This window comes from Bufo gargarizans, chromosome 9, assembly GCF_014858855.1.
Source record: "Bufo gargarizans isolate SCDJY-AF-19 chromosome 9, ASM1485885v1, whole genome shotgun sequence".
NCBI lineage: Eukaryota > Metazoa > Chordata > Amphibia > Anura > Bufonidae > Bufo > Bufo gargarizans.
Genome location: NC_058088.1, coordinates 189696752 through 189766065, shown reverse-complemented (window position 1 = coordinate 189766065; position 69314 = coordinate 189696752). Strand labels below are relative to the sequence as shown.

The 69314-nt window shown below is 44.9% G+C and overlaps 4 protein-coding genes across 5 annotated transcripts; 1 reads left to right on the top strand and 3 right to left on the bottom strand.

Annotated features, from left to right (window-relative positions):
• The first annotated feature begins 21202 nt into the window (after nt 1–21202).
• TUBB4B (tubulin beta 4B class IVb) lies at nt 21203–24443 on the top strand. The gene is made up of 4 exons (XM_044305190.1): nt 21203–21359; nt 22712–22820; nt 22901–23011; nt 23211–24443. The coding sequence occupies exons 1-4, from the start codon at nt 21303–21305 to the stop codon at nt 24269–24271; spliced, it is 1338 nt and encodes a 445-aa protein (XP_044161125.1). The 5' UTR covers nt 21203–21302; the 3' UTR covers nt 24272–24443.
• A 25734-nt stretch (nt 24444–50177) lies between these two features.
• On the bottom strand, nt 50178–53552 carry FAM166A (family with sequence similarity 166 member A). The gene is made up of 4 exons (XM_044269065.1): nt 53257–53552; nt 52972–53123; nt 50853–50967; nt 50178–50299 (listed from the first exon to the last, which is right to left on the bottom strand). Exons 1-4 carry the CDS (start codon nt 53408–53410, stop codon nt 50178–50180), a joined length of 543 nt encoding a protein of 180 aa, XP_044125000.1. The 5' UTR covers nt 53411–53552.
• A 2229-nt stretch (nt 53553–55781) lies between these two features.
• LOC122919592 (bcl-2-like protein 1) lies at nt 55782–66773 on the bottom strand. 2 transcript variants are annotated; one of them, XM_044268689.1, is made up of 2 exons: nt 66302–66773; nt 55782–56293 (listed from the first exon to the last, which is right to left on the bottom strand). In XM_044268689.1, the coding sequence occupies exons 1-2, from the start codon at nt 66758–66760 to the stop codon at nt 56156–56158; spliced, it is 597 nt and encodes a 198-aa protein (XP_044124624.1). In that variant the 5' UTR covers nt 66761–66773; the 3' UTR covers nt 55782–56155. The 2 variants fall into 2 exon arrangements, with proteins under 2 accessions (XP_044124624.1, XP_044124626.1); XM_044268691.1 differs by lacking the exon at nt 55782–56293 and adding an exon at nt 63001–63125.
• Nucleotides 58590–62977, bottom strand: LOC122919591. The gene is made up of 3 exons (XM_044268688.1): nt 62846–62977; nt 62419–62774; nt 58590–59553 (listed from the first exon to the last, which is right to left on the bottom strand). Exons 2-3 carry the CDS (start codon nt 62769–62771, stop codon nt 58590–58592), a joined length of 1317 nt encoding a protein of 438 aa, XP_044124623.1. The 5' UTR covers nt 62772–62774; nt 62846–62977.
• Nucleotides 66774–69314: the final 2541 nt, after the last annotated feature.

Here is a 69314-nt window from a genome sequence, read left to right as displayed (position 1 = left end):
ATTGTTTCCGTGCAGAAATTGAGCTGCTTTGCAGATTTCACCCTTTTTAAAGGAATGGTGAGATCTGCGGCAAAACCGCATCTAATCCGCAATTAGAAATAGTTTTTTTTTTTGCAGAAATGCACATAAATCCGCACGGAAAGGTGTGTGACTGTTATGTGCGTTCACCCGCATCCGGGTGCATCTCCTCTCATTACTAATGAATATTCCGGAAAATGAGCGTTCCATTACCGGAATAGAGGATCTCGGCTATTGTCCTGTTTAGAAAAATCTGATTAATAGGGCAAAATCAGAAAAGTAGAACCTGTGTTAGTAAGACAGACTGGTTGCTAGGGACACGCTGCCTAACAACAGGACTGTCGGTGTTAGGCAGTGTACTCTTAGCAACACCAGGCTGTGAGACCTGACAAGAGGATTGTCCCTGCACTGACACAGAGAAGCAGAGGAGCAGCTCTGCAGTAATCACTTCTTTCCATCTTCTCCTGCAGTAGTATATATATATATATATATAAGCAGAGGACCTCTTTACATTTTATTACTCTGGCAATAGGCTACTTAAAATTAAAGCACCTGCTGGAACAGCTGAGCTGTGTATGCTGTCACCAGTAACCCCTGCAAGGGGCAACATGGCTGCATCTTGGGGGTATTCATACAACATATTTCACGTGTTTGGCATACTGGACTGTCAATACAAAAAATGCCTTAATTGTGGACTGGAAAAACCAGATTGTGCTGTCACCTCCACCACCACCCCCATCATCCCTGTCATTCCACTTGTTGCAGGTGAATGACAGTAAATCAGTGATCTCCAGTCTGTTACTGTGACACTACAACCCCCAGCATGCCCTGACAGCCGCAGGCCGGTGGTGCTAATGTAATAGTGCTGTCAATACGCGGGGTTCCATTCCTGAGCAGCAGAGCTGCATACTGTTAGCGAGTCCAGTGTCACCAGAGGCTGTGGTGGTGGAGGGCTCGTGTGTCGTGTCACCGGCCTCGTACAAAGCAAGAAGCTAAAATTACACAAGGATGGATCAGGCCGGGAGGGTCAACCCCCCCCCCAAATCTAATCCTGCGCCTCACATTCCCACCTGCTGCGCATCCAACACTGACACAACCCAGCCAGCTCTGCTCAGCATCACCGACCTCAGGAGCAGGACAGCAAGTAGAAGTGACAAGACCTTATACTGTACCCCAAGTGTCACTGTGTCCTCTGTCACTGTCAGCGTGTCATTGTCCTGTACCCCAAGTGTCAGCGTGTCCTTATCCTGTACCCCAAGTGTCAGTGTCATTATCCTGTACCCCGAGTGTCAGCGTCCTTATCCTGTACCCCAAGTGTCAGTGTCATTATCCTGTACCCCAAGTGTCAGTGTCATTATCCTGTACCCCGAGTGTCAGTGTCATTATCCTGTACCCCGAGTGTCAGCGTCATTATCCTGTACCCCGAGGGTCAGCGTCATTATCCTGTACCCCAAGTGTCAGCGTGTCCTTATCCTGTACCCCAAGTGTCAGTGTCATTATCCTGTACCCCAAGTGTCAGTGTCATTATCCTGTACCCCGAGTGTCAGTGTCATTATCCTGTACCCCGAGTGTCAGTGTCATTATCCTGCCCCCCAAGTGTCAGTGTCATTATCCTGTACCCCAAGTGTCAGTGTCATTATCCTGCCCCCCAAGTGTCAGTGTCATTATCCTGTACCCCGAGTGTCAGTGTCATTATCCTGTACCCCGAGTGTCAGTGTCATTATCCTGCCCCCCAAGTGTCAGTGTCATTATCCTGTACCCCAAGTGTCAGTGTCATTATCCTGTACCCCAAGTGTCAGTGTCATTATCCTGCCCCCCAAGTGTCAGTGTCATTATCTTGTACCCCAAGTGTCAGTGTCATTATCCTGCCCCCCAAGTGTCAGTGTCATTATCCTGTACCCCAAGTGTCAGTGTCATTATCCTGTACCCCGAGTGTCAGCGTCATTATCCTGTACCCCGAGTGTCAGCGTCATTATCCTGTACCCCGAGTGTCAGCGTCATTATCCTGTACCCCGAGTGTCAGCGCGTCATTATCCTGCACCCCGAGTGTCAGCGTGTCATTATCCTGCACCCCGAGTGTCGGCGTCATTATCCTGCACCCCGAGTGTCAGTGTCATTATCCTGTACCCCGAGTGTCAGCGTCATTATCCTGTACCCCGAGTGTCAGCGTCATTATCCTGTACCCCGAGTGTCAGCGTCATTATCCTGTACCCCGAGTGTCAGCATCATTATCCTGTACCCCCAGTGTCAGCGTCATTATCCTGTACCCCGAGTGTCAGCGTCATTATCCTGTACCCCGAGTGTCAGCGTCATTATCCTGTACCCCGAGTGTCAGCGTCATTATCCTGTACCCCGAGTGTCAGCGTCATTATCCTGTACCCCGAGTGTCAGCGTCATTATCCTGTACCCCGAGTGTCAGCGTCATTATCCTGTACCCCGAGTGTCAGTGTCATTATCCTGTACCCCGAGTGTCAGCGTCATTATCCTGTACCCCGAGTGCCAGTGTCATTATCCTGTACCCCGAGTGTCAGTGTCATTATCCTGCCCCCCAAGTGTCAGTGTCATTATCCTGTACCCCGAGTGTCAGTGTCATTATCCTGTACCCCGAGTGTCAGTGTCATTATCCTGTACCCCGAGTGTCAGCGTCATTATCCTGTACCCCGAGTGCCAGTGTCATTATCCTGTACCCCAAGTGTCAGTGTCATTATCCTGCCCCCCAAGTGTCAGTGTCATTATCCTGTACCCCGAGTGTCAGCGTCATTATCCTGTACCCCAAGTGTCAGGGTGTCATTATCCTGTACCCCGAGTGTCAGCGCGTCATTATCCTGTACCCCGAGTGCCAGTGTCATTATCCTGTACCCCGAGTGTCAGTGTCATTATCCTGCCCCCCAAGTGTCAGGGTGTCATTATCCTGTACCCCGAGTGTCAGCGTCATTATCCTGTACCCCAAGTGTCAGGGTGTCATTATCCTGTACCCCGAGTGTCAGTGTCATTATCCTGTACCCCGAGTGTCAGTGTCATTATCCTGCACCCCGAGTGTCTATTTCCGGTAGAGGAGACACATATTTTGTATCCTATACACATACATGTATTTGTAGTACAGGCGTTCAGGGGTCCTGACCAGATATTCTGAATGGCGGCCCTGCTAGGATGCTGAGAGTCCGTTGCCGCAGCTTAGGTGCTCACGTGATTTGATGTTGGCAGCGGTAGTGCCCGCAGTGAGGTCTGGGCTGGCAGCCAGCACTTCATATGCTGAGGTCACACTCGTCAGACTGGAAGGGCGCGGCATCACAGATCTGGGTCAGCATTAGTATCGGGTGCATTGCTAGGCAGCTGCCATTTACGGCGCCCACACATTTGGGGGGGGGGGGGGACCCCTATCTCATGTGTATGGGGGAGTCCTATTCATGCCCTGAGCTGTGGCTCTTGTTCAGAACATCTTCATCACTGTTTTGAAGAAGCCGTTTCTCTGGAAACCATCAGCAAGCAGGTTAGAGGAGTGTATATAATGACCTAATGAGTCAATACTAATCAATTTAGAAAAATAAAATCAGGAAGATATGCGCCGATCCTGAAACCCTCAATGTTTTCTATCCCAGGTGTGTTATATGGGGGTACATATATATTTTATTATTAACTGATTCCCGGCTTAAAGGGACGCTCCACATAAAACCTAGACTGGGTTATACCTACTACAAGGGCCTTCGAGGGCGGAGCATGACACAGGAAGGCAGCAAAGACAATGCCTGTGTCAGGAAGACAGAAAGTGTATGGCGGAAAAGAGGAACTTTCATTGACAAGCTGCGGGGAATTTGCAATTATGGAAAGATGTGCGGCTCCGTGTTCTGGTTGTATTCAAATCGCCTGAATATACAAAGGCGCGCAGATAGCGGTGATAACGAGGAAGGACGAGGTCCGCCATCTCCCTGCGTGCACACAGTGGTGCGGAGAACGCTGCTGTCACCTGGACGCACAGTGTGAATGACACAAGAGCGGTAATATCCGGGGAAATCTCTGCGCTGAAGTCCGGATCATAAATTATTAAATATGGAGAATAGAAATATATCCTGCAAACACTTAACGGGAAGTCATAATAATCCTAATATATACCAGCGGAGGGACAGTGAGAGGAGATGATATTCTATCTATCTATCATATATTGTGCTGCTATGGCCGCTGTGTTCTCCTCTTCCCCCAGCAGCATGGAAGCTGGTGTCGATTTAGACCGGCGGTGGATTCGCCATAGTTATGTAGAGGCCGGCGGATCCACCGCCAGCACAGGGGTTATTAAGACCGGCGTCTAGAACGCCGGTCTTAATAAATGACCCCCATAATTCCTTCCTTCCTTTTGGCTATTTCTGGTATAACCGGCTTCTGCTCCAGTGGAAAGAGCGGCAACTTCAAACTGAGGAGTCCTTGAGGCGAGGGCGGCCGGGCTGGCCTCCTGGCACGGGACAAGGCCGCAGTATATACATAGTAGTGGTGTGTCTGCAGAGAGCGGCCCACTCACTCCTACCGGTGCGGCTGCATTCCTCTGCTATCAAAGACTCCATTCAAAGCGGCTCAGCTGCTTACCTCACCAGCTCAAAACAGCAGTATACCCCACACTGTGCCCTGGCATACAAGGGGCATCTGCAGCGGGGGGCGAGGAGTTATCCTGGTCATACACAGTAGAAAAATGTCAGCCATAATGTAGGTTTCAACCATCTAATGTGTGTAGGAGCCTCCTAATGGCAGGGCAGGTATTTAGCAGTGTGTGTGTAGGGTGGGAAGGAGTGTTTGGCCTACAGTTATCTACCGTGTATGGCCGGCCTCTGAGAGTCTCTGAGTACAGTGATTGGTGCCCACAGCATCTGGTGAGTAACTGCCCCAGTCCAAGGTTTCTAGTGATTTATTGCCCCATCCCCAGGTGTCTAGTGGCTCGGTTCCACATCCCCTGCTGTCTAGTGGCTTAGTACCACATCCCCTGGTGTCTAGTGGCTTCGTGCCGCATCCTCTGGTGTCTAGTGGCTTAGTACCACATCCTCTGGTGTCTAGTGGCTTCGTACCACATCCTCTGGTGTCTAGTGGCTTAGTGCTGCATCCTCTGGTGTCTAGTGGCTTAGTACCTCATCCTCTGGTGTCTAGTGGCTTAGTACCTCATCCTCTGGTGTCTAGTGGCTTAGTACCTCATCCTCTGGTGTCTAGTGGCTTAGTACCTCATCCTCTGGTGTCTAGTGGCTTAGTGCTGCATCCTCTGGTGTCTAGTGGCTTAGTACCTCATCCTCTGGTGTCTAGTGACTTAGTACCACATCCCCTGGTGTCTAGTGACTTAGTACCACATCCCCTGGTGTCTAGTGGCTTAGTACCACATCCCCTGGTGTCTAGTGACTTAGTACCACATCCCCTGGTGTCTAGTGGCTTCGTGCTGCATCCTCTGGTGTCTAGTGGCTTAGTACCACATCCCCTGGTGTCTAGTGACTTAGTACCACATCCCCTGGTGTCTAGTGGCTTCGTGCTGCATCCTCTGGTGTCTAGTGGCTTAGTACCACATCCTCTGGTGTCTAGTGGCTTAGTACCTCATCCTCTGGTGTCTAGTGGCTTAGTGCTGCATCCTCTGGTGTCTAGTGGCTTAGTACCACATCCTCTGGTGTCTAGTGGCTTCGTGCAGCATCCTCTGGTGTCTAGTGACTTAGTATCACATCCCCTGGTGTCTAGTGGCTTAGTGCTGCATCCTCTGGTGTCTAGTGGCTTAGTGCTGCATCCTCTGGTGTCTAGTGGCTTAGTGCTGCATCCTCTGGTGTCTAGTGACTTAGTATCACATCCCCTGGTGTCTAGTGGCTTCGTGCTGCATCCTCTGGTGTCTAGTGGCTTAGTGCAGCATCCTCTGGTGTCTAGTGGCTTAGTACCACATCCCCTGGTGTCTAGTGGCTTAGTACCACATCCCCTGGTGTCTAGTGGCTTCGTGCTGCATCCTCTGGTGTCTAGTGGCTTAGTACCACATCCCCTGGTGTCTAGTGGCTTAGTACCTCATCCTCTGGTGTCTAGTGGCTTAGTGCTGCATCCTCTGGTGTCTAGTGGCTTAGTACCACATCCTCTGGTGTCTAGTGGCTTCATGCAGCATCCTCTGGTGTCTAGTGACTTAGTATCACATCCCCTGGTGTCTAGTGGCTTAGTGCTGCATCCTCTGGTGTCTAGTGGCTTAGTGCTGCATCCTCTGGTGTCTAGTGACTTAGTATCACATCCCCTGGTGTCTAGTGGCTTCGTGCTGCATCCTCTGGTGTCTAGTGGCTTAGTGCAGCATCCTCTGGTGTCTAGTGGCTTCGTGCTGCATCCCCTGGTGTCTAGTGGCTTAGTGCAGCATCCTCTGGTGTCTAGTGGCTTAGTGCTGCATCCTCTGGTGTCTAGTGGCTTAGTGCTGCATCCTCTGGTGTCTAGTGGCTTAGTGCAGCATCCTCTGGTGTCTAGTGGCTTAGTGCTGCATCCTCTGGTGTCTAGTGGCTTCGTGCTGCATCCCCTGGTGTCTAGTGGCTTTGTGCTGCATCCTCTGGTGTCTAGTGGCTTAGTGCAACATCCTCTGGTGTCTAGTGGCTTTGTGCTGCATCCCCTGGTGTCTAGTGGCTTAGTGCAGCATCCTCTGGTGTCTAGTGGCTTAGTGCTGCATCCTCTGGTGTCTAGTGGCTTAGTGCAGCATCCTCTGGTGTCTAGTGGCTTAGTGCTGCATCCTCTGGTGTCTAGTGGCTTAGTACCTCATCCTCTGGTGTCTAGTGGCTTAGTACCACATCCTCTGGTGTCTAGTGGCTTCGTGCTACATCCTCTGGTGTCTAGTGGCTTAGTGCAGCATCCTCTGGTGTCTAGTGGCTTAGTGCTGCATCCTCTGGTGTCTAGTGGCTTAGTACCACATCCTCTGGTGTCTAGTGGCTTTGTGCTGCATCCTCTGGTGTCTAGTGGCTTAGTACCTCATCCTCTGGTGTCTAGTGGCTTAGTACCACATCCTCTGGTGTCTAGTGGCTTAGTGCTGCATCCTCTGGTGTCTAGTGGCTTAGTGCTGCATCCTCTGGTGTCTAGTGGCTTAGTGTTGCATCCTCTGGTGTCTAGTGGCTTAGTACCACATCCTCTGGTGTCTAGTGGCTTAGTGTTGCATCCTCTGGTGTCTAGTGGCTTAGTACCTCATCCCTTGGTGTCTAGTGGCTTAGTGCAGCATCCTCTGGTGTCTAGTGGCTATTATTCCAGTGCCCTAAGTGTCACTGCTCCTTTCTTCAGGGTTTGTGGACCCCAAGGAGCCATGTCTCTCCGGTCACCCAGCTCTGCTACATGCAGTTGAGCACGATTATTACGGACACGGATGATTGGAGGCGATGCTGCAGAGCGGCTATCACTCATGAGGTGATGTCACAAGTTCAGCTGCATTTCCTATGAAGAAAAGTATGTGCCTGAAGCCATGTGAGAGCTAGGTGAGGTTGATGGGTGTGACCCTGCAGCAGACAGGACCAGGTAACGCTCCCCTCACATTCCTCTGCTCCAACCTGAAGTACGCCGCAGATCACTGGAGAAGACCTGGGAACACAAGACGCCTTCACGAAGAACCTGCTGCTTCTTGTCAATACAGCCTTCTAATACGCTTTTGTGTTTCAATGCCTTATGTTTTTAACATATCTGCTTGCTGTCAGTGAATGGATGTGCATTCCAAAGGTGTTGTAACTTGGGTTCTGTTCTGGAGGCCTCGGGCCATCCATTCACTACATGGACAACCACTCATCGAAATGTCCGCCATGTAATACTGCTTTACCTCGCCGTAGCCACTATAGGAAATACCTAGCTGGCTGTGGGGCGAGGAAAAGGACTGTGGCGATTAGCTGACGCCCTGGGGCCGCATTCTGAAAGTAGCACTGTAGTGATTGCTGGGGGTCCTAGCACTGTATCTAGTGATTAGTGGGGGTCCTAGCACTGTATCTAGCCATTAGTGGAGGTCCTAGCACTGTATCTAGTGATTGGTGGGGGTCCTAGCACTGTTGGTAGTGATTGCTGGGGGTCCTAGCACTGTATCTAGTGATTAGTAGGGGTTCTAGTACCGTTTCTAGTGATTAGTGGGGGTCCTAGCACTGTTGGTAGTGATTGCTGGGGGTCCTAGCACTGTATCTAGTGATTAGTGGGGGTCCTAGCACTGTATCTAGTGATTAGTGGAGGTCCTAGCACTGTATCTAGTGATTGGTGGGGGTCCTAGCACTGTATCTAGTGATTAGTGGGGGTCCTAGCACTGTATCTAGTGATTGGTGGGGGTCCTAGCACTGTTGGTAGTGATTGCTGGGGGTCCTAGCACTGTATCTAGCCATTATTGGAGGTCCTAGCACTGTATCTAGCCATTAGTGGAGGTCCTAGCACTGTATCTAGTGATTAGTGGGGGTTCTAGTACCGTTTCTAGCCATTAGTGGGGGTCCTAGCACTGTATCTAGTGATTGGTGGGGGTCCTAGCACTGTTGGTAGTGATTGCTGGGGGTCCTAGCACTGTATCTAGCCATTATTGGAGGTCCTAGCACTGTATCTAGCCATTAGTGGAGGTCCTAGCACTGTATCTAGCCATTAGTGGAGGTCCTAGCACTGTATCTAGTGATTAGTGGGGGTTCTAGTACCGTTTCTAGCCATTAGTGGGGGTCCTAGCACTGTATCTAGTGATTGGTGGGGTCATAGTACTGTTTTGAGTGATTGCTGGGGGTCTTAGCACTGTATATAGCCATTAGTAGAGGTCCTAGCACTGTATCTAGCCATTAGTTGGGGTCCTAGCACTGTTTTTAGTGATTAGGGGGGTCCTAGCACTGTTCCTAGTGATTGGTGGGGGGTCCTAGTACAGTTTCTAATGATTAGTGGGGGTCCAAGCACCGTTTCTAGTAATAGGAGGGGGTCCTAGCACCATATATAGTGATTAGTGGGGGTCCTAGCACATTTTCTAGTGATTGGCGGTGGTCCTAGCACTGTATCTAGTGATTAGTGGAGTTCTATGTTTTATTGGTATAACTACATCAGGACACGAATAGCTGGAGAGTAACTGGGGAATAGTTTTTGGATATAAATATATTTGCTCCTGGAAGCTGGTGCTGATGGGTGACGCTCCGCTCCGGAGGTGTGAGCGCAGGAACCTGAGTCGGTTCCTAGGGGAGCGCAGGGCACAACCGAGCCTTTGTTTGCAAACACTGTATCCAGCTTGTATCATCGGAGCATGACCGCGACACAGGCCTCCTGCTAATGTGTAACGTTACACTGCACCCCAGCGCGTCCAGATACATTTCACTGGGTCACTTTACGTATGGAGCTGCTGCGCTCTGTAACCCCTGAGGCTCCGTCTGGAGATGGAGTTCCCATACTGAGAAGTCCATACATTTATTCTAAAGGGGCTCTCCGAGTGTTTCATACTGATGGCCTATCCACAGGATCATGGGGGGTCTGACGTCCGTTTATAGAGGCTGCAGCGCCCCTTACAGTTTACCAAGCACAGCGCCATCCATTGAATAGTGGCTGTGCATGGTATTGATTTTCAGAATGGGACTGGGCACTCGCTTCAGAAGAGGCTGCGGCGCTGATCAGAGCGCCACGGCCCCTTCAAACAGCTGATCGGCAGGGGTGCCGGGAGTCGGACCCCCACTGATTGGAGGCCTCTACTAATATCAAAATCTTAGACAACCCCTTTAAAATGAATATGTATCTTAAAGGGGTTTTCCAGGACTTAAAGGGATTGTATTATGCCCCCCAATGACTGATAGGTGGAGGTCCCCACCTCTGGGACCTGCACCTATCTTCAGAATGGAGACCGGAAAGTGAAGGAGGGCACACTGCGCATGCGCGGCCAAGCTCTAATCATTTCCACGGAAGTGCTGAGAATAGCTGAGCACCTAACAGTGCACTTCCCATTCATTCCAATAGGACTGCCGAAGCTGAGTGCGCTGCTCGAATATTTTCGTCGCTCCCATAGAAAGTAATGGGGGGCGGCTGCACATGCGCAGTGCATCCTCCTTCACTTTGCAGGCTCCGCTCTAAAGATAAGGGCGGGTCCCACACCTATCAGACATTGGGGGAATACCCTAGTGATATGCCCCCAATGTATGAGATGACACAACCCTTAGGATTGGTCATCCATATGAGATGGGTGGGAGTCCGGGTGGCCTGTGATGTCACATCCATCCTTCAAACAGCCGGGAGCTGGCGCCTCCACCGATCTCATAGTGATGGCCCACCCTGAGGATAGGCTGTTAAGATGCAGGCAGCCTCTCTAACCATGTGTGGCTTCACTGGGTCCAGGGCTCCCCATCTATACAGACAGGAGTGGGCAACCAGCCCAAAGGCCAAACCATTCAAGGGATGGGAAGTAAAGAGGTAGCAGACCCTCCCATCCTGGCAGGACGTCGTGGAGCGGTATTAAAGGTGGGGACATATTTAGATTTTTACCCCTTAAAGACCTTGATCACCATCATGTAGATATTGATGTGGAGGGTGACTGGTCTCCATCAGGAGGGGTTGTCAGGATCTCATTCATGTCCTCTGGCTCTCATAGACACGAGCTGCTGCCGGCCCCGGCTTTGTTGTGGAAACAAACAAAACAGGAAGCAATTGTCTTCGGGGCGGACTACGGGATTATGGCGGTTGCCTCACAACTAGCAACAAATACGGAGCATCTCTCCGTAACAGTGATGTCCGAGGAGACCTGGACCACACAGAAGACATGGACAAGTCGGTTCCTTCACCTCTGTATGAGTGATATATGATTACCTGCCGGAAAACTGGGGACTTTATACACCCTCATCAAAGTGGGACTGGTGGGTCCTTACTAAATGGCCCCCAAAGTGTTAATCAGAGACCTATAGGGTAGTGGTCTCCAACTATAGCTTAGATACATCAACAGATAGAACAATCACACGTGATAGGCTTAGATACAATGGGGGTCATTTACAAGGAGCGGTCTTTGCTTCCTCTGTGCGCTGGCGGAGGGTGCGCATGATGTATGACCCGACGTGCACCTTGTCAGAAATTGGGCGCATCTATGGCAGCCCTTGCGTCTGGAGTAAACACTATTACAGCCGTTGACTGGAGTCGCTTTTCGCAAACATTTATTCCTGTTTTCCGGAGTAAATGTTGATAATTTGGTCAAGGCTGGGACATCCCAAGGGTTAATTCAGTGCAAAAAACACCCATGTGACAGGCGTTTAAAAACTCACAAAAAAAGCAAAATCTGGCGTGGCATCGCTTGTATAAGACCCCCAATGAGCATGAAATAGACGCAAGATGCTATTTTGCAACTTTTTTAAAGTCAGTGCAACAATATTTTGTCGCACTGACATTTTTACACCGTCCTCATCGGGGCTGGAGCCGCACTATCAGCCCCAGCATATTTAATTGCACTTTTGCCAGTTTTAGGCAGAAAAATAGCCAAAAAACTACTCCATTCAGCGCAAAAAGTGCAAAAAATGTTCTTTGTAAATGACCCCTAATGACTCTGCAGACAGTATCACACATAATAGGCTTAGATACAATGACTCTGCAGGCAGTATCACACATGATAGGCTTAGATACAATGACTCTGCAGACAGTATCACACATGCTAGGCTTAGATACAATGATTCTTCAGGCAGTATCACACATGATAGGCTTAGATACAATGACTGCAGGCAGTATCGCACATTATAGGCTTAGATACAATGACTCTGCAGACAGTATCACACATGCTAGGCTTAGATACAATGACTCTGCAGACAGTATCGCACATGCTAGGCTTAGATACAATGACTCTGCAGACAGTATCACACATGCTAGGCTTAGATACAATGACTCTGCAGGCAGTATCACACATGCTAGGCTTAGATACAATGACTCTGCAGGCAGTATCACACATGCTAGGCTTAGATACAATGACTCTGCAGGCAGTATCACACATGCTAGGCTTAGATACAATGACTCTGCAGGCAGTATCACACATGCTAGGCTTAGATACAATGACTCTGCAGGCAGTATCACACATGCTAGGCTTAGATACAATGACTCTGCAGGCAGTATCACACATGCTAGGCTTAGATACAATGACTCTGCAGGCAGTATCACACATGCTAGGCTTAGATACAATGACTCTGCAGGCAGTATCACACATGCTAGGCTTAGATACAATGACTCTGCAGGCAGTATCACACATGCTAGGCTTAGATACAATGACTCTGCAGGCAGTATCACACATGCTAGGCTTAGATACAATGACTGCAGGCAGTATCACACATGCTAGGCTTAGATACAATGATTCTGCAGGCAGTATCACACATGCTAGGCTTAGATACAATGATTCTGCAGGCAGTATCACACATGATAAGCTTAGATACACCAGCTCAGCGATAGCATACAGTATCACACATGCTAGGCTTAGATACAATGACTCTGCAGACAGTATCACACGTGCCAGGCTTAGATACAATGACTCTGCAGACAGTATCACACATGCCAGGCTTAGATACAATGACTCTGCAGACAGTATCACACATACTAGGCTTAGATACAATGACTGCAGGCAGTATCACACATGCTAGGCTTAGATACAATGACTCTGCAGGCAGTATCACACATACTAGGCTTAGATACAATGACTCTGCAGGCAGTATCACACATACTAGGCTTAGATACAATGACTCTGCAGGCAGTATCACACATGCTAGGCTTAGATACAATGACTCAGCAGACAGTATGACACATAACACAGTAGAATTAGATACAGTGGCTCAACAGACAGTACTATACATGATAGACTTGGATACCTCAGCTCAGCAGGCTGTATCACACATGGTAGGCTTAGATACAAGGACCCTGCAGACAGTCTTAACACAACAGACTTAGATACAGTGGCTCAGGAGACAGTATAATTATGATAGGCTTACATACGCCAACTTGGCAAACAGTACCATGCATGACAGGCTTAGATACAGTACCACAGAAGATAGTATAACTCATGTGGTACTGTATCTATTGACCATGATAGGATACGATGTGTCACACATAATAAGCTTAGATACACCAGCTCAGCGATAGCATACAGTATCACACATAATAGACTTAGATACGGCAGCTTAGCAGACTATAGCTATATAACAGTCTTTGGTACATCAGCTCAGGAGACCGTATAATACATTATGGGGGTCATTTATTAATAATAACCCCTATAATAACCAGCCTACAGCTGAAGTTATGGGGAAGCACCAGCCTCTACTTAAAGGGAACCTGTCATCAGGATTTTGTGTACAGAGCTGAGGACACGGGTTGCTAGATGGCCGCTAGCACATCATCAATACACAGTCCCCATAGCTCTGTGTGCTTTTATTGTGTAAATAAACCGATTTGATACATATGCAAATTACCCTGAGATGAGTCCTGTATGTGAGATGAGTCAGAGACAGGACTCATCTCAGGTTAATTTGCATATGTATCAAACCGGTTTATTTACACAATAAAAGCACACAGAGCTATGGGGACTGGGTATTGCGGGTGTGCTAGCGGCCATCTAGCAACCCATGTCCTCAGCTCTATACACAAAATCCCGGTGACAGGTTCCCTTTAACTTCAGTGCATCCAACGTCGGTCTAAATCTACGCCATTTTCTAAAACAGGCGTAGAAAATAATAACTGAGACGGGCCCGCCGGCCCGCCCCCTTCCCGTCCAGACCACGCCCACTTTTTAAGACCTGGAAAAGTCGCAGATTGCGCCAGAGAACTGGCGTATATCTGATAGTAAATGGCCCCCTATGTGCTTAGATACACACATTATGGGCCTAGCAGCGGTATCTCTAGACTTTTTATTATTTTTATACTTTTTTATTTATTTTTTGTTACCGTTGCTGTAGACTTTTTTTATTAGTTATCTAATAAAGGTAATTAATGGCAATCGGACGGCAGAGCGGCGGCCCCTGTCAGGTGGGTGCAGTCTCTGCTGTCAGACCAGTCACACTAATTACCACGTCCTTTGTGTGCGCTCCTGCGGGGTTTCTATGGCAGCCGTACACAATCACCACACCTAGCAGCCGGCATGCTGATGTCCATGGAAGGTCCCTTCTGGGTCACGTCCAGGAGAAGGCCCTGGTTCCCGGCCATTCTGTAAGACACAATGATTTACACAGTAAGAACTCTGCGCTGATACGTGTCCATTATTAGAGCGGCATTGACACAATCGCTACAATGTATCTCAAAGGCCTCAAGTCCATTATGTGTCAAGGGGACGGCACAGACCGGATACATGTTAGCATCTAGAACAAAAGGACTGTAAAGGGAGGTAGCTACGTGTATGCCTCCGCACTGACTGCGTGTAGCATCGCTGGTCTCGTGTAAAGCATATGGGCCATCGGGTTGTATACACGTCCCCTGCACCCCTATAATTATACTAGTGCTACTAAGGGTACTTTCACACTAGCGGTTTTCTTTTACGGCACCGAGTTCCATCCTAGGGGCTCAATACCGGAAAAGAACTGATCAGGCATATCCCCATGCATTCTGAACGGAGAGTAATCCATTCAGTTTGCATCAGGATGTCTTCAGTTCAGTAATTTTGACTGATCAGGCGAAAGATAAAACCGTAGCATGCTACGGTTTTATCTCCGGCGGAAAAAAAACTGAAGACTTGCCTGGATGCTGGATCCGGGATTTTTCCCCATAGGAATGTATTAGTACCGGATCCGTCCTTCCGGCCTGCGCATGCGCAGACCGGTAAGAATGTGAAAAAAGATACAAGACGGATCCGTCTGTCCGCATGACAAGCGGAGAGACGGATCCGTTCTTGCAATGCATTTGTGAGACGGATCCGCATCCGGGATGCGTCTCACAAATGCTTTCAGTCACATCCTGATCGGCGGATCCGGCGGGCAGTTCCGACGACGGATCACACTGCCGCAAGTGTGAAAGTAGCCTAAGAAGTAAACTAGGACTGTGTATGCTTATGGCGGTATCAGAACTGACATATCTGGTGCAGTATCCGATGCCAATAGGATCAGATGAGTAAGAATTCAACATGTCTGATCTGTTTCTCCAATGGCAGGCACTGGAGGACGGTAGTCAACAGAAAAACTCATGTCTTTAGCCTGACTTATGTCTAGTTTTATCTTCACTTAACCCAACTAAAAAAGGGGTCACAATGGGGGACAGTAATGGGCACGTCAACTACCCCAATGGAATAACATTGATAGATGGGCACGTCAACTACCCCAATGTAATAACATTGATAGATGGGCACGTCAACTACCCTAATGGAATAACATTGATAGATGGGCACGTCAACTACCCCAATGGAATAACATTGATAGATGGGCACGTCAACTACCCCAATGTAATAACATTGATAGATGGGCACGTCAACTACCCTAATGGAATAACATTGATAGATGGGCACGTCAACTACCCCAATGGAATAACATTGATAGATGGGCATGTCAACTACCCCAATGGAATAACATTGATAGATGGGCACGTCAACTACCCCAATGGAATAACATTGATAGATGGGCACGTCAACTACCCCAATGGAATAACAATGATAGATGGGCACGTCAACTACCCCAATGGAATAACATTGATAGATGGGCACGTCAACTACCCCAATGGAATAACATTGATAGATGGGCACGTCAACTACCCCAATGGAATAACATTGATAGATGGGCACGTCAACTACCCCAATGGAATAACATTGATAGATGGGCACGTCAACTACCCCAATGTAATAACATTGATAGATGGGCACGTCAACTACCTCAATGGAATAACATTGATAGATGGGCACGTCAACTACCCCAATGGAATAACATTGATAGATGGGCACGTCAACTACCCCAATGGAATAACATTGATAGATGGGCACGTCAACTACCCCAATGGAATAACATTGATAGATGGGCACGTCAACTACCCCAATGGAATAACATTGATAGATGGGCACGTCAACTACCCCAATGGAATAACATTGATAGATGGGCACGTCAACTACCCCAATGGAATAACATTGATAGATGGGCACGTCAACTACCCCAATGGAATAACATTGATAGATGGGCACGTCAACTACCCCAATGGAATAACATTGATAGATGGGCACGTCAACTACCCCAATGGAATAACATTGATAGATGGGCACGTCAACTACCCCAATGGAATAACATTGATAGATGGGCACGTCAACTACCCCAATGGAATAACATTGATAGATGGGCACGTCAACTACCCCAATGGAATAACATTGATAGATGGGCACGTCAACTACCCCAATGGAATAACATTGATAGATGGGCACGTCAACTACCCCAATGGAATAACATTGATAGATGGGCACGTCAACTACCCCAATGGAATAACATTGATAGATGGGCACGTCAACTACCCCAATGGAATAACATTGATAGATGGGCACGTCAACTACCCCAATGGAATAACATTGATAGCCTTGAGGAAAGAAGGGAAAGAGGGGGGACATGATCGAAAAATGTAAATATGTTAAAGGTTTAAATAAGGTTCAGGAGGGAAGTGTTCTCAATAGAAAGCTAAACACAAAACAAGGGGACACAATCTGATATTAGCTGTGGGTAAGATCAGAAGCACAGTCTGAAAGAGTGGTTGAAGCTTGGAACAGACTTCCAGCAGATGTGGTTGGGAAATCTACGGTAAGTGAATTTGAACATTCCTGGGATAAACGGACGTCTATCCTAAGATTAAAAAGAAATAATATAAGGGGGGACTAGATGGACCAGTTGGTCTTTTAATCGTCTATGTTTCTAATTAAAGCAGTTTTCTGGGATTCCTATAGTGATGGCCTATCTTCAGAGTAGGTCACCAATATCTGATTGGAGGGGGTCCAATTCCCGGCACCCCCGCCGATCAGCTGTTTGAAGAGGCTTTAATGCTATAGGGAAAGCTGCGGCTTCTTCCGCGGCCATAACCCAGGACTATTCAAGTGCTGCTGGGCTAGCCGTGAGGAGGCCACGGTGCTCAATGAAGCGCCATGGGTGACTGGCAGATCAGACATTGATGACCTATCCCGGGGATCAGTCATCAATATAGGAATCCTGGAAAGTTCTTTAAAATCGGACAATAACCCTCCTATCATGCCTCATATTGGTTCATACTGTAATGTCGCTGACAAAAAGGTTAGATTTTTAATTTCCCTACAAAGAAGAACCCAATAAGTGGCACCACAGATACCCTTACATGCAGAAAACGGTCGCTACTGTCTGTAACTAAAGTGATGGCCTCTGCCTATAACACTCTAATGCCCTGGGTCAAGAAGGGCTCAATAATGTGGAGCTGTAATGGGCACCTCGGCTACCCCAGAAATCTACAAAAGAATCCTATCAATCATAAAAGACCCCAATACATGCACAAAATGGTCGAATCGTTGAACGAAACCGAAGGCTTCTGCTGTCAACCACATAATGGCTAATATAATACACAATAAGCACAGTCCACACTGTACATGTTTTTTCACTATATACCTTTGCATAAAAAAGCCTAATCTACTACACCGCTCCACATTGCAAAAAAAGGTGCACCGACTAATACCAACCCAAGGGAGGGCAGACAGACAGGCGAATGGAGCCCCACAGATCTGATTAGTGCACATGCTGAATGTAGCCTGCAATAGTCACATAACCTCACACATATCTTTGGTCACTTTAAGACAGTCTGTTGAGTGGGATGTGCAGTGGTTTTATATTAATGACTTATCCTCAGGATAGGTCCTCGATATGTGATCGGCAGAGTCCAACATCCCCACCGATCAGCTGTTTGAAGAGGAGTCGGTGCTCCATGCGAGCGCTGCTTCCTCTTCTTTACACTGCCGGTCGTCAGTGTAATTACAAGTACTTGCTCCATTCCCTTGAATGTAAGGGAGACGACATGCAGTGTAATGAAGAGGAAGCAGTGCTCACATGGAGCGCGGCGTCCTCTTCAAACTGCTGATCGGCGGGTTGTCAGGAGTCGGACCCCCGCAAATCAGAGGACTGGTCATATTTATAAAAGTCCCGCACAAACCCGGTAAGGTTTGAACTTCACTTTATAAAAAAAAAAAAAAGGGTTCTGGAATACGGTACCGTAATGGGCACGTCAGCTACCCCATGAATGTACAAAGGAATCATATCAGCAGATTCCAACTTTATTTAATTGGTCTGCCAGGGCGTAATAGTAAGTGGATTTTTTGGAAAGGAATCTTTTGGCCGGAGTGGAAAGAGCAAACCTGTATCACTTAGGCTACATTTACACTTGCGGCAGTGTGATCCGGCGACGCAACTGCCCGCCGGATCCGCCGATTTTGATGTGACTGAAAGCATTTGTGAGACGGTTCCGGATGCGGATCCGTCTCACAAATGCATTGCAAGAATGGATCCGTCTTGTATTTTTTTTTTCCACATTTTTACCGGTCTGCGCATGCGCAGGCTGGAAGGACGGATCCGGCATTCCGGTATTTTGAATGCCGGATCCGGCACTAATACATTCCTATGGGGAAAAATGACAGATCCGGCATTCAGGCAAGTCTTCAGTTTTTTCGCCGGAGATAAAACCGTAGCATGCTGCGGTTTTATTTATTGCCTGATCAGTCAAAACGACTGAACTGAAGACGTCCTGATGCAGAATGCATGGATTACTCTCCTTTCAGAATGCATGGGGATATGCCTGATCAGTTCTTTTCCGGTATAGAGCCCCCAGGACGGAACTCAACGCCGGAAAAGAAAAACGTACAGGCATATTATGTATTTTAATGAAAATGTCTTAAAGGGGTTGTTCAAGATTTTTTATGGTAATATTATTTTTCAACTGAAACTTTTCCTTTCTTTCTAATGTTGTCCCTGGGTCAACGCTTGCCACCTCTGCCGGAAGCCGGACGGCTACTGGGAGGGAATGCAAACTGTTGCTAGGTATTAGGAAATGACCTGACAGACAAATGCTAAGTGTTCCGTTGCCAATGGCTCTTGTTTAGCATAACAAATGTGTCCTACGCAGGTTTCTGTAGATGTCACTTTCCTAAAAGTACCTTAATATAAAATAAAAAACTAAGCAAAATAATAGAGAAAATCCCCTAAAGTGCTTAGATTTATATTCCGGCGTTATTAATATGTAACATACAGTTTTTATGGAGTTTTTGTGCTTTTATTAAATAAAAGGAGTTTTTGGGCACGTGTTTTCTGTGGCGATTGTTCACTACATTGCAATCGAACAGAATTGGGGAGATTTATCAAAACTGGTGAAAAAAGGAAAACTGGCTTATTAGTCGCCCATAGCAACCAATAAGATTCCACCTTTCATTTTCCAAAGGAACTCTGAAAAATGAAAGGTGGAATCTGATTGGTTGCTATGGGCGACTAAGCCAGTTTTCCTTTTTTCACCAGTTTTGATAAATCTCCCCCTATGCGTTTCTAAACGCAATTGATAAAAAACCTACTGATATTTATTGGAGCATGGAGCATGAGAGTGCCACGTTTAGAAGAAACGTGGCACTCTCAAAAGGTTACAAAGCAAAATAATTTTGCCGGAATTCAATCCCTGTATGTTTTTTATAGCGCCCCCACCCTTCTGTATTTTAGCGGTGTCCGGAAAACTGCTTTTCAGTCTCTGCGTGAGGTAGACTGTGATGTGACTGGCTAGGCTACCCACACACAATTTATGAAGACGTCTGTGGTGAGGCTACCCATACACAATGTATGAAGACGTCTGTGGTGGGGCTACCCATACCCAAGGTATGAAGACGTCTGTGGTGGGGCTACCCATACCCAAGGTATGAAGACATCTGTGGTGAGGCTACCCATACACAATGTATGAAGACGTCTGTGGTGAGGCTACCCATACATGAGGTATAAAGACATCTGTGGTGAGGCTACCCATACATGAGGTATGAAGATGTCTATGGTGAGGCTACCCATACATGAGGTATGAAGACGTCTGTGGAGAGGCTACCCATACATCAGGTATGAAGACATCTGTGGTGAGGCTACCCATACACGAGGTATGAAGACGTCTGTGGTGAGGCTACCCATACATGAGGTATGAAGATGTCTATGGTGAGGCTACCCATACATGAGGTATGAAGACGTCTGTGGTATGGCTACCCATACATGAGGTATGAAGACGTCTGTGGTGAGGCTACCCATACATGAGGTATGAAGACGTCTGTGGTGAGGCTACCTATACACGAGGTATGAAGACGTCTGTGGTGAGGCTACCCATACACGAGGTATGAAGACGTCTGTGGTGAGGCTACCCATACATAAGGTATGAAGACGTCTGTGGAGAGGCTACCCATACACAAGGTATAAAGACGTCTGTGGTGAGGCTACCCATACACGAGGTATGGAGACGTCTGTGGTGAGGCTACCTATATAGTAGGTTTGCTTACTGTGGCGCCGGTGGCCATGTTGAATGGTTTGGTGGCCACACGCCATTATAGTAGTAGACCTCTCCTTTAAGAAGCCACTGTAAGGAACATCCCATATCATATTTTATACAAAAATATAGCACTGGCCATACATTCTGAACTTTATTTTTAATTGTACGTTTGTGGTAATTGTAACGCCTGCTTTTACGTGTGGTAATAAAGATCCACCACAGAGGACGACACCTTCCATCGGAAACCATGGCCACAGCTTGTGTTTAGGAATGTGTCTCTGCCTGATTCATTATTTAGTGTAATAGAAGACAACTTGTCTGAACAAGACGGGTCTCCAGGATAAACAGACCGAGAGAGGCCAGAGGAGCGGGAAACCACACGGCCCTCTCCTTACTAGCAGTCGGTAACCAAGGCGCCTTGGAAACAGAAGGTGACGTAAGAGGACGCAGCAGTCACGGCACTGCGCACTACAGTCAGCGTAAACCCGTCTGTGAATGAGCGCCTGGCAACGAACTACCTCAGCACTTGGCGCCCGAAGCGCATTGCGGTGGTTACTAGGACGCTCGCAAGATCCCGCCTTCTCTCCACGCAAGTGACCAATCAGGAGGCCAGTCAATCATTTGAATGGAGCCAATCGGAGCGTGCTTTCGGTGGGCGTTAAGGTGACCATGACAGCTGACAGGCAGCCAATCAGATCACGCTTCTGCTAACAGCAGCATTTGAATGGCAGGCTCCTGGGCAATCCCTGGCTCTGGAATGAGCCCGCCCATTTTCTGTCGTCCAATAGGCGCCCGAGCTTCTAACTTCCCATCCGCAACAACGTCTGGAGCCGCCTATAAAAAGCGCTGAGCTGGGCGGTTAGAGCCAGTTGCTCTCTCAGCTTCCAAGGGGATTTACAGCGGAGTCATCAGGACCTATTCACACCGGCAACATGAGGGAAATCGTGCACCTGCAGGCTGGGCAGTGCGGTAACCAAATCGGTGCCAAGGTGAGTGTTCGAGGGGGACTGGAGCCTTTATCTGCCGGCTGTGGCGAAGGCTTGTCGGGCTTTCCTGTCACGACCGCCGTCTCGTGTCTACGCCGCATTGCGAGGCTTGTCACTCGGGTCAGGCCCCGGCTCTGTGGGGATTGTTCTGCTTTCCTATGTCGCAGGCACTCTCCGCCGGCGTACTAATGGTTATGCGGCATTTTCAACGGCTTTTCCCGCCCCCACCTCCGTTGCCGGCAGTCATGTGGTGCGCGGCCTTTGGGCGTGGCTTGGCTATGGACGGTTAGCGGTGGGCGTGTCCAGTCGAGAACCTGTCTGGTCACGTGTTACAGGTTATTTTATTTTTCAAATTCGAATCGTGATCTTGGCGGGAAGGAGATGCGTGCCACCTGCTCAGGGTCCCTGGCAGTGACGTCATACCCGCGGTGACCTTACAAGGGCAGGTGATTTGGCTGCTTAGTATTCCCTACCTGTCATCTGGATTTTGTGTATAGAGCTGAGGACATGGGCTGCTAGATGGCCACTAGCACATCTGCAATACCCAGTCCCCATAGCTCTGTGTGCTTTTATCAAGAGTTGATACATATGCAAATTAACCTGAGATGAGTCCTGTCCCTGACTCATCTCAGGTTATTTTGCATATGTATCAACTCGTTTTTTTTTTAACACAATAAAAGCACACAGAGCTATGGGGACTGGGTATTGCAGATGTGCTAGCGGCCATCTAGCAACCCATGTCCTCAGCTCTATACACAAAATCCAGATGACAGGATCCCTTTAAGTCAAACTCTCCATCTGAGCGAGTCCTGGATAGAAATCCTTGATGCAAAGGGTTGCTCTGCTTAGAGGAGACAATCCCCCTGGTCACAGGGTCCTTCCAGGACAGGCCCTGTTCAGTAACATGGCCAAGCAGTGTGTGTCCTTGATCTGCAGCCCCATTCATTTTGGGATGTGGGGCCTCAGTTCTTGCGATTGATGTGGAGACATTAATCCCCTGGGTAGGGGGAGCACAGCTGTAACTCTTGGGGTCCTCCACCGGAGCCCCTCCGTGCATAGGGTGTCGGACCTCCACAGATCAGATGCTGATGAAGTTTCAAAAACTGCAGAACCCCTTTAAGGAAGGCTGATTATTAAGGGTGTATTCCAGTAATAAGATGTGACCCCCCCCCCCCACACACCGGATACTGGGTAGTTATTAGTCTGAGGGTTTTAGTGACAAGGACAGGTGGTCCCATACAGTGATTGGCGCATGCACCCCTCCAACTGTTCTGAGCCCTCTGTGATGGATCCTGTGGTGGGCACTGTGTAGGTTACTGGTATCATCTCTTCACTAACACTGTATTTTCCTCTAGTTCTGGGAGGTCATCAGTGACGAACATGGAATTGACCCAACTGGCACCTACCACGGGGACAGCGACCTCCAGCTGGAAAGAATCAACGTGTACTACAACGAGGCAACAGGTAAGTGGTTCCTCTCAGACCTGAGATCTACTTACTGTCTTATCCCTGAGCTGTTACTTATGGTGTGATGTTACCTGCAGGTGGCAAATATGTTCCCCGTGCTGTCCTGGTGGACTTGGAGCCCGGTACCATGGACTCTGTGCGGTCTGGACCTTTCGGACAGATCTTCAGACCTGACAACTTTGTGTTCGGTAAGTAGTCGGTGCCTTGTGGCTGATTTGCATTCTCCTCACTTGCTTTAAATGCAGTATTGGTAATAACTAGTCTAAGGGAGAGGCTCTGACAGTTACACTTTCCATAGGGACCTAGGACTATATGGGGGTCATTTTATAATGGATTAATGTGAGACTGACTACTTAAGTGCTCATGATTTCTTGTCTCTTTGCTTAGGCCAGAGCGGTGCTGGAAACAACTGGGCCAAAGGACACTACACGGAGGGAGCAGAGCTGGTTGACTCTGTATTGGATGTTGTAAGGAAGGAAGCAGAAAGCTGTGACTGTCTCCAGGGCTTCCAGCTCACCCACTCTCTGGGTGGTGGCACTGGCTCTGGTATGGGTACCCTTCTCATCAGCAAGATCAGAGAAGAATACCCCGACAGAATCATGAACACTTTCAGCGTCGTGCCCTCCCCCAAAGTATCCGATACTGTAGTAGAGCCATACAATGCCACCCTGTCCGTCCACCAGCTTGTAGAGAACACAGATGAAACCTACTGCATAGATAATGAAGCCCTGTATGACATCTGCTTCAGAACCCTGAAACTTACAACCCCCACCTACGGTGACCTGAACCATCTGGTATCTGCCACCATGAGTGGTGTCACCACCTGCCTGCGCTTCCCTGGCCAGCTGAACGCTGACCTGCGTAAACTGGCTGTCAACATGGTGCCTTTCCCCCGCCTGCACTTCTTCATGCCCGGCTTTGCCCCACTCACCAGCCGTGGCAGTCAGCAGTACCGTGCCTTAACCGTCCCCGAGCTGACACAGCAGATGTTCGATGCCAAGAACATGATGGCTGCCTGCGACCCACGTCACGGCCGCTATCTGACCGTTGCCGCTGTCTTCAGAGGCCGCATGTCCATGAAGGAGGTGGATGAGCAGATGCTGAATGTGCAGAACAAGAACAGCAGCTACTTCGTGGAATGGATCCCCAACAACGTCAAGACAGCTGTCTGCGACATCCCGCCCCGAGGCCTGAAGATGTCCGCCACCTTCATTGGCAACAGCACCGCTATCCAGGAGCTGTTCAAGCGCATCTCCGAGCAGTTCACCGCCATGTTCCGTAGAAAGGCCTTCTTGCATTGGTACACCGGCGAGGGCATGGATGAGATGGAGTTCACTGAAGCTGAGAGCAACATGAACGACCTGGTGTCAGAATACCAGCAGTACCAGGACGCCACAGCAGAAGAGGAAGGAGAGTTTGATGAGGAGGCCGAAGAAGAGGCTGCCTAAGGCGCCCCACCACCAGTTGTAAATTATGTTCAAAGCTGTAACGTCTCATCTCCTGTTCATCAAACTCCTGTTTTTGTTTCTCTGTTCATGTTTATTGGTTTGTTAACTTTTTCTGCTGCTCCTCATCTCGTGCTGTACAGAACTTTACACCAACATTAAAGCATTTTTCGTATTTCCTTGTCTTGGCTCTCCTTGCAGAGGGTGTCTGATGTAGAGCTGTCTAGTGGAGTCTCCAAAGGTTGAGCCAAAGGTGTCCCTGAAGCCTGGAGGAGAAGAATACACTGGTGACTGCCGATCCCGGAGTCTCACTTGTAAAGTGACTTGGGAAGGCCTTAATCCCTGCTCGGGCCTAGCAAACGGGTTGTAACTAGTGTTTTAAGTTCAGTGTCTAAAGTTCAGGTTATCAAAGTATCCCGGTATGGATTCTAAATTCTGTTATGGTCCATGGTAGCGGAATCCATAACGGGGTTCTTCGGTAACCTGAACCCGAACTTTAGACTCCGACCTTAAAACACAAACTCAACGCTAGTAACTTAGTGAGTAGCCCCAGGGTGTGATCTGTACAGTAGCTTGCTCCAATCACTCTTACTAAAATTTTCCAGACCCCTTCCCTTCATCCAAGTCCACTTGGCAATGCTCTGCATCTACAGTATGGAGGAGTTCCAGGTGTTGTGAGCCCCCCCTTAAGGGTTATTCTGAAGACCTTAACTAGGGATGAGCGAATCAACTCTGGATGAAACATCTGATGTCAATTCGCATAATACTTTGTTTGAATACTGTACAGGGTGAGCGCTCCATACAGTATTAGAATGTATTGGTTCCTATGAGCTGAACTTATGAGTTTGGGGAAATGTTGTTTTACAGTAATGTAAAGTACAGTATTGAAAATAAGTATTTCTGAAGATGATTCGCTCATCCCTAACATTTAATGGGTTACTTCCACTTTGGACACGGAGCATATTCCTAAGATTTGCCCCCGATGTCTGAGATGGAAATAACCCTTTACATGATCACCCTATCCACACAATCGCAAGAAGGTGGCCCCTGTAGTGAGGCAGCTGCTCCATTCACTGCTATGGGAGTTCTGGTGTGTACAGCACTTGGGTATCTAAGAGCGGCGGTGTTCATTTCAGGGGGTATGGGTCCCACATCCTTTGGTCCTAGTGGTAGGTCTCCCACCTACCTGTTATACTTTGTGACTTGATATAGCCAGAATACCCCCTTAACATGTGTTCTGTATTCCGTTTTTCTAGTTATAGACCAGTAAGATGGAATTTATACTGGGACCAGCACCTAATGATGGGCTCTGGGTTCCATCATGGCGTTGGGCTATTTCATTTGTAGTGTGGGGAACGCAGTGCAACAGCTTAAACCCACTGGTATATAGAGGCGTGTAACCACGGCAAGGGTCGGTACTCACCCGGTACAAAGCCTGTGTATTTTGGCAAGAGCCCAGCGGGGCTATAGATCCTTGCTCTCGGCCAGTAAGTCGGTTTCAGTCTCCGTTCTGAGCTCGTGTTGGAATATTGGATCTATGATGACAAACTGAGTATGAGCACGAGACTTTGCTGTCTTAAACCCCCTCTAGACGTGGTGGTCTCACTGGATCAGGCTGGAGGCTATCCTGTGGCTTATTACAGAAACTGCATACGTAGACAGAAATGAGATTATAGGGCCTACCCCTGGGCTGTGATAAATGGGGGGGAGATAAATTAAGGTGGGGACTGATCTAGTATGTGGGTCCTCCTGTCTCAGGAATGAATGGGCACGTGGAGTCTAAAGTTCCCCGCTGACCACCTGCATGCTCGGCTGAGGGTGCATGTATACGGGGGAGGATACCTGTCGTCTGGTTGCAGATTTCAGTGGTTTAAGCTGTTGCAATCATCGCCGACTGTCTCTGGGGTTGAGATTGTTTTTGCTGCAATTCAATTTTTTTTTAAAATTTTTTAGCAAAATTTAGAATCCATTATTTTCTCTGCGCTGGTCACATTGGGTCTTTCAGGCCTAGAGCTTCTTTGGATCGGTCTGTATGGGCAGGTTGTAGCCGCAGTAAGGATCTCTATGGAGAGCAGCGGAGGGCTGGGTTCGGAGACGCCCAGGGTTGGAGTCCCACCTAGGATATGATTCATGTGGGGGCGGGAGCCATACAAACCCTGTAATATGGGGTTAGGAGTTCACAGAGAGCTAGTAAACAGATATTAAACCTCACGCGTGACCGCAGATAACCCCGATATTTCAGCCAGAAGCTGAGATCTGGGGGACTGTCTGAAGAGACAGCTGCTTTGGCCCTCCATACCTGTGTGGTCCTTAAAAATTAACCCCATGGTCGGGCTACAATTTGGTTAGGGATGGTAAAAAGCCTCGCTACTGGGCGATGGCTTGTCAAACAGCTCCTCATATCTCAGCTTCCTGGGGACTGTAAGACTTTGCATATGTGAGAGAAGCTTTCATAGGAAGCACAATGTGTTGCAATTTGTTTTACCCATTGCTGCAATCGGATCCAAAAAGGAAGAAAGAACCCAGCCCAGATTCCCTGGAGCCGGAGTGCCACTGCTAATTACACGTGGAGCGGTGTAATGTTCTGCCGGTGACCTCATAATGACTCAGCGCCGTTCCTCCAAGTACGTGAGTCACCGGTAATAGGACCGCAGGAGGAGAGCAATAGATTTACTACCCTTAGAGGGGTCTGTACAGTACAGGGAAACTACCACCGACTCCTGTGTGTGAGGGGCGGTATTATAGTGAGCTTGTACATAGGAGCAGTATTATAGTAGTTATATTCTTGTACATAAGAGGCAGTATTATAGTAGTTATATTCTTGTACATAGCAGCAGTATTATAGTAGTTATATTCTTGTACATAGGAGCAGTATTATAGTAGTTATATTCTTGTATATAGGAGGCAGTATTATAGTAGTTATATTCTTGTATATAGGAGCAGTATTATAGTAGTTATATTCTTGTACATAGGAGCAGTATTATAGTAGTTATATTCTTGTACATAGGAGGCAGTATTATAGTAGTTATATTCTTGTATATAGGAGCAGTATTATAGTAGTTATATTCTTGTACATAGGAGCAGTATTATAGTAGTTATATTCTTAACCAAATCTCTTTTTATTGGTCATATCATGTGCAAACAAAAATGTACTGATACAAGAACCCTTTTACATCAATACACATACAGGGAGCTGCAAAAACAGCAAAAGTACAATACATCTTTTCAGGCACTTTCAGCAAGCTGCACATGGCAAAGATGAACAAATATACCCTCAAAGAGTGTAACACAGTAGACAGAAGTTAAGACAAACGAAAATGAAAAGGACTAGAAGACAGACAAAGGGGAAGAGGGGGGGGGGAGGGGGGGGGGGGGAAATGTAATGCTCTATCCGGCAGGATGTTTAAAGTTTACCCAGGGGCTCCATGTTTTCAGGAATTTAGCACGGGTATGCGACTCCCAATGGGCCAGTTCCTCAAACCTGTACAACTGATCTATTTTTCCCATCCACCTCATAACAGTAGGAGGTTCGGTTTGTCGCCATAGAAGGGGGATTAAGAGCTTGGCCGCTGTAATAAGTATAGTAGGCAAATCTGACTTAGCTGGGGTGATCGACGCGTTTGGGCACCAGAGTAAAATTAATTTGTGATCCAAGACAATGGAAGTGGAACAGATCTTGTTCAAATCATTCTCTATCTGCTTCCAATAGGGGCGAATACTAGGGCAACTCCACCATATGTGCGAGAGAGAGCCGATGCCCGCTCCACACCTCCAGCAGACCTCAGGAATTTCCGGATTAAGTTTATGAAGGAACTCTGGTGTTTTATACCAGCGGGTTAGCAATTTATACGAGTTCTCCTGAATTTTGATGCAACGGCTAAAGCCGTGTGAGTGGGTCAGTATAAAGGCTTTCTCTGGATCGGACAGCGTAAGGGATAATTCTTTCTCCCAGGAGCCTATAAAGTGGGGTTCAGAGTACGTAGAAGATAGTAATTCTCTATACATCACTGAGAAGGGTCTGCTGGAGGGTCGAGCGGCCCTCAGCCTCTGTTCCAACCAGGTGGGAGAAGCAAGGTGGGAGGTCTGCAACTTCAAAAGTTTAATGTCTCTCTTAAAGCTAAGGAGATGTAGAAATGCAATCGATTTAACCCTGGGCAATCCGAGTATCCCCTCCCAATCCAGCCCTCCCCCTGTGGACACCACCTCCTGTAAAGTATGATTTCTGAGCAAAGCCCATACTCCCGTAGCATTCGATACCTTAGGATAGATAAAGGACTGCAGGAGATGTAGCGGAAGGTCGGGGCTGGGGAAGTTAAGTGTCTTAGAGCCATATAGCAAAGACCAAGTGAGTAGCACCCCTCTCCACAATAATGGTAATTTAGAAGCCGTGGGGGGACAGGAACGAACACCCCACAATATTAACCTTTCACGGTCTGTAAGCAAAACTCGTTCCAAACGCGAACAAATACTTCCAGAGCGGTCTGAAAGAAGGTCCAAGCCTCTGCACATAAGATTTGCTTTATAGTACCCATGAACATCAGGTAATCCAAATCCCCCAAACCTCCTCTCCCTAGTCAGGATGGTGTAGGCTATTCTAGGGGACCGACCTCTCCAAAGAAAGAGGGACAACATCCGGCGAACCTCTATGAAGTAGGACTGCGGAATCCATATGGGTAATGTCTGTATAAGGTACAAGAACCTAGGAATTATATAAGTTTTTAGGTAGTTTTTCCTTCCTATCCAGGAGATAAATGGCATGTTTAAGGATTGTAATTGCGTCCTGACAGACTTCAGTAAATGCAGGTAGTTGGACGGGAACAGCTCCTTGGGATCCGCTGTGACACGAATGCCAAGAAATGGGATTTCTTTCGGGGCCCACTTGAAGGGGGTGGAGTTTTTCAGGTGTTGCACCACATTAGAAGGGCAGGAAATATTAAGGGCCATGGATTTGGAGTAATTAATCTTAAAATTGGAAACAAACCCAAACTCTTCAAAAATAGCAAGTAATTTGGGGAAAGACGTCTTAGGGTTTGAGGTCATCACCAGTAGATCGTCCGCAAAGGCAGCAGTCAGGTGTCTCTGAGATCCTATGGTAATTCCCTCAATCCCAGACGATTGGCGAATTTTGCTCAAAAGCGTCTCCATCACCATTACAAATAGTGCTGGAGAGAGTGGGCATCCCTGGCGTGTGCCATTTGTGATGCCAAATGATGGGGAAAGGGTCCCGTTGACTTTGACCCTGGCAGAGGGGGCCAAATATAGTGAGAACACAGCAGAAATAAATTGCTCCGGTATTCCAAATTTAGCCATTGTTTTAGACATGAAGGGCCAGCTCACCCTGTCAAAAGCTTTTTCCGCATCAGTGCTCAATAACGCTACCGGCACCGCCTTAGCCCTCGCCCAAGACATCAGATGCAATAGACGGATGGTGTTCTCCGTGCCCCGTCTGCCAGGAACAAAGCCAACCTGCTCACCATAGATTATATCTGGGAGTATCTGTTGAAGACGCTGAGCCAATATTTTCGCCCACCATTTGACATCCACATTCAATAGTGAGATGGGCCTGTAGCTGCCGCATTCAAGGGGATCTTTATTCTCTTTAGGGAGAATGGTTACATGTGCCATCAGGGATTGTGAGGGTAAAGAACCACCCTGTAGTAGATAGTTGCATAAGGAGTTAAAGTAGGGAAGGAGTGTGTCCTTAAAGGTTTTATAGTATGCAATGTTTAGGCCATCGGGGCCGGGACTTTTACCAGATGGGATAGAAGATAAGACTTTCAATATCTCTTCATCTGTAATCGGGGAGGTGAGTTGGGAAACCTGAGAGGGGTTCAGTGATGGGAGATTAATGGAGTTAAGGAAAGCGTCTGATGCCTTGGCAATCATATCAGGAGTAGCCTGGTTCGGGGGGGGTAAGTTATATAAACCGGAATAAAAGGCGCAAAAAGCTTTCGCTATTTCAGGAGTGGTTTTACATTTGATACCTGCTGCGTCATTAATGGCAGGAATAAAGGAGTCTGTCTGCTGCTTCTTACTGAGCGCTGTCATTAGCTTATTTCCTTTGTCGCCATGGGCGTAGGCTTTAAACTTCGCTCTGAACAGTAATTTGGCAGAGGTGACATTTAAAAGATTCTTTAAATCATTTCTAGCGTCACACAATTCCGCAGCTACTCGGGAGGCCTGAGACTGCTTGTGTGAGAGTTCAAGGGCCGAAATACGGGACACTAACAGGTTTTGGGCCTGGGAACGCTTCTTCCTGATATGAGAGCCAAGTGCAATCAGTTCCCCCCTAATCACAGCCTTGTGCGTCTCCCAAATAATGGGGATAGCTGGAGCAGATGGGCCGGATGCATTTATCTTAAAAAACTCTGCCAGTAAAGCTGACAATTTGGAAACACTGTCAGGGTCCTGAATAAGTGTGTCATTCAGTCGCCATGTCCAGTCTTTCTTTGGGAGGTCGGTCAGATATAAGGTCAGGGAGATTGGAGCATGATCAGACAATACAATGTTCCCAATTTTAGCACCAGAAACCAGCGAGGCATTAGCTGATGAAAGAAAAAGGTAATCAATCCTATGGTACGATGTTTTGGCAGGAGAATAGAAGGAATAATCCCTTCCAGAGGGATTCAATGTGCGCCACACATCCATTACTCCCAGCCTCCTCAAAGAAATCTTGAGACGCCTCAAGAGTCTGTGCGTAATGGATGACCTGCCTGCGGATGAGTCTAGAGACGGTTCAAGGGCCACATTAAAATCCCCCCCTAAAATAAGCATTCCCTCTTTAAAGGCACTCAACTGCTTGAGGGTCTGAACGAGCCATGGGACCTGACCCCTATTAGGGGCATAAACATTCGCCAGGGTAACAGAGGAGCCAGCAATCAGGCCCTTGAGGAACAAAAAACGCCCCTCAGGATCCGTGGAATTCGCAGTAACCTGAAACGGAAGATTTTTGTGCACTGCAATGCTGACCCCCCTGCTAGCCGAGGAATGGGTGCTGTGAAACCACTGAGAGAATTTTGCAGTAGATAATTTTGGGACCTTCCCAGTTTTAAAATGTGTTTCCTGCAAGTAAGCTATAGAAGTTTTATCTTTTTGCAAAAGCGACAGTACCTGAGATCTCTTACATGGCTCGTTCAGACCCCGGGCATTCAGTGAGGATACGACAAAGGTAGTCATGACAACCTAATATAGAATGGAGAAAAAGCATATGCCACCTGAGAATCACATAATGCAATTACACAATAACACGTGGAAGAGCATGGAAGGAGGACAAGAGGAAAGGAGACAGACGAACAGACTGGGGGAGACAACAAACAGATGATAAAGCAAATTAAAGACAAATAGACAAGCAAATGAACCGAGCAATCAAGCTCGCATTGTGGGAGTCCCATGAGACATCTGATGCTGGCTAGACCCTTTTTCAGTGCGACAATAAGCCGGGATCTAACATCAGAGGGGGGCTTCCATGGGACAACTGAAAGCCGCTGAGAGGCTGTCAGGAGGGGGATGAACCTCATGTGGTGAGGAGCCGGTGAAACCCCATAACTGAACTAACTGGGGTAGAACAAAACATAGCCGCACAAACCGTCCGAGCCAGGGCATGGCTGCACGGATACAAGTGGACGAAAGGCCACACAGTTAGCTGTGATCTTCAGCCAGCGAGCTCGGCCACTTTGCACCGCAGGGCAGGATAGCGTCCATAACTCAGAGCAAAACTTCTCCAGTCAAAAAACGGACAAAGGAGCTGGAGACAAGGGCATACAGCCCAATATCAAGCTGCACAGCAGCCTCTGCTGTACGAGGAGAGATGAAAAACCTCATGCGGATAGCAAGAGGCTAAGACTTGCAGATCAGGTAACGTGGCGGCTTTTCTTGCTTCTCTCCGCTTTCCCTGGGGAGACTTCCGACCAGGTCTCAACGCTTGGAGGGGCAGGTATGGGATCCCCCTGGTCAGCGGGCATCCAAGACGGGACATCAATAGGCGTCAGGCCCAGCGGACCCCAGATGGTCTTCAGATCCGCCGGTGTGCGGACCGTGAGCTGCCTGCCATTCTTCAAAATGGCTAGGCCAAATGGGTATAGCCACCGGAACTGTGTGGCAGATGCTTTCAAGGCCTCTAGTAGTGGCTTGAGTATGCGCCGCTTAGCCAGCGTGGTGGGCGCTAGGTCTTGGAAGAACAATATGGCAGAATCCGCATACCTCAGGTCTTCAGCTTCCCTGCCGGATCGGAGTATGTCCGCGGTATCCACAAAACTTAGCAGACCGCAGATCACATCGCGCGGTGGGTCCGATGGTTTCGGCTTAGGCCGTAGAGCGCGGTGGATGCGCTCCACCACCACTGTGGCGGCCCGGTCCGGGCCTAGTAGCTGGGCGAAAAGTTCAGACGCCACCTTGCGAAGGGCCTCGTGCGCAATGGATTCCGGCAGGCCTCTGATTCTCAGGTTCCGGCGTCTGCTCCGGTTTTCCTGGTCTTCTATCCGAAGTAAGGCCTCGTTAATCATATCTCGGTGCGCCTGTAGAGCCTGGCAGGTCTTTCCTTCATGCAGGAGGATCGCTTCTTGTGAGGTCTCCAGCGCCAACACTCTGTGGCCTAGGCCCCGGAGGTCCTCTTTAATGTCCTCTAAATCCCTCTTCAGGGGAGCCAGAGCCGCGTCCAGTAGCTCCTTAAGAACCTCCTTAGATAAATTTGAACGCCTCCGCGGCAGTCTGCAAACCGATGCCTCCGATGCGCTTCCCGCTTCAGACGGGTCTTCAGCGTCTGATGGCTGCGGCGCTCGCGGCGCCATTTTGGAGCTTTCGGCGGGACGCAGTTTCGCCTGCTTTGTGAGGTACTGCTCCATATCAGGTTGCTTCGAACGAGCGGGTGTCAGCTCCAGATGTTCCCTGGGTCGGTCTTTGCCTGTTTTCCCCATTAGTGAGCGCTTTTATAGCATATAAAGGGGTTTAATCACCAGCAGAAGTGAGGAGCTCAGGAAGCTGCTGCCATTCAGCTTCAAGGTCAAGCTCCGCCCCCATAGTAGTTATATTCTTGTACATAGGAGCAGTATTATAGTAGTTATATTCTTGTACATAGGAGCAGTATTATAGTAGTTATATTCTTGTACATAGGAGCAGTATTATAGTAGTTATATTCTTGTACATAGGAGCAGTATTATAGTAGTTATATTCTTGTACATAGGAGCAGTATTATAGTAGTTATATTCTTGTACATAGGAGCAGTATTATAGTAGTTATATTCTTGTACATAGGAGCAGTATTATAGTAGTTATATTCTTGTACATAGGAGCAGTATTATAGTAGTTATATTCTTGTACATAGGAGCAGTATTATAGTAGTTATATTCTTGTACATAGGAGGCAGTATTATAGTAGTTATATTCTTGTACATAGGAGCAGTATTATAGTAGTTATATTCTTGTACATAGGAGCAGTATTATAGTAGTTATATTCTTGTACATAGGAGCAGTATTATAGTAGTTATATTCTTGTACATAGGAGCAGTATTATAGTAGTTATATTCTTGTACATAGGAGCAGTATTATAGTAGTTATATTCTTGTACATAGGAGCAGTATTATAGTAGTTATATTCTTGTACATAGGAGCAGTATTATAGTAGTTATATTCTTGTACATAGGAGCAGTATTATAGTAGTTATATTCTTGTACATAGGAGCAGTATTATAGTAGTTATATTCTTGTACATAGGAGCAGTATTATAGTAGTTATATTCTTGTACATAGGAGCAGTATTATAGTAGTTATATTCTTGTACATAGGAGCAGTATTATAGTAGTTATATTCTTGTACATAGGAGCAGTATTATAGTAGTTATATTCTTGTACATAGGAGCAGTATAGTATATTCTGTACATAGGAGCAGTATTATAGTAGTTATATTCTTGTACATAGGAGCAGTATTATAGTAGTTATATTCTTGTACATAGGAGCAGTATTATAGTAGTTATATTCTTGTACATAGGAGCAGTATTATAGTAGTTATATTCTTGTACATAGGAGCAGTATTATAGTAGTTATATTCTTGTACATAGGAGCAGTATTATAGTAGTTATATTCTTGTACATAGGAGCAGTATTATAGTAGTTATATTCTTGTACATAGGAGCAGTATTATAGTAGTTATATTCTTGTACATAGGAGCAGTATTATAGTAGTTATATTCTTGTACATAGGAGCAGTATTATAGTAGTTATATTCTTGTACATAGGAGCAGTATTATAGTAGTTATATTCTTGTACATAGGAGCAGTATTATAGTAGTTATATTCTTGTACATAGGAGCAGTATTATAGTAGTTATATTCTTGTACATAGGAGGCAGTATTATAGTAGTTATATTCTTGTACATAGGAGCAGTATTATAGTAGTTATATTCTTGTACATAGGAGCAGTATTATAGTAGTTATATTCTTGTACATAGGAGCAGTATTATAGTAGTTATATTCTTGTACATAGGAGCAGTATTATAGTAGTTATATTCTTGTACATAGGAGCAGTATTATAGTAGTTATATTCTTGTACATAGGAGCAGTATTATAGTAGTTATATTCTTGTACATAGGAGCAGTATTATAGTAGTTATATTCTTGTACATAGGAGCAGTATTATAGTAGTTATATTCTTGTACATAGGAGCAGTATTATAGTAGTTATATTCTTGTACATAGGAGCAGTATTATAGTAGTTATATTCTTGTACATAGGAGCAGTATTATAGTAGTTATATTCTTGTACATAGGAGCAGTATTATAGTAGTTATATTCTTGTACATAGGAGCAGTATTATAGTAGTTATATTCTTGTACATAGGAGCAGTATTATAGTAGTTATATTCTTGTACATAGGAGCAGTATTATAGTAGTTATATTCTTGTACATAGGAGCAGTATTATAGTAGTTATATTCTTGTACATAGGAGCAGTATTATAGTAGTTATATTCTTGTACATAGGAGCAGTATTATAGTAGTTATATTCTTGTACATAGGAGCAGTATTATAGTAGTTATATTCTTGTACATAGGAGCAGTATTATAGTAGTTATATTCTTGTACATAGGAGGCAGTATTATAGTAGTTATATTCTTGTACATAGGAGCAGTATTATAGTAGTTATATTCTTGTACATAGGAGCAGTATTATAGTAGTTATATTCTTGTACATAGGAGCAGTATTATAGTAGTTATATTCTTGTACATAGGAGCAGTATTATAGTAGTTATATTCTTGTACATAGGAGCAGTATTATAGTAGTTATATTCTTGTACATAGGAGCAGTATTATAGTAGTTATATTCTTGTACATAGGAGCAGTATTATAGTAGTTATATTCTTGTACATAGGAGCAGTATTATAGTAGTTATATTCTTGTACATAGGAGGCAGTATTATAGTAGTTATATTCTTGTACATAGGAGCAGTATTATAGTAGTTATATTCTTGTACATAGGAGGCAGTATTATAGTAGTTATATTCTTGTACATAGGAGCAGTATTATAGTAGTTATATTCTTGTACATAGGAGGCAGTATTATAGTAGTTATATTCTTGTACATAGGAGCAGTATTATAGTAGTTATATTCTTGTACATAGGAGCAGTATTATAGTAGTTATATTCTTGTACATAGGAGCAGTATTATAGTAGTTATATTCTTGTACATAGGAGCAGTATTATAGTAGTTATATTCTTGTACATAGGAGCAGTATTATAGTAGTTATATTCTTGTACATAGGAGCAGTATTATAGTAGTTATATTCTTGTACATAGGAGCAGTATTATAGTAGTTATATTCTTGTACATAGGAGCAGTATTATAGTAGTTATATTCTTGTACATAGGAGCAGTATTATAGTAGTTATATTCTTGTACATAGGAGGCAGTATTATAGTAGTTATATTCTTGTACATAGGAGGCAGTATTATAGTAGTTATATTCTTGTACATAGGAGCAGTATTATAGTAGTTATATTCTTGTACATAGGAGCAGTATTATAGTAGTTATATTCTTGTACATAGGAGCAGTATTATAGTAGTTATATTCTTGTACATAGGAGCAGTATTATAGTAGTTATATTCTTGTACATAGGAGGCAGTATTATAGTAGTTATATTCTTGTACATAGGAGCAGTATTATAGTAGTTATATTCTTGTACATAGGAGCAGTATTATAGTAGTTATATTCTTGTACATAGGAGCAGTATTATAGTAGTTATATTCTTGTACATAGGAGCAGTATTATAGTAGTTATATTCTTGTACATAGGAGGCAGTATTATAGTAGTTATATTCCTTGTACATAGGAGCAGTATTATAGTAGTTATATTCTTGTACATAGGAGCAGTATTATAGTAGTTATATTCTGTACATAGGAGGCAGTATTATAGTAGTTATATTCTTGTACATAGGAGGCAGTATTATAGTAGTTATATTCTTGTACATAGGAGCAGTATTATAGTAGTTATATTCTTGTACATAGGAGCAGTATTATAGTAGTTATATTCTTGTACATAGGAGCAGTATTATAGTAGTTATATTCTTGTACATAGGAGGCAGTATTATAGTAGTTATATTCTTGTACATAGGAGGCAGTATTATAGTAGTTATATTCTTGTACATAGGAGCAGTATTATAGTAGTTATATTCTTGTACATAGGAGCAGTATTATAGTAGTTATATTCTTGTACATAGGAGCAGTATTATAGTAGTTATATTCTTGTACATAGGAGCAGTATTATAGTAGTTATATTCTTGTACATAGCAGCAGTATTATAGTAGTTATATTCTTGTACATAGGAGCAGTATTATAGTAGTTATATTCTTGTACATAGGAGCAGTATTATAGTAGTTATATTCTTGTACATAGGAGGCAGTATTATAGTAGTTATATTCTTGTACATAGGAGGCAGTATTATAGTAGTTATATTCTTGTACATAGGAGCAGTATTATAGTAGTTATATTCTTGTACATAGGAGGCAGTATTATAGTAGTTATATTCTTGTACATAGGAGCAGTATTATAGTAGTTATATTCTTGTACATAGGAGGCAGTATTATAGTAGTTATATTCTTGTATATAGGAGCAGTATTATAGTAGTTATATTCTTGTACATAGGAGCAGTATTATAGTAGTTATATTCTTGTACATAGGAGGCAGTATTATAGTAGTTATATTCTTGTATATAGGAGCAGTATTATAGTAGTTATATTCTTGTACATAGGAGGCAGTATTATAGCAGTTATAGTCTTGTACATAGGAGGCAGTATTATAGTAGTTATATTCTTGTACATAGGGGCAGTATTATAGTAGTTATATTCTTGTACATAGGGGCAGTATTATAGTAGTTATATTCTTGTACATAGGAGGCAGTATTATAGTAGTTATATTCTTGTACATAGGAGCAGTATTATAGTAGTTATATTCTTGTACATAGGGGCAGTACATAGGAGGCAGTATTATAGCAGTTATATTCTTGTACATAGGAACAGTATTATAGTAGTTATATTCTTGTATATAGGAGCAGTATTATAGTAGTTATATTCTTGTACATAGGAGGCAGTATTATAGCAGTTATAGTCTTGTACATAGGAGGCAGTATTATAGTATTTATATTATTGTACATAGGGGCAGTATTATAGTAGTTATATTCTTGTACATAGGAGCAGTATTATAGTAGTTATATTCTTGTACATAGGAACAGTATTATAGTAGTTATATTCTTGTACATAGGAGCAGTATTATAGTAGTTATATTCTTGTACATAGGAGCAGTATTATAGTAGTTATATTCTGGTACATAGGAGCAGTATTATAGTAGTTATATTCCTGTACATAGGAGCAGTATTATAGTAGTTATATTCTTGTACATAGGAGCAGTATTACAGTAGTTATATTCATGTACATAGGAGGCAGTATTATAGTAGTTATATTCTTGTACATAGGAGGCAGTATTATAGTAGTTATGTTCTTGTACATAGGAGCAGTATTATAGTAGTTATATTCTTGTACATAGGAGGCAGTATTATAGTAGTTATATTCTTGTACATAGGAGCAGTATTATAGTAGTTATATTCTTGTATATAGGAGGCAGTATTATAGTAGTTATATTCTTGTATATAGGAGCAGTATTATAGTAGTTATATTCTTGTACATAGGAGCAGTATTATAGTAGTTATATTCTTGTACATAGGAGGCAGTATTATAGTAGTTATATTCTTGTATATAGGAGCAGTATTATAGTAGTTATATTCTTGTACATAGGAGGCAGTATTATAGCAGTTATAGTCTTGTACATAGGAGGCAGTATTATAGTAGTTATATTCTTGTACATAGGAGGCAGTATTATAGTAGTTATATTCTTTGTCAATTGTCTTTTTATTGAAAAGCATCAAGAAAAAGGAGCAACATCCAGTGATGAATAAACAAATGCAGTACATACAGTCTTAGTTGCAGATGACAAGTGCATTGACAATATACATAAGGCATATGCAGGATGTACATTCCATGTCTGGTTCAGCAATAACAGCAATTGACAGTCAAAGTGCAACCTGAGGTAGGCGTGTTAAACACGAACCGATAGGGGGCGAGAGGGGGGGGGGGGTAGGGGAAGGAAGGGGGTACAGAGTGTCCTTAGAACTGGACAGATACGGTCTCTGGCTATTGAGATATATGTAGATGAATCCAAAGATAGAAGGGCATATGGCGTCTTTCGTTCCTACTAATGTGTCTAACACCACTACAGGGCTCGCATAGATTTGTGGCCAGTCATCAGTCGCTAAGATGCTGAAGTACCATTCGCCTGCCTATAAGCAACCCAGGGGGCCCATAACTTCATGTGCCTCTCGTGGGATCTAAGCTCCCATCCCGCCAGTTCCTCCATACGGTGTATTTGGTCCAATTTATTTAGCCACTGGGAGATTGTGGGGGGATCTAAACTCAGCCACTTTTGGGGTATGAGTAAACGTGCAGCCTGGATCAGGTGAGTAGGGAGTTTGTTCTTTGACGGCGATAGGTCCTTTGTGGGGAGCCACAAAAGAACCAGTTGGGGGGTTAGTGTCAGGCTAATGTTTAGCATTTCATTAATAATCCGGGAGACATTGTCCCAATAACCTCTAATTTTAGGGCAGGACCAGAAAATGTGTAGAAGAGTGCCACTCTCCTCCCCACACCTCCAGCACTTGTCATGGTCACTTAGGCCACTAAGAAATAGTTGTTTGGGGGTAAGGTACCACTGTGTGAGGACCTTATATGAATGCTCTTGGATCTTCACACAACGCGAGAAGCCATGCGAGTGCGCATGCATGCGGAGAATGTCCGTCTCAGAGAAAGTAGTCTGAAGATCAGAGGCCCATAGTATTTATATTCTTGTACATAGGGGCATTATTATAGTAGTTATATTCTTGTACATAGGAGCAGTATTATAGTAGTTATATTCCTGTACATAGGAGCAGTGTTATAGTAGTTATATTCTTGTACATAGGAGCAGTATTATAGTAGTTATACTCTTGTACATAGGAGCAGTATTATAGTAGTTATATTCTTGTACATAGGAGCAGTATTATAGTAGTTATATTCTTGTACATAGGACAGTATTATAGTAGTTATATTCTTGTACATAGGAGCAGTATTATAGTAGTTATATTCTTGTACATAGGAGGCAGTATTATAGTAGTTATATTCTTGTACATAGGAGGCAGTATTATAGTAGTTATATTCTTGTACATAGGAGGCAGTATTATAGTAGTTATATTCTTGTACATAGGAGCAGTATTATAGTAGTTATATTCTTGTACATAGGAGCAGTATTATAGTAGTTATATTCTTGTACATAGGAGCAGTATTATAGTAGTTATATTCTTGTACATAGGAGCAGTATTATAGTAGTTATATTCTTGTACATAGGAGCAGTATTATAGTAGTTATATTCTTGTACATAGGAGGCAGGATTATAGTAGTTATATTCTTGTACATAGGAGACAGTATTATAGTAGTTATATTCTTGTACATAGGAGCAGTATTATAGTAGTTATATTCTTGTACATAGGAGCAGTATTATAGTAGTTATATTCTTGTACATAGGAGCAGTATTATAGTAGTTCTATTCTTGTACATAGGAGCAGTATTATAGTAGTTATATTCTTGTACATAGGAGGCAGTATTATAGTAGTTATATTCTTGTACATAGAGGCAGTATTATAGTAGTTATATTCTTGTACATAGGAGCAGTATTATAGTAGTTATATTCTTGTACATAGGAGGCAGTATTATAGTAGTTATATTCTTGTACATAGGAGGCAGTATTATAGTAGTTATATTCTTGTACATAGAGGCCAGTATATAGTAGTTATATTCTTGTACATAGGAGCAGTATTATAGTAGTTATATTCTTGTACATAGGAGCAGTATTATAGTAGTTATATTCTTGTACATAGGAGGCAGTATTATAGTAGTTATATTCTTGTACATAGGAGGCAGTATTATAGTAGTTATATTCTTGTACATAGGAGCAGTATTATAGTAGTTATATTCTTGTACATAGGAGCAGTATTATAGTAGTTATATTCTTGTACATAGGAGGCAGTATTATAGTAGTTATATTCTTGTACATAGGAGCAGTATTATAGTAGTTATATTCTTGTACATAGGAGCAGTATTATAGTAGTTATATTCTTGTACATAGGAGCAGTATTATAGTAGTTATATTCTTGTACATAGGAGCAGTATTATAGTAGTTATATTCTTGTACATAGGAGCAGTATTATAGTAGTTATATTCTTGTACATAGGAGCAGTATTATAGTAGTTATATTCTTGTACATAGGAGCAGTATTATAGTAGTTATATTCTTGTACATAGGAGCAGTATTATAGTAGTTATATTCTTGTACATAGGAGCAGTATTATAGTAGTTATATTCTTGTACATAGGAGCAGTATTATAGTAGTTATATTCTTGTACATAGGAGCAGTATTATAGTAGTTATATTCTTGTACATAGGAGCAGTATTATAGTAGTTATATTCTTGTACATAGGAGCAGTATTATAGTAGTTATATTCTTGTACATAGGAGCAGTATTATAGTAGTTATATTCTTGTACATAGGAGCAGTATTATAGTAGTTATATTCTTGTACATAGGAGCAGTATTATAGTAGTTATATTCTTGTACATAGGACAGTATTATAGTAGTTATATTCTTGTACATAGGAGCAGTATTATAGTAGTTATATTCTTGTACATAGGAGGCAGTATTATAGTAGTTATATTCTTGTACATAGCAGTATTATAGTAGTTATATTCTTGTACATAGGAACAGTATTATAGTAGTTATATTTTTGTACATAGGGGCAGTATTATAGTAGTTATATTCCTGTACATAGGAGCAGTATTATAGTAGTTATATTCTTGTACATAGGAGCAGTATTATAGCAGTTATATTCTTGTACATAGGAGCAGTATTATAGTAGTTATATTCTTGTATATAGGAGCAGTATTATAGTAGTTATAGTCTTGTACATAGGAGGCAGTATTATAGTAGTTATATTCTTGTACATAGGAGGCAGTATTATAGTAGTTATATTCTTGTACATAGGGGCAGTATTATAGTAGTTATATTCTTGTACATAGGGGCAGTATTATAGTAGTTATATTCTTGTACATAGGAGGCAGTATTATAGTAGTTATATTCTTGTACATAGGAGCAGTATTATAGTAGTTATTTCTCGCCCAATTTCCTTGGGGGACACAGAAGACCTTGGGTATAGCTCATCTCCATAGGAGGCGTGACACTAAGTGAGAACTGTTAAGCCCCTCCTCCACAGCTATACCCTCAGCCTGGAGAGAGAGACTGCCAGTTTTTTGCTTAGTGTCCAAGGAGGCAAGACACTCCCTGCTCTGCAGGGCTGTTTTTCTCCTGTTTGGTTTTTTAGTTTTGATTTTTGCTTTGTTTTTTTCTTCAGATCATCAGGGACAACAGAGACGCACTAGACCTCTCTGTTTCTCCCGGGGTCGAGCTGCGCCAGTGCCGGTCATCCGCACTGCTGCCTCCCCCACAGAAGGCAAGGTGGACCAGGGCAGCCCAGCTCTCCTGCATCCCGCCAGCGCAAGGGTCGTCCGCACGCCAAGTCCCTCTTCCAGCGTCCTGCCACTACAGTGCCAGTAGCTGAAGGGGCGACCCTGCTGGAACGGACCGAGGGTGAAGACGGCTGTGGTAAGAGAAAGGCTTCTCCAGCCCTACGTTCCCCTCAGTCCCTCCCCGGTCTCCTGCGTGCTGGACCCCCATACTGGTCCCTGCTGGACCTAGGCTGGCCCCTGAGCTTCCCAATAATCATATAGCCCCACACCACCACCATACTGGTGACCGCGGGGCGACTATACACTGCCCCTCCATAGGGCATTGCACATGGAGGAGTTCTGCTTTAGGGCCGGAGACCCGCTCCTAGCTGCCCCTGACACAGGGGTTATGCCGGCCCTCCCCCTTACGGTCGCAGATTAAGTGCAGGGGGCCCGCGGACACTAAGCAAAAAACTGGCAGTCTCTCTCTCCAGGCTGAGGGTATAGCTGTGGAGGAGGGGCTTAACAGTTCTCACTTAGTGTCACGCCTCCTATGGAGATGAGCTATACCCAAGGTCTTCTGTGTCCCCCAAGGAAAGAGCGAGAAAGAGATTTTATTTCAAGACACGGAGGCTCATATTTGCTTAACTCTTTCTTTACTGGAATTTAGCAGCAAAGACAATTGAAGAAAAAATCATAAGAGTAACCATGGTAACAAGTCCACTCCCCCACAACCCCTATATAAGGAGCCTCTCTGGCTGGACACTTCCTCTTTCTTTGCTGCTCCAGCTCAGATAAGTGGTTAAAATTTTTATACTGATTGGCTTCTTAGTTTTTCTCCTTATATGTTTTGAGGGTTGTATATTGAGATTTCTTATTAGATATTTATTTCTGCCCCAGTTCCTTCTTGGGGTGGTTTGGTTTTTTCCCCTTTTTTATATTCTGTGCCATATTCACTTCTATCTTTTGTTTATTCTGTTTCCCACTTGTAAGGGTTAATGGTTCCTTTTTATTGTTTTCCCCGTTCACGCCTGCGGACGCCCGGCTAGTTTCCCGCTGTTCCGGTGTCCCGTTTTCACTAGCGTAACTAGTGGTCTCTCGGCCATTTTGTCTGGTCCCCTTCTTTCCCCCCCATTCCTTCTTCCTTACCTGTACCTTCCCGCTTCGTTTTCCCGGGCTTCGGCGTCTCGGATCTCGTCTGACGAGATTCTCGGGCGCCATCTTAGATTTTTACTTCAGGCGCCGAGATCTCGCGCTGCTTAGCGAGATTCTCGGGCGCCATCTTTCTCCTCCCTGTCTCCTCATTGGAGCCTCAGGGTGAAGGGGAGGTGTCTTATCCCTGCGCTCATCGTCAGATCTGTGTAGTGGTGCGCTCTGTCTAGTTGTGCGATTCTTCTTTACAGTCGTCTTCAGTCCCAGTGCTTTTTCCATCTGTTGGGGTGACCTACTCCTCAGGTATTTCTATCATGTCTATGGTCCCTGTGTCCCCGGCCAGCTCTGTTCAGGTGAGACGCCCTAGTCATATTTCACCTTCCCCCCCTCAGAGGGTTAATGATGTCCCAGTTCAGGAGATGCAGGCTGCTAACCTGCAACAGTCTATATCTGATGCTATAGTAGCTGCTATGGGATCTGTTTCGGTGTCCCTATCTGAAACTATATCCCAGGCTATAAGGGCTCAAACTAATCCTGTAATGCCTCCTCCTGCCTCCAGAACACATGTGAATGTGGGCTCTGGCCCATCCAATGAATGCGCGCTCAGACCGCGTAAAAGAGCTAATCCGCGCCCGGCAGAAAGGGCACGATCATGGAAAACCGCCCGGTCTTTACCGGAGCTGGTTTCTGATTCAGACGCAGAGTCTGTTGAGGAGGCTTATGATGATTACCCCCACCATTCTGGGGAGGATGATTTGATAGATGTGGCAGTTGATCCTGCTATTGAGGAGGACCCGTCTAAATTAACGGGGACCGATGTAGACCCTCTAGAGTCCGGCAAGGACACCATTCTGGATCCCATGGGTGACCCCCTGTTTAATCCGGACCAGTTACACCATCCTAGATCCTCTGAATGGCTTCCCGCCACTCACGTGGCGCAGTATCTGGAAGCAAGGATCCGTACTCCCCTCTCCAAAGAAGCTCGCAGCAAGCTTCGGGCGGAATGCCCACGACCCCTGATTCCCCACAGGATTTGTGAAACGCCTAGCGTAGACCCTAAGGTGGTTCAATTTTTGGCTAAAACAGGGTTCAACCCGCGTAAGGGGTTGGATTCAGCATTGAAGGCTTGTCAAGACAAGTTGCTAGATATGACCGGGCCACTGGCCAAAATTTTTGACTTAGCCGAGTCGGCTAAAGCAGCGGGCACACAGGTGGACCCTGAAGACCTCAGTGGTTGGGCCCAAAGGGCTATTTGTTTGGCAGGCAATGTCAATACCTCAATTGCTATTGAAAGGAGGAAGGCAATTCTAATGAAAATTGAACCTAAATTAGCAAATCTATCCCTGTCAGAATCCGGGAAAGAGGCGCAAGGCCTCCTATTTGGAGATCCCTTCATAAAGGAGTTGGGGAAGTATGTTGGCGCCTTTACGGCTCTCGATAAGGCGCAGAACTCCATGCGCCGCGTCTTTCAGACGCGTTTTTCCTCCAGGGCCGGCAATCCTAGGGGCCGATTGTCCGGCCGCTCCAACTTTCAGCCCAGAGGTACGGGCCGTGGCTCCTTCAATTACCGACAGTCGCTGCAGGACTCCAGGTACCAACCTACCTTCTTTCCGTCCCGCGGAGGTCCTTCCCGTTCCAGAAGTTTCCGAGGCACTCCTGGGTCACGACGCCCATATGGTAAGTCTTCCTTGTGTGTCGTATCCGATGTCCCAGCAGGTTGGGGGAAGACTCCGTCACTTTTCCCATGTGTGGTCAAGGATCACCTCAGACCAGTGGGTCCTTTCTACGGTCCGGGGTTTTACCATCGAGCTGGTTTCCACCCCAAAGGACCTTCCCACTATTGCATGGGGTCCGATCTCGGACCAAACACTCTTAAATACAGAACTGTCATCCCTTCTATTCAAAGGAGCCATAGAATTATCTCCCGATCCTCTCTCAGGGGTACTAAGCAGTATATTCCTAGTACAGAAGAAGGGTGGCCAGTACCGGCCTGTCATAAATCTCAAACATTTGAATGTCTTCGTTCGGTACAGACATTTCAAAATGGAGGGCATCCATCTTCTCAGGGATTTGCTACTTCCAGGAGACTGGTTCGTCAAACTGGATTTGAAGGATGCATACCTAACGGTCCCAATAGCTCCTCCGTCTCGAAATCTCCTTCAGTTCTTATGGAAAGGCCAAACATGGCAGTTTACGTGCCTTCCGTTTGGCCTATCATCCGCCCCGTGGTGTTTTACGAAGATCATGAAACCAGTAGTGGCTTGGCTCAGGGCGAGAGGGGTGCGTCTAATTATTTATTTGGACGACATCCTGATCATGGCCCAGAATCCTCCCATTCTGTTATATCATTTAGAAATGGCCAAATCCCTTCTTCAGGGGTTGGGATTCCTTCTCAATCTAGAGAAGTCCTGTCTGGTACCAGCCACCACCATAGAGTTTCTAGGTTTTACCATAAATTCTTTGGACCAATCACTCAGTCTGCCCTTAGCCAAGGTCAAATCGATCCGCAAGGAGATTCGTCATGCTCTTTTGCTCCCACAGTTATCGCTCCGGCACCTGGCTCGCCTGATCGGTCTTCTCACTTCCTCCATTCAGGCGATATTCCCAGCTCCCCTTCATTATCGTGCTCTACAGAGACTGAAAATTGCTCACCTGAGAGCAGGGGCTTCATACTCAGACACGCTGGTCTTAGATACGGAGACCAGAGACGAATTAGTGTGGTGGATTCACAATTTGTCGGTATGGAATGGCCGGGCTATATTCGGCCCACATCCGGATCTGGTTATCGAGTCCGATGCCAGTCTGATGGGGTGGGGAGCACACTGTCAGGGAATATCCACGGGTGGAGCGTGGTCTCAAGAAGAGGCTCATCTGCACATCAATGCCCTCGAGCTCTTGGCAGGGTCTTTCGCGATCCGCAGCTTTGCACAGGGTTCTGTTCGGGCGTGTATTCGCCTACGTATGGACAATGTATCGGCTGTCCGGTACGTGAACTGCCTAGGGGGGACTCGATCCAGGGTTTTGTCTTATCTGGCCAAAGACTTCTGGGAGTTTTGTCTTTCCAGGGGAATTTCGGTGGTAGCGGAATACATTCCAGGTCTCCACAACACGTTGGCCGACTGGAGTTCTCGTTGCATTTCGGACTCCAGCGATTGGAAGTTGGATACGAGGGTCTTCCGAGATATTTTATCTCTTTGGGGCCCATGTTGCATCGATTTGTTCGCATCACGCCTGAACGCACAACTGCCCAGGTACTTCAGTTGGCGTCCGGACCCACAAGCAGAGGCCGTAGACGCTTTCCTCCAGAACTGGGGGGGCTCCCTCCACTATGCTTTTCCCCCATTCGCTCTCATCCCTCGTGTACTCGCTCAGGTTCGTCGCCAGCAGGCACAGTTGGTACTGTTAGTTCCCTTCTGGCAAACACAATCGTGGTTTCCTCAGTTACTGAACCTTCTCACGGAGGAACCTCGGATTCTGCCGTCTTTCCCGCAGCTTTTGCTCGACCCTTATGGTCGCCATCACCCGCTTTTGCTAGACGGATCTCTACAGCTCCTAGCCTGTCGGGTCTCAGGGGTCCCTGGGACCCTTCAGAATTTTCAGCGGCAACCAGACAGCTTTTGGAGTCAGCTTGGGCTCCAGGCACTAGACGGGCCTATCAGGCGGCTTGGAACGTATGGGTTCGTTGGTGCGATCCACGGGACTTGGATTCCCTGCAAGCCCCTGTAGGCGCTATTCTTCAGTTTCTCACTTCTCTCTTTGAGGCGGGTAAAGCATACCGTACCTTAAATGTATACCGCTCAGCTATTTCTGCTAGACATTCCGGGTTTGATGGTTGCCCCGCCGGTCAACACCCTTTGATTTGTAGGCTGTTACGTGGGTCTCGTTTGTCGCGTCCTCCTAGACCGCGTTTTTCTACCACTTGGGATGTCGCGACTGTTCTCCGATTTCTGGAAGCTTGGCCCCTCAATTCTTTGTTGTCTCTTCGACAACTCTCAGCCAAGTTGGTGACCCTTCTTTGTTTGGTGTCTTGTAAACGCGTTTCGGACGTCCGGGCTTTGGACATTGACGCGCGTTATTTTACACCGCAAGGGGTTATGTTCAATATTTCTCGTCGCACTAAGACTGGCATTAAGTCGGTCACTTATCCGTCTTTTCCTTCTTCTCTGCAACTGTGTCCCGTGGCTTGTTTACGGGAGTACGAGTCTCGCACGTTATCTTTTCGCTCGCGGGATTCCCCGCAATTGTTCATATCTTTTCGTCGCCCTTTTTCCCCGGTTACCAGCGTTACGCTTTCCCGGTGGGTTAAGTGGATCCTTTCTCTTTCCGGTATTGATACCTCCATTTTCACCGCGCATTCGGTGCGGGGTGCGGCGGCTACCTCAATGTCGCTGGCAGGGGCCCGTTTGGAGGATGTCATGAAGTTGGCGGATTGGTCCCGAGTCTCTACCTTTCGGGAATTCTATTTTAGACCGGATCCGCACGTTTTTACCTCCGTGATTGCTCAGCTTTAAACTTGCAAATATGAGCCTCCGTGTCTTGAAATAAAATTAGGGATTTTACTAAGTCATGACGTAAAGTCATGATTTTATGAAAGACACGGAGGCGAGTATTTCCCGCCCGTTGCATTGCTTCTCCCTCCCTGCTGGGTTGTAGTGTTGTGTACTGTATGATATGATTTATCTGCCTGTTTTCATGCACGGAGACTAGTTAGGCTGGTGTGGTTGTTCGTACAACAACTCAGTTGGGTAGTTTACTACCATGATATTTGTTTTCTCTCTTCCCTACAGGTTGATGCACCTTGTTCGTCTATCATCTGATACTTACCTTCCAGAGGTTCCGTTTGACTGTTCCGCGGCTGAGGTTCCGGCTGTCGTTATCCGTTCCAGGGTTCAGGTTTTCGCCGTTTGAAGACTGCAAAGAAAGAGGAAGTGTCCAGCCAGAGAGGCTCCTTATATAGGGGTTGTGGGGGAGTGGACTTGTTACCATGGTTACTCTTATGATTTTTTCTTCAATTGTCTTTGCTGCTAAATTCCAGTAAAGAAAGAGTTAAGCAAATACTCGCCTCCGTGTCTTTCATAAAATCATGACTTTACGTCATGACTTAGTAAAATCCCTAATTTTACTGGTAAGTTATACAAAAATCTCGTTATTCTTGTACATAGGGGCAGTACATAGGAGGCAGTATTATAGCAGTTATATTCTTGTACATAGGAACAGTATTATAGTAGTTATATTCTTGTACATAGGGGCAGTATTATAGTCGTTATATTCTTGTACATAGGGGCAGTATTATAGTCGTTATATTCTTGTACATAGGAGCAGTATTATAGTAGTTATATTCTTGTACATAGGAGCAGTATTATAGTAGTTATATTCTTGTACATAGGAGGCAGTATTATAGTAGTTATATTCTTGTACATAGGAGGCAGTATTATAGTAGTTATATTCCTGTATATAGGAGCAGTATTATAGTAGTTATATTCTTGTACATAGGAACAGTATTATAGTAGTTATATTCTTGTACATAGGGGCAGTATTATAGTCGTTATATTCTTGTACATAGGAGCAGTATTATAGTAGTTATATTCTTGTACATAGGAGGCAGTATTATAGTAGTTATATTCTTGTACATAGGAGCAGTATTATAGTAGTTATATTCTTGTACATAGGAGGCAGTATTATAGTAGTTATATTCTTGTACATAGGAGGCAGTATTATAGTAGTTATATTCTTGTACATAGGAGCAGTATTATAGTAGTTATATTCTTGTACATAGGAACAGTATTATAGTAGTTATATTCTTGTACATAGGGGCAGTATTATAGTAGTTATATTCCTGTACATAGGAGCAGTATTATAGTAGTTATATTCTTGTACATAGGAGGCAGTATTATAGTAGTTATATTCTTGTACATAGGAGCAGTATTATAGTAGTTATATTCTTGTACATAGGGGCAGTACATAGGAGCAGTATTATAGTAGTTATATTCTTGTACATAGGAACAGTATTATAGTAGTTATATTCTTGTACATAGGGGCAGTATTATAGTAGTTATATTCCTGTACATAGGAGCAGTATTATAGTAGTTATATTCTTGTACATAGGAGCAGTATTATAGTAGTTATATTCTTGTACATAGGAGCAGTATTATAGTAGTTATATTCTTGTACATAGGAGCAGTATTATAGCAGTTATATTCTTGTGCATAGGAGCAGTATTATAGTAGTTATACTCTTGTACATAGGAGGCAGTATTATAGTAGTTATATTCTTGTACATAGGAGCAGTATTATAGTAGTTATATTCTTGTACACAGGAGGCAGTATTATAGTAGTTATATTCTTGTACATAAGAGCAGTATTATAGCAGTTATATTCTTGTACATATGAGGCAGTATTATAGTAGTTATATTCTTGTACATAGGAGGCAGTATTATAGTAGTTATATTCTTGTACATAAGAGCAGTATTATAGTAGTTATATTCTTGTACATAGGAGCAGTATTATAGTAGTTATATTCTTGTACATAGGAGCAGTATTATAGTAGTTATATTCTTGTACATAGAGGCAGTATTATAGTAGTTATATTCTTGTACATAGAAGCAGTATTATAGTAGTTATATTCTTGTACATAGAAGCAGTATTATAGCAGTTATATTCTTGTACATAGGGGGTTTATTATATTGATGTGTATCAGTCGTAACCGGAGTTGCCCTTTAGCCTCTTACAATTATCTTTCCTACCTGGCTGCGATCAAATTCATCCATACTCTCCTTGACTCTTGGTGCAAAACTGGCGCCTGTACTCGAGTGATATCGAGGAATGAACCCGGTGTAACCTTCAGGTAAAATGTTGAGAATTTTAATTGATCACCCCTCCTTATTATTTTTTTTTATTAATTAACCACTAACATTTTTTCAGACTTTGGTAATGGTCGAGTTCGCTCCGTCTGAAGACTGGATGTGAGGACTCTTGGCCCCTCTGCAGTCTCCATTATATAATCTGTGTCTGGCTGTATCTCTAAAGCCCCTTCGCAATGTCAGCCAATTTTCCGGAGGACGTTTGAGGCGAGTGGGGTGACATAACTGTGCTGAAAATGTGTTATCTGTAACTCTGGCGCCATCTAGTGGCGGTGATGTGTAATTCCTATGTCAATATGTGTTTGTTTTTGTTTTTTTATTTCCTAGAGCAGTCATCCCTATTAATGCAGACCTTTGTCAGTCCTAGATTTTTGTGTCATTTTGACCATTCCTCTAGGCTTTCGGGGACAGGCAATTTTTTGGGGAAAATAATCCCCTCCCTTTCCCCACCTCTTAACACCAATGGCTACAACTGCAAAAACGACGTGCTAGTAGTTGGAATCCATAATGTCCTAGTTTCTGATGACTTACCCGGTACGGCGTTACGTTGCAGGTTTTGTGGTAGGTCTATTTTTGAATTCTTAAATGTCGATAAAGGGGATTTAAATTCTGCCTTCGGCTTCCAGTGTCTCGTGGTATAAACATCCTGGAAAGAAAACCAAAAAACTGTTTAGGGCTGATGTCTCAGAAGGGGGCGCTAGTGCTGCTTTGTCTATGTACATATCCTGCCCTCTACCTTTCTCTTCCTGCAGTTATGTCCCACCCTATTGAGAGGCTAGCTACTTCCTTCATCATTTCTGTGACCACTGATTTTTCTCTTCCTGCAGTTATGTCCCAGGTCTTTTAACTCTCACGTTGGAGAAGAAGTTAGCTACCTCCTCCATCACCGCCATGACTATTGGTCTTAGACATCATGTTTTCCCCCTATTGTTATCCAAAGTCTATTGACACTCAATTTGGAGGTGAAGTTAGCTACTTCCTCCTTCATTGCTGTGAACGTTGGTGTTAAATATCCCGTTTACCCTTTATTTTCTTGCAGTTATGTCCCAGATCCACTGACACCAGAGTTGGACGGGCAGTTAGCTACTTCCCCCATCACTGCTGTGACCATTGGTGTTAGATGTACCCTGTTTCCTTTTCTGTTCCTGCAGGTCTATTGAGGAGAAGTTAGCTAGTTCATCATTGCTGTGACCATTGATGTTTCTCAGTTATGTCCCAGGAGTAGGGATGCCTAAGTTGACTGAGAATTTAGCTTCTTCTCCATCACTGCCGTGATCATTGGTGTTAGACAAACCCTGTCTTACCTTTCTTTTCCTCTAGTTATTTGCTAGGTCTATTGAGGAGAAGTTAGCTACTTCATCATTGCCGTGACCATTGGTGTTAGCCACCCTGTTCTCTTCCTGGAGTTATGTCCCAGGTGGAGGAGAAGTTAGCTACTTCATCATTGCCGTGACCATTGGTGTTAGCCACCCTGTTCTCTTCCTGGAGTTATGTCCCAGGTGGAGGAGAAGTTAGCTACTTCATCATTGCTGTGACCATTGGTGTTAGCCACCCTGTTCTCTTCCTGGAGTTATGTCCCAGGTGGAGGAGAAGTTAGCTACTTCATCATTGCTGTGACCATTGGTGTTAGCCATCCTGTTCTCTTCCTGGAGTTATGTCCCAGGTGGAGGAGAAGTTAGCTACTTCATCATTGCTGTGACCATTGGTGTTAGCCACCCTGTTCTCTTCCTGGAGTTATGTCCCAGGTGGAGGAGAAGTTAGCTACTTCATCATTGCCGTGACCATTGGTGTTAGCCACCCTGTTCTCTTCCTGGAGTTATGTCCCAGGTGGAGGAGAAGTTAGCTACTTCATCATTGCTGTGACCATTGGTGTTAGCCACCCTGTTCTCTTCCTGGAGTTATGTCCCAGGTGGAGGAGAAGTTAGCTACTTCATCATTGCTGTGACCATTGGTGTTAGCCATCCTGTTCTCTTCCTGGAGTTATGTCCCAGGTGGAGGAGAAGTTAGCTACTTCATCATTGCTGTGACCATTGGTGTTAGCCATCCTGTTCTCTTCCTGGAGTTATGTCCCAGGTGGAGGAGAAGTTAGCTACTTCGTAATTGCTGTGACCATTGGTGTTAGCCATCCTGTTCTCTTCCTGGAGTTATGTCCCAGGTGAGGGAGAAGTTAGCTACTTCGTAATTGCTGTGACCATTGGTGTTAGCCATCCTGTTCTCTTCCTGGAGTTATGTCCCAGGTGGAGGAGAAGTTAGCTACTTCTCCAGCAATGCCATGATCATTGGTGTTCGATATCCCTTCTTACTTTACTTTCCCTGCAGTTATTTCTCGCGTCTATTGACACCCAAGTTGGAAGAGAAGTTAGCTACTTCCTTCATCACTGTCATGACCACTGAACTACACTTTTTCAATGTGTTACCCCTCAAGCCTTGTAGGGTAAATTATAGGATATTAATAATGTCAATGGCTCCGGGTCTGTCTGACTCACTGAAAAATGAGCATGTAGTAGATGAGGATTCTGCCAGGCAGAGCTCAACGAGGGCTAAGAGAGCCTTCTGTGTGGCCGGGTGACTGAGACATGAGCTTCATTACAACCAATATGGCTGGTATTACATGGCTACCTCCTGATAGAAGTCAGATTTTGTCACTTACCTCTCTGGCGTCGTGGTTGTAAGTATCTTCCACTGCACGGTTGATCTGCCGTCCGGTCACTGATGATTGGACCTCCAAAAAGTCATCAACTGCATTGGCGACCATGTGACTGAAAGAGGTGGCGTGCTGAAACTGCAGCATCGGTCGGTGACCTGCAGGGGGCGACACCCATGAAGCAATAGGATGTTTATCAGCACCATATATGGTTTAGACTATAGTATAGTCACCTGAGTAGGGTGTGAATACTATTTTTGGGGTACAGTATAAGATAGTTGGGGGTCTCACCTGCATATCCCGGTGGAATGTAAATTTTTGGTAACACAATTTCGTGATCCATCGGAAAGCTGCAGACATGTGAGCGTTGGAATTTGTGGGGTTCAGCTGCCCGCTGAGGGAGGGGATGCCTCAGGGGCGACAGCACGGAGCGGGGGCTCTTCATCACGGAGGGGTCTGTAAGGAGGTGTCTTGTGGTGCTGCCATAGGTGCCTCCAAGCTGGTAGCGAAGTTGGGGGCAAAATCCTCCATAACTGTAGTGTAAAAGAAAGCATGGACGTAGGGCGGGGCGATTTTGCCAAAAACTACCTGCACTTTCATCCGAGTTCCGTGGGTCCGAATATAGGACATGTTCGGAGCCACGGATGCGGAAAGCACACGGAGTGCTGTCCGCAACTTTGCGGCCCCATTGAAGTGAATGGGTCTGCGGCCTAACCAAACAACAGTCGTGTGTATGAGCCCTAATGCGTCATGGCGGGCTTATATGGAGGAGGAGGTGGCATTGAGGCAGGTGAAGCAGCGGGGCGGGCCAGGAGGCAGCGCGATGGCGACATTATAAAAATCGATTTGACGATTCCTTAAAAAAAACAGAATCTTCAAAGGCGAATTAATCTCCAGCCCTACATGGAAATATTTAAAGGAACACTACACTAATGCCACGGGGCAGAGCTCCGCCCCCTCTGGCCCTGCACCACTGTATCAATAGGGGCATCTCTAAAGCTGGGTCACATCCTATTCCTCCAATATTGCATAAGTTATGGCACCCATAGAAACAGATAGGCCACCCGAATGGACCCCATGTTGGTAAGAATTGTGCCTGCATGCCCCTTACCGCTTTGGGCACTTACCCGGGGATGTAGTAGGGATCAGGAGTGAACAGGCTGCTCTTGGGTTCTTGCGCCATTTTTACATTGTAACCCTGCTGGTTCCCGGGTGCAGTACAGAGAAGGGAGTAGTGGAGCTTTGTACATCTCCTGTTGCTAGGCAACCATTGTGACCCATCGGAATCCGGAGCCGGTCCATGTCTCACAGGCCTCGGGCGTCTGATGTGGGGGCAGTAAAGCATCCGACGACTCGGGGTCAACTTGGTGGGCAGTATCACACAGGATAGGATTAGATACACCGGTCAGCAGACAGTATCACACAGGATAGGATTAGATACACAGCTCAGCAGACAGTATCACACAGGATAGGATTAGATACACAGCTCAGCAGACGGTATCACACAGGATAGGATTAGATACACAGCTCAGCAGGCAGTATCACACAGGATAGGATTAGATACACAGCTCAGCAGGCAGTATCACACAGGATAGGATTAGATACACAGCTCAGCAGGCAGTATCACACAGGATAGGATTAGATACACAGCTCAGCAGACAGTATCACACAGGATAGGATTAGATACACAGCTCAGCAGACGGTATCACACAGGATAGGATTAGATACACAGCTCAGCAGGCAGTATCACACAGGATAGGATTAGATACACAGCTCAGCAGGAAGTATTACACAGGATAGGATTAGATACACAGCTCAGCAGACAGTATCACACATGATAGGATTAGATACACAGCTCAGCAGACAGTATCACACAGGATAACATTAGATACACAGCTCAGCAGGCAGTATCACACAGGATAGGATTAGATACACAGCTCAGCAGACAGTATCACACAGGATAGGATTAGATACACAACTCAGCAGACGGTATCACACAGGATAGGATTAGATAAACAGCTCAGCAGGCAGTATAATGTATGATAGGATTAGATACACGGCTCAGCAGACAGTATCACACAGGATAGGATTAGATACACAGCTCAGCAGACAGTATCACACAGGATAGGATTAGATACACAGCACAGCAGACAGTATCACACAGGATAGGATTAGATACACAGCTCAGCAGACAGTATCACACAGGATAGGATTAGATACACAGCTCAGCAGACAGTATCACACAGGATAGGATTAGATACTCAGCTCAGCAGACTGTATCACACAGGATAGGATTAGATACACAGCTCAGCAGACAGTATCACACAGGACAGGATTAGATACACAGCTCAGCAGGCAGTATCACACAGGATAGGATTAGATACACAGCTCAGCAGGCAGTATCACACAGGATAGGATTAGATACACAGCTCAGCAGACAGTATCACACAGGATAGGATTAGATACACAGCTCAGCAGACAGTATCACACAGGATAGGATTAGATACACAGCTCAGCAGACAGTATCACACAGGACAGGATTAGATACACAGCTCAGCAGGCAGTATCACACAGGATAGGATTAGATACACAGCTCAGCAGACAGTATCACACAGGATAGGATTAGATACACAGCTCAGCAGACAGTATCACACAGGATAGGATTAGATACACAGCTCAGCAGACAGTATCACACAGGATAGGATTAGATACACAGCTCAGCAGACAGTATCACACAGGATAGGATTAGATACACAGCTCAGCAGACAGTATCACACAGGATAGGATTAGATACACAGCTCAGTAGACATGACTATTACCAAGGTATAGAAGACAGAACTTGTAACCCTTTATTACACATGTTATATATATATTATACAGTCAATATCTATATCAGATGTTCTGTTCTCCCGATTTAGGTTGTGACCATATGGTAGGCGGGGCTTGTATAAAAGGGGTGTGGTTTTTGCATTTGGGTGTAACAAGCCGGCCGGTTCACAGCATGGTGGGGGTCAAAGGTGAGGACAACAAAGTCAAATATTTGTAGATTTTGATATTGTGGTAATGATAGAGGCCAAGGGGTCAGGAGGCGGCAGTGACATCAGCAGCTCCAGATCCCCCCTATTCTCTCTGTGAAAGCTGCTCGTCTTGGCTCAGGCAGCACAATCCAGAACTGTCAGTGCAGAGAAGATCAAGGGGAAGACAGTTTTCTCCTCCATAGGAAGTGAGTGAGCAGCAGAGCTGAGCAGACGGCGGCGACGGCACCGCAGACACGCAGCGTCTTCTTCTCTAAGCCATCCCTCTTTCCATAATGTTCTACAAAACCCACCTAGAAAAGTGAGAATAATATAACAACATGTTCATAAAATATTCTGTATAGTGATATATAATTATATACAGGAGATGCCCAGGTTATACCAGCTGTACATATATAATTATATACAGGAGATGCCCAGGTTATACCAGCTGTACATATATAATTATATACAGGAGATACCCAGGTTATACCAGCTGTACATATATAATTATATACAGGAGATGCCCAGGTTATACCAGCTGTACATATATAATTATATACAGGAGATGCCCAGGTTATACCAGCTGTACATATATAATTATACACAGGAGATGCCCAGGTTATACCAGCTGTACATATATAATTATATACAGGAGATGCCCAGGTTATACCAGCTGTACATACATAATTATACAGGAGATACCCAGGTTATACCAGCTGTACATATATAATTATATACAGGAGATGCCCAGGTTATACCAGCTGTACATATATAATTATATACAGGAGATGCCCAGGTTATACCAGCTGTACATATATACTTATATACAGGAGATACCCAGGTTATACCAGCTGTACATATATAATTATATACAGGAGATACCCAGGTTATACCAGCTGTACATATATAATTATATACAGGAGATGCCCAGGTTATACCAGCTGTACATATATAATTATATACAGGAGATACCCAGGTTATACCGGCTGTACATATATAATTATATACAGAAGATGCCCAGGTTATACCAGCTGTACATATATAATTATATACAGGAGATACCCAGGTTATACCAGCTGTACATATATAATTATATACAGGAGATACCCAGGTTATACCAGCTGTACTTTTATAATTATATACAGGAGATGCCCAGGTTATACCAGCTGTACATATATACTTATATACAGGAGATACCCAGGTTATACCAGCTGTACATATATAATTATATACAGGAGATACCCAGGTTATACCAGCTGTACATATATAATTATATACAGGAGATGCCCAGGTTATACCAGCTGTACATATATAATTGTATACAGGAGATACCCAGGTTATACCAGCTGTACATATATAATTATATACAGGATATACCCAGGTTATACCAGCTGTACATATATAATTATATGCAGGAGATACCCAGGTTATACCAGCATGGTCCATATCACTATATACAAGGAGATGTATAACTTATACCAGCTGTACATATATAATTATATACAGGAGATGCCCAGGTTATACCAGCTGTACATATATAATTATATACAGGAGATGCCCAGGTTATACCAGCATGCTCCATATCACTATATACAGAAGATGTATAACGTATACCAGCTGTACATATATCATTATATACAGGAGATGCCCAGGTTATACCAGCTGTACATATATAATTATATACAGGAGATGCCCAGGTTATACCAGCTGTACATATATCATTATATACAGGAGATGCCCAGGTTATACCAGCTGTACATATATAATTATATACAGGAGATACCCAGGTTATACCAGCTGTACATATATAATTATATACAGGAGATGCCCAGGTTATACCAGCTGTACATATATAATTATATACAGGAGATGCCCAGGTTATACCAGTTGTACATATATAATTATACAGGAGATACCCAGGTTATACCAGCTGTACATATATAATTATATACAGGAGATACCCAGGTTATACCAGCTGTACATATATAATTATATACAGGAGATGCCCAGGTTATACCAGCTGTACATATATAATTATATACAGGAGATACCCAGGTTATACCAGCTGTACATATATAATTATATACAGGAGATGCCCAGGTTATACCAGCTGTACATATATAATTATATACAGGAGATACCCAGGTTATACCAGCTGTACATATATAATTATATACAGGAGATGCCCAGGTTATACCAGCTGTACATATATAATTATATACAGGAGATACCCAGGTTATACCAGCTGTACTTTTATAATTATATGCGTTAATTTCTTAACGTTAATTTGTTTTCCCTTAGTCCTAACAGCAGCACATGTGGGGGTTTATCCGCCCCAGTGAAACTGGTAGGACAGACGGAATGTTTAATGAAGTAAAGTAATCAAATAAATCCACGCCCCCATTACCTCACTATAAGAGGCCAAACCCCCCATACATCAGTGTGTCATAACAAGAAACTCTCAAAAAACAAAGGGAGGGATATTTGTGTGCTGCTGTTAGGACTAAGGGAAAACAAATTAACGTTAAGAAATTAACGCTTCCCTTACGTCCTAACCAGCAGCACATGTGGGGACTTAGCAAGAAGTTAGCCTAAAGGGTAGGGACTTCAATGCTGAATGGAATTCAAAACAGACCGCCCAAAGGCAGTGTCTTCTGATCCCCTGAGGTTGAGTCTATAATGGCTCACAAAGGTAGAATGTGAGCTCCAGGAGGCCGCGGAACAGATCTGTTCCAGAGGAATAAGAGACCTTTCGGCCCAACTAGTAGAGACTGCTCGGGTGGAGTGAGCAGTGACAAAGGCAGGAGGAGGTCTATTCTGGGAAGCGAAAGATTCTCTGATGGCCTCTCTGATCCATCTACTTAGAGTAGGCTTAGAGGCCTTCTTCCCTTTATTCCTGCCAAAGAACAGGATAAGAAGATTCTCTGACCTTCTGAACTCCCGGGATCTCTCAATGTAGATTCTCAAACATCTGGCCACATCCAGAGTATGGAGGGAAGTTTCTTCTGCAGAGGAAGAAGAGGAACATAACACAGGCAAAGACACAACTTGATTAATGTTGTGCACAGAGGGCACCTTAGGCAAAAAGGTGGGTAAAAAACGTAAAAGGACTCTGTCCGGTAAAAATAAAGTGTATGGCTCATATGCCGAAAAAGCCTGAAGCTCTGAAATGCGTTTGGCCGAAGTTACGGCCAACAAAAAGGTTACCTTCCAGGATAAAAACTTAAAGTCCACTTCTTCCAAGGGTTCAAAGGGAGGACCACTCAACCCTTTAAGCACCACTGAGAGATCCCACTGCGGTATAGGTCTTGAAATGCTAGGCTTAAGACGTACGGCTCCTTTAAGGAACCTCTTAATCAGAGGGTCTTGATGTAAAGATCTGCCAAAGGCGGCTGACAGAGCAGAGATCTGTACCTTGAGTGTAGAAGGGCTGAGGCCCTTATCTAGTCCATCCTGCATGAACTGAAGAATAGCTGATACTGGAGGATCCTGAGATGGTACTTGATGAGATGCACACCATAGAAGAAAAATGCGCTTTACCCTGGCGTAGGCCTTGACAGTCGCAGGAGCTCTGGAATGAGACATCGTTCTTAAGACCGCTGCTGATAGCCCTTCCGGCTCTAGAAGGGACTCATCAATCTCCAGGCTGTCAGATTGAGTCTGGATGGATCCAGGCAGAGCTGAGTGCCCCGGGACACCAGGTTCTGCATTGGGGGAAGCTTCCAATATTGCCCTCGGCTCATCTGCATGAGCAGGGTAAACCAAGACCTCCTGGGCCAGAATGGAATCACGGCTATTACTGAGGCTTGGTCCTGCCGAATCTTCATCAATACCCTGGGTATCATGGCGATGGGAGGAAAGATGTAGGCCAGCCTGAACTCCCATGGAATTGACAGAGCATCTACTGCCAAGGGATTGTCCTCCCGATACAGGGAACAGAACGTTTCCACTTTGGCATTGAATCTTGTCGCCATGAGATCTATGTCCGGGCGACCCCACCGGAGAGTGATCTGATGAAAGATCTCCTGATTCAGAGACATTTCTCCCAGAGCTGGGACTCCTCTGCTGAGCTGGTCTGCAACCACATTCAGGGACCCCCGAATGTGGACTGCTGAAAGGTGGGAAAGATTCTGCTCTGCCCAAGACAGAATTAGACCTACTTCTGAGAGTAGACTCTGAGACCTGGTGCCTCCCTGTTTGTTGATGTAAGATACCGCAGTAGAATTGTCTGAGCGAACCCTTACAGCCTTGTTTCTGATAAGGGGGAAAAAATGAAAGAGAGCCATCCGGATTGCTCTGAGTTCTCTCAGATTGGATGACATCAAACGCTCTTGAGGGCTCCAGGATCCTTGAACTTGAAGTTCCTCTAGATGGGCACCCCAGCCTAGAAGGGATGCATCTGTCGTCAACAGGATCCAACAAGGTTGGATCAAGGACCTCCCATCTTTGACCTGTTTCCACCACTTCAGTGAGCGGCGAGCTTGAGATGACAGGGAGCACTTTGTCTCTAGCCCTCTGGGAGTTCGATCCCATAGACTCAGAACTTCCGCTTGAAGAGGGCGAATATGCCACAAGGCCCAAGGAACCGCATCCACGGCTGCTGACATTAGGCCTAACATCCTCATCAATACTCTGATAGTTACCCGGCGGGGAACCATGAGTTGATCTGCAGTCTTGGAAATGCGTAACTTCCTTTCCGGAGAAAGGTAGAGCGTCATGTTGGCAGAATCTATTATGAACCCCAGAAACCTCCTGGTAGTGGAGGGAGAAATCTCTGACTTCTGCCAATTGATAATCCAGCCCAAGCGCTGGAGGAAGGACTGAGCCTGCAGAAGATGAAGATGAAGCGTCTCTACCGAGTGGGCTTTTAGAAGCCAATCGTCCAGATATGGAATGATCTCCAGGCCTCTCAATCTGAGGGGAGCTACTACAGCTATCACCACTTTGGTGAAGATGTAGGGCGCGGTTGTGATGCCGAAGGGAAGCGCGGCAAACTGAAAATGTTTCACCGTCCCTCTGAGACTTACTGCCACTCGTAGATACTTCCTGTGGGCCTGGCACACAGGGATGTGGAGATAGGCATCCCTTAGATCCAGTGTGACCATCAGGTCCCCTGGGCTCAGGATGCTGATTACCGATTTGATGGTTTCCATCCGGAACCGCCTTTTCTTTATGAATCGGTTGAGGTAGCGGAGATCTATGATCATGCGCCAACCTCCTGTGGCTTTGGGAACAAGGAAAACTGGCGAATAGACGCCGGATCCAATCTCTTCTGGAGGAACCTCCTCCAAGGCCCCTTTCCGCCTGTATTCCAGTATAGACTCCTCCAACACCGTTTGCTTCTCGCGTGGAAGTAATCTTGTCAAAACAAATTTTTCTGGGGGAACAGATAAAAATTCTATCCTGTACCCTGTCCTTATTATATTCAGGACCCAGGGATCTGGAACAAACTCTGTCCAGGTATTTAGAAAAAAAGTTAAACGGCCTCCGACTGGGAGGTCTGAAAGAATAGGAGTCAAATTTATGACTGGATCTGACGGAAGGGGAGGGCCGTCACTGGTCGGCTTTATTGTTTTTGTTCCCACCGGAACGATATGATCCTCCCCTCCTGGACCCACGGCCTCGCTGAGGCCTGGATTGGCCCTGAAAGGATCTGGACCCTCTACCCTGCCTACCCCTACCCTTAGGGGTTTGAGGAAGGCATTTGCCCTTTTTATCGGCAAGACCCTCCATAATGCGGTCCAGTTCAGTCCCAAAAAGCCTTCCTGGCTCGTAAGGGAGGCTGCATAAATTATACTTGGAGGCATTATCTGCCACCCAAGGTTTTAGCCATAGTGGCCTCCTACCCGCTGCAGAGAGGGCCATAGCTTTAGAGGCTAATTTTAACTGTTGTGGGCCAGAGTCACACAGAAATTCCACGGCAAGTAGAATGGACTTAAACTGCGCCAGGATGTCATCACGGGATATGCCAGAGTCGATATCCGACTGCACCTGTCGGAGGCGTCTTTGGAGGAAGACGGCTACCTCCGTAGAGGATATGGCCACAGATGCAGCAGCAGCAGCAGTGGAGTAAGACCTTCTCAAGGTGCATTCTACCCGCCTGTCCATCGGGTCCTGTAAGTTGGAGCCGTCATCAGCCGGGACAAGAGTCCTCTTAGACAATTTTGCAATTGCCAAATCAACTTTGGGCACAGTGCCCCACTGGTCAAATTGGGAAGTCACAATCGGGAACATGGACTTGAAGCGCTTTGAGATGACCGGTGCCTTCTCAGGATGTTTCCATTCTAGCTTCATTAATCGAGACAGAGTCTCGTCCACTTTGAAGGCCCTTGGCCCCCTAGAGGTGGACTCTGAAGCTTCCCCGGGATCAACATCCTGGTCCCCCGACCGGATGGATCTAAGTAACCTCTGGGTCTTCTCTACAGGAAAGGCGTACCTTCCAGCCTCTTCTTCCTCCCCGCTAGACTCAGAGGAATGGACTTCGTCCACGGTATGGTAGGCTTCCTCCTGCATAGGAGTGGGTCTCAGAGGAGATCGGACACTGGGTCTTCTGGATGACACGGAATCCCTTAGGGTGTTCATTGAGGACTCCACAAAGTCCTTTACCCAGACTACTACGTCCCGTATGGTAGGCTCCGTATCAGGAGGCAGAGGAGGAGGACGGCAAGAGGGACACCTATTAAATTCATAGGAGTCCGCTAGAGGGGTGTCACAATCCCTACACGCCAAATGCTTGCGCTTGGATGACGTCTTGCGCCCAGTCCGATCCCCATCACCGGCAGAGGACATTATCTGCAGAGAAAGAGTTAAAAATGAATGAACAATGTCTATTCATTAGCTAACCAAGGAAGCAGCAAACCTACCAGACACAGGAAAGCTGGTGACTAAAGTAGTCTGCCTCAGAAACCAACCCAAGGCTGCAACAGCACAGCCTGGAAGGACTGGAGGCTTTATATATTCAAATTTGGCGCCCAAAATGACGTCAGACGCCAGGTTTGAACAAACTTTATTCATTGTTGTTCAGCAACAAACCACCAGAGGGCGCTGGAACACAATGTGTGTAAGCCAAACAGGAAGCTGAATGCATGAGCTCCGTGCCTCCAAACTGCCGGCAGCACCAGCTTGATCAGATAAGCTGCAACCCTGAAAGAGAAACACAAGGTTAGCATGAAATCTAAGAGTGTGGCAGCCAAATGGCTGCCCCGTCTGTCCTGCAGTCCCAAGGACAGAAAAAAACACACTGATGTATGGGGGGTTTGGCCTCTTATAGTGAGGTAATGGGGGCGTGGATTTATTTGATTACTTTACTTCATTAAACATTCCGTCTGTCCTACCAGTTTCACTGGGGCGGATAAACCCCCCACATGTGCTGCTGGTTAGGACGTAAGGGAAACAGGAGATGCCCAGGTTATACCAGCTGTACATATATAATTATATACAGGAGATACCCAGGTTATACCAGCTGTACATATATAATTATATACAGGAGATGCCCAGGTTATACCAGCTGTACATATATAATTATATACAGGAGATACCCAGGTTATACCAGCTGTACATATATAATTACAGACGTGGACAAAATTGTTGGTACCCTTTGGTCAATGAAAGAAAAAGTCACAATGGTCACAGAAATAACTTTAATCTGACAAAAGTAATAATAAATTAAAATTCTATAAATGTTAACCAATGAAAGTCAGACATTGTTTTTCAACCATGCTTCAACAGAATTATGTAAAAAAATAAACTCATGAAACAGGCATGGACAAAAATGATGGTACCCCTAACTTAATATTTTGTTGCGCAACCTTTTGAGGCAATCACTGCAATCAAACGCTTCCTGTAACTGTCAATGAGACATCTGCACCTCTCAGCAGGTATTTTGGCCCACTCCTCATGAGCAAACTGCTCCAGTTGTGTCCGGTTTGAAGGGTGCCTTTTCCAGACTGCATGTTTCAGCTCCTTCCAAAGATGCTCAATAGGATTGAGGTCAGGGCTCATAGAAGGCCACTTTAGAATAGTCCAATTTTTTCCTCTTAGCCATTCTTGGGTGTTTTTAGCGGTGTGTTTTGGGTCATTGTCCTGTTGCAAGACCCATGACCTGCGACTGAGACCAAGCTTTCTGACACTGGCTAGTACATTTCTCTCTAGAATTCCTTGATAGTCTTGAGATTTCATTGTACCCTGCACAGATTCAAGACACCCTGTGCCAGACGCAGCAAAGCAGCCCCAGAACATAACAGAGCCTCCTCCATGTTTCACAGTAGGGACAGTGTTCTTTTCTTGATATGCTTCATTTTTTCGTCTGTGAACATACAGCTGATGTGCCTTGGCAAAAACTTCGATTTTTGTCTCATCTGTCCACAGGACATTCTCCCAGAAGCTTTGTGGCTTGTCAACATGTAGTTTGGCATATTCCAGTCTTGCTTTTTTATGATTCGTTTTCAACAATGGTGTCCTCCTTGGTCGTCTCCCATGTAGTCCACTTTGGCTCAAACAACGACGGATGGTGCGATCTGACACTGATGTTCCTTGAGCATGAAGTTCACCTTGAATCTCTTTAGAAGTCTTTCTAGGCTCTTTTGTTACCATTCGGATTATCCGTCTCTTAGATTTGTCATCAATTTTCCTCCTGCGGCCACGTCCAGGGAGGTTGGCTACAGTCCCATGGATCTTAAACTTATGAATAATATGTGCAACTGTACTCACAGGAACATCTAGTTGCTTGGAGATGGTCTTATAGCCTTTACCTTTAACATGCTTGTCTATAATTTTCTTTCTGATCTCTTGAGACAGCTCTTTCCTTTGCTTCCTCTGGTCCATGTCGAGTGTGGTACACACCATATCACCAAACAACACAGTGATTACCTGGAGCCATATATATAGGCCCAATGGCTGATTACAAGGTTGTAGACACCTGTGATGCTAATTAGTGGACACACCTTGAATTAACATGTCCCTTTGGTCACATTATGTTCTGTGTTTTCTAGGGGTACCATCATTTTTGTCCATGCCTGTTTCATGAGTTTATTTTTTTACATAATTCTGTTGAAGCATGGTTGAAAAACAATGTCTGACTTTCATTGGTTAACATTTATAGAATTTTAATTTATTATTACTTTTGTCAGATTAAAGTTATTTCTGTGACCATTGTGACTTTTTCTTTCATTGACCAAAGGGTACCAACAATTTTGTCCACGTCTGTATATACAGGAGATACCCAGGTTATACCAGCTGTACATATATAATTATATACAGGAGATACGCAGGTTATACCAGCATGCTCCATATCACTATATACAAGAAGATGTATAACTTATACCAGCTGTACTTTTATAATTATATACAGGAGATGCCCAGGTTATACCAGCTGTACATATATAATTATATACAGGAGATGCCCAGGTTATACCAGCTGTACATATATAATTATATACAGGAGATACCCAGGTTATACCAGCTGTACATATATAATTATATGCAGGAGATGCCCAGGTTATACCAGCTGTACATATATAATTATATACAGGAGATACCCAGGTTATACCAGCTGTACTTTTATAATTATATACAGGAGATACCCAGGTTATACCAGCTGTACATATATAATTATATACAGGAGATACCCAGGTTATACCAGCTGTACATATATAATTATATACAGGAGATACCCAGGTTATACCAGCTGTACATATATAATTATATGCAGGAGATACCCAGGTTATACCAGCATGGTCCATATCACTATATACAGAAGATGTATAACTTATACCAGCTGTACATATATAATTATATACAGGAGATACCCAGGTTATACCAGCTGTACTTTTATAATTATATACAGGAGATACCCAGGTTATACCAGCTGTACATATATAATTATATACAGGAGATACCCAGGTTATACCAGCTGTACATATATAATTATATACAGGAGATACCCAGGTTATACCAGCTGTACATATATAATTATATGCAGGAGATACCCAGGTTATACCAGCATGCTCCATATCACTATATACAGAAGATGTATAACGTATACCAGCTGTACATATATCATTATATACAGGAGATGCCCAGGTTATACCAGCAGTACATATATAATTATATACAGGAGATGCCCAGGTTATACCAGCATGGTCCATATCACTATATACAAGGAGATGTATAACTTATACCAGCTGTACATATATAATTATATACAGGAGATGCCCAGGTTATACCAGCTGTACATATATAATTATATACAGGAGATACCCAGGTTATACCAGCATGGTCCATATCACTGTATATAAGGAAGGTATACATTAACTACTCACCCATCCTCCCTTCTCTTGAAGGACAGGGCAGATATGTTCCTCTACGTAGGCGCCCACCCTCTCGGTCAGGGGGTCCAGCACGCCGTCCATGCCATGCTCATGGCAGTATATGGCCATCTGCCCGGCCAGGACGTATATGGACAGCACGGTGCTCCAGGGGATGTCGGCGGGGTACCCCGGGTGTCTCATCTGTCGGTCCCAGTACCCCTGGACGTTCTCGTCTATGGTCTCTATCAGGAAGTCGCAGGCCCTGTCTTCTGTTAACCCTTTGAACACCCTGGGCCAGCGTTTGAAGAAGATGGGGAACTTTTCCAGAAGCTCGTCCCCTGCATGGCATAGGGCGAGGGCGGCCGCGGAGGACGGAGGCCCTTTGCTTCGGCCTGTCACGTAGGCTATATAGTCTCGGGCTAGCTGGTAGGCCTCGGTGACCAAGGGGTCTGTGTGGTTCCCGGCAGCCATGTCCACAGCTGAGATGCAATGTATTTATAGCCCTGGAATGCCGGCCGCCTACTCTAAAAATGTCACCATAGCTGAGGCCACCTGGTCTGATAGACTTTCTGTAGCTATTCTTTACCCTTTTCAAGATCTCAGCTTGCTGTCAGTGAATTGAAACATTTCTGTCCCTCGCCATGTCCTGGCTGCGCAGGTCTTTTCACCGTCCTTTGAGGAGCCCTGCAGCTGTGATCGGGCCTGATCTTCAGCCGCGGATGGTCTGCAAGCAGTGTTTGCATTCAACGACAGCAAGCAGGGAGCTTGATATGTGTCATGAATTTATCATTGTACGCCATTTTTGAGTCCCAAAAAGTAGAAACCATTGACCTCTTCAGGTCCGGAGTTTAAAAATGGCGTCTCCGATCGGCAATGATGCCGATTATGGACATTTAACCCCTCAGATGCTGTTGGCAGTATTGACCACAGAATCTGGGTGATCTTTCCCCGGGACAGCTGCGCTCCCAGGTCCCCGCAGCTAGATCGAGGGAGCCGTTCAGGTGCTGCGGTAGACTCGACACTACAAACGTGGTATCGCTGTAATCGTACTGAGCCGGAGAATGAAGGGAACAGGTCAGTTTTATCGCATAGGGAACGCCATAAAAACGAAACCCATAAAACTGTGGTGGAATTGTGTTTATTTTTTCCTAATTCCATCCCATTTGGAATTTTTTCCAGCTTCCCTCTACACCGTATGCGATATTAAATGGTGCCACTAGAAAGTACAACTTGTGCCGCAAAAAAATAAGCCGTCATATGGCTATGTGAACGGGAAAATAAAAAAGATATGGCTGCGGGAAGGCAGGGAGTAAATAACGAAAACGCAAAAATGGAAAATCGCTTGGTCCTGAAATGGTTAAAGTTGGGTGGCACATAACTTCTAGACAGATTTCTGAATATTGAAAGCAGAGAATGGCGCAAACTATGGGGCAAATCAATAGCTGGCGTAAAAATATAACGAATGGGGTGAATGTGTTTAGAGTTGGTGCTGTGCATTTTTTTTTTTTTTATAAATCTGTCCAAATTCACTTTCTATTAATTTCTTTAATAATTTCTTTTAGACTGTGATACCAAACTCCGTCCGCCCCATAGGTTTACATGGGATGTAATAACAGCGTCCCTCCACAAGATGGCGCAGTCAGCCCATGTATCTACTCTACGTGTATGAGGAGACAAGAAGAAAATGGCCTCAACGTCTTCAGATCCATCTACACTATGGAGAGTGAAGTGTAAGGAACCAGCGCAGCTCAGCCACCAACTGTAGTCCAGGGTCGCCAACCGTTCACAAATTTCTGGACAGTCCATAAAAATAGGCAACTTTCTTCCTGTGTCCGTGGAAAAAATAGATGTGTAGGTTAATTTGGTGGTAATAATTTATTTTACAGCTCCCAGTCTATCCATCTGATATCTACTATCCATCGGTTAGTGCAATGTTTCCCAACCAGTGTGCCTCCAGCTGTTGCAAAACTACAACTCCCAGCATGCCCACACAGCCTTAGGCTGTCCAGGCATGCTGGGAGTTGTAGTTTTTCAACAGCTGGAGGCACACTGGTTGGGAAACACTGCGTTAGTGTCCAGCGAGCATGCTCGGCCGAACACCGCTATGTTTGAGTCAGTGTATTTAAATGTAATTTAGCATCTATTTCTGAAAAGTTTCTGCCGGGATTTGAATTCACAACGCCTTGTACATTAGAGGTAAGGAGCTTATCCACTCAGCTATAAAGCTGAATTCTAAACTGTGTCAGAAAAACCTCCTAGTAGTTTCTGATGTAGTGACTATTCCTATTTGGCAGAAGATTTATTGTATATTTCTGTGCAGGTTAACATGTAGCTGTATAGTGCAGTGGTTAACGTCCTTGCCTCTAATGTACAAGCTTGGGAGTTTGAATCCTGGCAGAAACATTTCAGAAATAGAGATTATATTTTATATTTTTTTTTAGTAATTGTAAAAAATGTATGGCACAAAATAAATGTGTAATAAAAAAATAAATAAAATATATATATATATATATATTTAGATAAAATCATACTTCTGATATATATGAATGCATAATATGTGGGAAACTACTACTGATGTTTTTAGCCATAATATATTTACATTTTTTTTAAATGTTTCTGCCGGGATTTGAACTCCCTACCTTGTACATTAGAGGCACGTTAATCACAACACTATTCATAGCTACATGGTAACCTGCACAGAAATATAAAATAAGTCTTCTGCTGAATAGGAACAGTCACTACATCAGAAATCACTATGAGGTTTTTCTGCCACACTTTAGCTTTCAGCTTTATAGGTGAGTGGATAATGTAGAAGCCTTTAATGTACAAGCTTGGGAGTTCAAATCCTGGCAGAAATTAGATTTGAATACACTGGGGTGTCCCCAAGCACTGACTCCATATATGGATATAGCTATATATGGAGTCACAGCAGGGACTCCTAAGTAGCGTTGAGCGAACTTGTGTTGGATTCCGCTACCACGCACCATAGCGGAATTTGGAATCCATAACGGGATTCTTCGATAAC

What these genes read in the sequence shown, in the direction of transcription:
- LOC122919592 (XM_044268689.1), bottom strand. Translation starts at nt 66,760, where the DNA reads ATGGCTGCCGGGAACCACACAGACCCCTTGGTCACCGAGGCCTACCAG. An exon ending in TTCAAGAGAAGGGAGGATGG is followed by an intron (nt 56,294 to 66,301) that starts GTGAGTAGTTAA and finishes TCACTTTTCTAG; the next exon opens with GTGGGTTTTGTAGAACATTA.
- LOC122919591 (XM_044268688.1), bottom strand. Translation starts at nt 62,771, where the DNA reads ATGTCCTCTGCCGGTGATGGGGATCGGACTGGGCGCAAGACGTCATCC. An exon ending in GAGGAAGAAGAGGCTGGAAG is followed by an intron (nt 59,554 to 62,418) that starts GTACGCCTTTCC and finishes GTCTCATTCCAG; the next exon opens with AGCTCCTGCGACTGTCAAGG.
- FAM166A (XM_044269065.1), bottom strand. Translation starts at nt 53,410, where the DNA reads ATGAAGAGCCCCCGCTCCGTGCTGTCGCCCCTGAGGCATCCCCTCCCT. An exon ending in CATTCCACCGGGATATGCAG is followed by an intron (nt 53,124 to 53,256) that starts GTGAGACCCCCA and finishes CGCCCCCTGCAG; the next exon opens with GTCACCGACCGATGCTGCAG. An exon ending in ACAACCACGACGCCAGAGAG is followed by an intron (nt 50,968 to 52,971) that starts GTAAGTGACAAA and finishes TTTTCTTTCCAG; the next exon opens with GATGTTTATACCACGAGACA.
- TUBB4B (XM_044305190.1), top strand. Translation starts at nt 21,303, where the DNA reads ATGAGGGAAATCGTGCACCTGCAGGCTGGGCAGTGCGGTAACCAAATC. An exon ending in GTAACCAAATCGGTGCCAAG is followed by an intron (nt 21,360 to 22,711) that starts GTGAGTGTTCGA and finishes ATTTTCCTCTAG; the next exon opens with TTCTGGGAGGTCATCAGTGA. An exon ending in ACCTGACAACTTTGTGTTCG is followed by an intron (nt 23,012 to 23,210) that starts GTAAGTAGTCGG and finishes CTCTTTGCTTAG; the next exon opens with GCCAGAGCGGTGCTGGAAAC.